Here is a 72089-nt window from a genome sequence, read left to right on the forward strand (position 1 = left end):
TATTTATATGAAATCAATCAAAACGCATAAAAAGGAAAATAAATTATCATTGGAATAAAAAATGATAAATCAAATCGCTTTTTTAATGAAGCCTTATGTTTAATTTGTCATATTTTTTGTCACGATGATGAAATTTATTTTTCCATTTTAAATGTTGATGCTTGTTTTTATTTGGCATCAAAATTTGGGGCATGCATATATGAAATCAATCATATGAATTGAAACACTAAAAAGATGAAAGCTTTCTCATTGAAATTTTTTTTTCAATTTTTCAAAAAGGAGATTACTGAATCTATTTATGTTATGAATTTTGTGAACCATGAAATTAATTTTGATGATTTGAATTTAATGGGTTTTATCGAAATCATGATCTTGATTTCTCGAGATTTATAACTTGAAATTGTCTATGAATCAAGATCTCTTATTATGTGTTCTTGTATCTTCTTATTGAGATTTATCCAAATGAATCATGGTTTTTCTCTTGATTTCTCAGAATTAATAACATAAGATTACCTTTGACGATCATTGACTATTTAATCTCCTAAGATGTATTTTTTCTATTTACTAAAAAGGAGATTGATCAAGATAAATCATTTACGAATTGACCTTTCTTAATCTTTCATCTTTCATGTCATAATTTTTATATGATTACATTTGTATTTATGTAATGCTTAGAGCATTGATAGAAGAAAGAAATAAATTGCACCATTAAAAATTCTTCTTGAATGTTTACAATAAAAAGGGGGAGAAAGAAAATCGCTAGCATCTTAAGAGATTGATAAATCAACTTATGTCATTTTAAATCTCTTGAAAATGTTTTTGTTGGCTTAATGATTTGAATTTGAATGAGTTTTATTCAAATTATGATATTGATTTCTTTGAATTACTTGAGATTTCTTTAATCGAGATCTCTTCTTTGTACTCCTATGATTTTTTATTGGTATTTTATTTAAAGGGGAGATTTGTTAAGATAAATCATGTTATTTAGTATTCATGACTTAATCCTTCATAATCTTTGATATTTTATCTTTCATGATATAATTTTTATGTACAATTCCATGTATTCATGAAATATATCTTGTCACCAAAATTTTCTTGAAATCTTCCATGTGATGACTTGAATATTTACACCTTTGTGCTATTCCCCTCACTTTTCATTCTCGAATGATTTCTTGTATGAATGAGAATATTTTTCCAAATGAATCATAATGTATCCTTGATCATTTTATTTCACAACTTGAGATGATGTGCTTTGATGTTTGGAACACTGAATACATAAATTGATTTTTCTTTCATGTTTCGATATTCCCTTGTCTTCATGAAGTATAACTTATCACTAAACTAATTTTCTTGTTATTATTTATGTGATGATTTGAAAATTGATGAAAATGAAAATGAATTGCACCATTATATTTTTATTCCCCTCTTTTTGCCTATGACAAAGGGGGAGAAAATTAATAATGAATGTTTGATATCATGAATGCTTTAGTATCATGTATGATATGCCCATAGAGTTGATTTATTTTTGGTATCATGTATAAAGTAAAGATGATATGTAAGGTTTTGAAATTATGCATATTTTAATTTGAAACTATAATAATGTACAAACATATTATAATTAAGAATGATACTTTATCTTTGCCATGATTTAGAAATTGATGTAAAGGGAAAAGAATTACAAAATTATATTCTTCCCTTATGATTTAGAAATTACACATCATAAAGAGAAGCAAAAGTTGCTTTCTTAAACATCTTAAATATTGTTAGCTTACATGATGTAAAAAAAAAAACTTGCTAACTTGCATGATGAAAAACTTGCTAGAATTGCTAGCTTGGACTTTGTAAATGAAGCAAAAATTGCTAGCTTGCACTTCTCAAAAGACAAGAAAGAACTCAGTAGCTTGCATGTTCCAAAGTGATGAAAATTTTACTAAATCGCTAAGCTTGTATATCTCTAAATCTTAAAAGTTGCACTTCTCCTTTTTGTTGATGACAAACGGGGAGAAGATATGATGACAATCGAATTATGTAATTGAATGATTTGATTATGCATGGTTTTATGATGATGTGCTGCAAATATTCTTGATTAAATTTGCTTTGACTTGAATTCAACTTGAATTCAAGGTTCTATCAATATGTCATATTGATAGGGGGAGTTAAGGTTAACTCCGTCATCAATTGGTTGTCATCATCAAAAAGAGAGAGATTGTTGAATCTTGAATTTTGATGATGAAACTAATTTATAGTGTTTATGATTTAATCTTTGTTTTGAGTGATGTAGGATGCTTTGATCAGGGAGAGACAATTAAAGCAGGAAGAATCATGTTGGGTCGGAGAAAAACATGTCAGAAGATTGGACGTCAAGCCGAAGGATCAATCGACGTATCGACAGAAGGCTTCAGGCCAGGGGCTTACGATAGCAAGGCATAAAGCAAAATGAAGTCCTAGAGTCAAGAACACGATTTCGTTGGGAGTTCGAGAGTTCGTCGGAAGTTTTATCGAAATTGACCGAGAAGTCCAGGAGCTTACCAAAGAAGCTCATCGGAACTCACCAAGAAGATCATTGTGAAGTCCAGGGGCTTGCTGGGAGTCCACTGGAACATTGTCGAGAGATCGTTGGAAGTTCGCTGGAAGATCATCAGAAGCTCGTTGGAAGCAACCTAGACTAACCGGATTAGATTAGCTTATTGTATGCCTTAAATATCATAGTTGGCACATAATTAGGAAGGAATTGGGCCAACCTAATTAAGGGTTAGTTGGGCCTAAGTTTGGGCTATGTTGGGCCAAGTGAAAAGGCTCAAACAGTGACCCAACAGGTGGAACCAACGTGGCACAGTCTCCGAGATTGTCTTAAGCGGTAGTACCACCAGTCTAGGTGGTGGTACCGCCCAGACTCAGTCTCCAAGACTATCAGGCAATGGCACCATCAGTCTGGGCAGTGGTACTACCTAGTGTCAGGCTGTAGGTGGTGGTACTGCCCAATGCAGGCAGTGGTACCTCTCGTACCCTGATATTTTGGGGATTTAAATTTTAGCTCCATTTTTAAAGTCATTTGGGGTATATAAATATCCTAGTTATTCTTGCATGGAGAAGCAAGAAAAGTGAACAAAAACTCTGTGTTTCTAGAGTTGAAAACCCATGTAAAGTATAGAGTCCTTCATCCTAAAGTTTAGAGACCATTATAAGAGAGAGTGTGAGGTAAGCTTTGTAAAAAGGGGGTGTAAAGGTTTCTCCTGAGCTTGCAAAAGGAGAATAGAGTTGTAAGAAGGAGTTTAATCTTCACATATTAAAGGAAGATCGTTAGTGGATGCTGGTGGCCTCGACGCTGTTGAATCTCATATTTTGATGATGAAACCACTTGATATATGTTTATGATTTAATTTACGTTTTGAGTGACGCAAGATGCTTCAATTAGGATGAGATAATTAAAGCAGGAAAATCATGTTGTGCCGGAGGAACATGTCAGAAGATTGGACATCGGGCCGGTGGATCGGTCGACGTATCGACAGAAGGCTTCGGGCCATGTATTCGGGTATCGGGCCAAGAAGAGCGGGTATTGTGCCAAGGATATCGAAGTTGTAGAGTTAACTGGCCGATTAGGCAATAGGCCGCAAGAGAGGATGATGCGCCAAAGAATCGAACGAAGCATCGAGGGACCAATGACATGCCGGACAACTTGATTAATTGCTTAAGAGTAATTGTCTAGATCGGACTTTTGTTTTACATGTGCAGGATTAACTATGATAGCTTGAAGACATAAAGCAAGTCTACCGGAGTCAAGTTCGATGGGTGTTCGAGAGTCCGAAGATTCATCGGAGATGTTGCCGGAATCAACCGAGAAGAAATCGAGGACTTGTCGGAGTTTTCGGAAGTCCACCGAAGAGATCGTTGGAGGTTCGCGGAGATCACCGAGAAGGCTTGGCTACTCGCTGAGCTCACCACAAGATCGGAGCCTATTGGGAGTCTATTGAAAGAAATCTTAGGGTGTATCGGAAGTCCGCCGGAAGATCGCCGGAAAGCTCACTAGAAGGAGACTCGACGTTTGCCGGTTGAAAACTTGCTTAGGGCTATGTTTTCAGTTGCATAGTTTGTATGTAATTAGGGTTAGGATTAAGGGATAATCCTATATCCTGGTTAGGGGCCAACTAGGCTCGATATTACATAGTTTGGGCCAGATTTGAAGCCTATCTAGTGACCCGTAGGACCGGGCGGTAGAACCGCCAGACTGGGCGGTGGCACCACCCAAAACCTGAGGATCGGGTGGTGGTACCACTGGACTGGGCGGTGGCACCGCCCAGCACCTGAGAGTTCGGGCAGTGGCACCACCCAAAACTCGAGAGTTCCGACGGTGGCACCGCTAGAACTCTATCAATGTTGAAATTGACAGGCGGTAGCATCGCCACCAATAGGTAGTGGCACCACCAGTCACCGATCGATATGACATTGACAAGCGGTGGCACCGCCACCGACAGGCGGTGGCACCGCCAACCTCGGAAACCCAAGAGAATTCAAAATTTGGAGCCCAAATTTGAATCCTCTTGGGGCCTATAAATACACCTCAATTCTCAGCAGAGAATATAACTTTTTGAGAAGCATTAGATTAAGATAAAGGCCTTTGTAAACTTTTTTGGCAAGCCTTGTTTTCAATTGCTTGAGTGTTCACCTCCTTCTTTCTCATTGAAAATTTGTAAGAGTGTGAACCACTTGTAAAAGGTTATAAAAGGGGTATTTGTCCTTCCCCTTCAAAGTGATTTGCTAATGGAAGTTGGGAGCCTCATCGAAGAAGGCTTCGCAAGTGGATGTAGGTCATTTTGACCGAACTACTTTAAATTGGTGTGTTCCTTGAATGTGTGAGTGTTTACCTTTCTTAAACTGTTATTTACATAGCAGCAAGCTTTCGGGTTTTATTTTCTCACTTTACTTGAGCTACTTTCACCAAGTCATTAATTGTCGAATCGAAATCTCTACGCATTTACGAAATCGTTTTCAAACTTATGAGTTTTAATCTACTGCACTAATTCACCCCCCCTCCCCCTCTTAGTGCCGCTCCGATCCTAATAATTAGTATCAGAGCCTCGTTATTTCTCACTTGGATTAACACTCAAGAGAAATGGCTCTTTTCGGCAACCAATAGGGTCACTCTCTCATTCGTCCTCCCTTCTTCAATGGGACGGACTATACTTATTGAAAAACTCGAGAGTTTTCTTGCTTTCATTGAATCTTGATTGATGGCATATAGTCGAAAACGGATTTGAAATGTCTTTTCTTCCAATGAACCATTGGAATGATTTGGAGAAGAAGTTGTTTTCTCTAAATATAAAGGCTATGAATGCCTTGTTTTGTACCTTAGATAAAAATGAATTCAATCGGGTTTCTTTGTGCGAAACGACTTTCAACATATGGCACACTCTTGAAATCACGCACGAAGGCACTTCTAGAGTTAAAGATTCGAAAATCAACTTTTTAATGCATGATTTCAAGCTTTTTCGAATGAAGCCGAGCGAAACCATTATAGACATGTACACCCGTTTTACGGATGTCGTTAATGGTTTAAAAGCTCTGGGCAAATGTTTCTCGAATTTTGAACTTGTTAGTAAAGTTTTACGATCACTTTCTAAAGCTTGGGAATCAAAAGTAACGGCAATACAAGAAACAAAAGATTTAAATATTTTTTCACTTGAAGAACTTATCGGTTTATTGATGACATATGAAATGGTGCGCAATGCACATGATGAACATGATGAACAAAACCACCTTCCAAAGAACAGGAAGGATTTGGGACATAGAACATTTAAAGACCACTCAAGCATAAGCTCAAGTGATGGTGAACAAGAACTACTCACTATGAAATTTTAAAAATTAAAGAAACAAAAATTTAAGAACAAAATGAACGAAACTACTTGCTTTGAACACAAGAAGAAGAATACAAAGTGGGATGAATTGAGCTCCTCCGAAGACGAGAAGAAAATCAAGAAAGGTGAGGTGGCAAACTACGCCTTAACGACATTCAACGATGAGGTAATCAAAACCCCCTTAATTTATTTCAAAATTACATGATGCTTTCCATAATGCATTTTCTTTTTTAGTATAGAATTAATTTTCTTAAAAATTACATGTTTAGATAATATAATGAAAATGCTAATGAATTAGGATTATGCTTATCATGCTTACCTTTCCAATGATTTTAAAAATAATCATGAAAAATGCATATCTTATGATAAACAAATAAAATGATTTTTGATTGAAAATATGAAATCATGCTTGATGATTCAATAATGCATAATGATGTTTTAATACCATGATTGATGATTTTATTTTATGCATGAGATTTTAAAGTTATACATGATGATTTTTGTGGTTTATTGATCTTGATGGTTTTATGACGAAATTCATTTTTTGATCCTAAACGTTGATGCATGTTTGAAAAGCATATTAACATGAAATCAATCACTTAAAATGAAACACTTAAAAATAAAAGGAAAAATTCTATTATCAATGTAATCATGAATCTACTTATGTTATGAATTTTATGAACCATAAAAATGATTTTGATAATTTAAATTTAAATGAATTTTATCAAAATCATGATCTTGATTTTTTGGAATAATATGAGATTTCCTTTAATGATCATTTTGATTATTTAAAAGAAGATTTGTCAAAATTATTCATGGAATTTTGAATTCATGACTTAATCCTTCATTTATTTATGTGATGGTTGAAATCTTTGTACTTTTGAATTCTTCCCTTCTCCTTTCGATTTTTGAATTCATGCATGTTATATGTTGAAGATTTGAAACCATGTTTTGATATCATGCATACCCAAGAAATGTTGATTTGATAAATTGAATGATTTGAAAATGAATGATGATTTTTCTCTTGAATGTAAATTATGATATTCTTTATGAATCATCATCTTGATTTCTCGATATTCGATACATGAAATTTTATTATGAATCAAGATCTTGTTCTTTGAACTCCCATGTTTCTTCTTATTGTTTCCTAAAGAAGAAAATTTCCGAAATGAATCATGAATTTTTAGAATTAATAATTTTTATAATTCATAAAGAATTGAGAGATTAAAAAAATCTATCTATGTTTTTCTTTTTATGAATCTCTTGAAAATGATTTTGATTTGACGATTTGAATTTGAATAAGACTTATCTTGATTTCAAAATTTATAACTTAAGACTTCTTATATGCAAGAATCAAGGTACTATAACATTTGATCTCCTACATTTCTTTTTGACATTTATAAAAATAAAGGAGATCTGTTGAAATAAATCATGTCTTTTGGTATTCAAATGGTCTTATCTTTGATGATATGATTTCTTTGTATCTATGATACAAATGCCTTGATATGATTGAATCACTGTTATAAAAGAAAAAGAAAATTGTTAGCTTGCTAATTGCAAAAATATACGCTAGCTTGAATGATAAAACATGAGATTGTCTATAGTGTAAATTTACTGTTATCATGATGTGTAGATTGAAATAATGATTAGAATATTGATGTAATTATAAATGATGATTTGGTATTATGCATAAAATATACTTGATATTATTTTGATGCATACAAATGAAAAGTTATGAACATGCATGGTAGAATATAATTTGACAAAATTGATACCATCATGATATGAAACATTTATGATTTGCAATGATGCATGCAATACTTGTGCTTTTTAATTATGATGTGATGCATTAAATATGATGTGAATCATGATTTAAAATTATTAGGATCGGAGCGGCACTAAGAGGGGGGGGGGGTGAATTAGTGCAGCGGTAAAGTATGATAAACTTTTGACGATTTAAACACTTTCGGAAACTTCGTACGATAAAAGCAACGTTTCGTTTGAAATCATTTCGATTACGTTTTAACTTGAAGGGATATGTAAGAAGGAGACAAAGAAGTAGAGCTTCAAAGTGAAGATGGTTTGCAGTAATGTAAATGACAATAAGATAAACACAAACTGATTTATAGTGGTTCGGTTATGCGACCTACATCCACTTACGAAGCCTTCTTCGATGAGGCTCCCAACTTCCACTAGCAAATCACTTTGAAGGGGAAGGACAAATACCCCTCTTATAACCTTTTACAAGTGGTTCACTCTCTTACAAATTTTCAAAGAGAAAGAAGGAGGTGAACACTCAACAATTGAAAACAAAAACTTGCTAAAGACTTTGCTAAGACTTTTATCTCAATCTCTTGCTTCTCAAAGGTTATTTTCTCTGTTGAGAATTGAGGGATATTTATAGGCCCCGAGAGGATTCAAATTTGGGCTCCAAATTTTGAATTCTCTTGGGTTCCCGAGGCTGGCGGTGCCATCGCCCGACCTCTCGGGTTCTGGGCGGTGCCACCGCTCAGTCCAGCGGTGCCATCGCTTGGTTCTCGGGTTCTAGGCGGTGCCACTACCTAATCTGGCGGTGCCACCGCCTACACTATTTCAGCTCACTGGTTGGGCTCCAAACTTGGCCCAAACCAATCCGAACTCGGGCCCAATTGGCCCCTACTTGGGTTATAGGATTAACACCTAATCCTAACCCTAATTAACGTGCTAAATATGAATTTAAAGACATTTCCTAAGCTATTACAAAGTCCACAAGTCAAGACTTCTTCCGGCGAGCTTCCGGCGAACTTCCGGCGTCTTCCGATAAACTCTCGGAAACCATTCTACGGACTCCCGGCAAGCTCCTAGACTTCACGATTTGATCTTGGCGAGTTCCAACGAGCTTCTTCGGCAAGCTCCGATCTTTCTCGGTGAGCTCCGTGAACTTCCAACGAACCTTCCGGCGAGCTTCCGAAAAACCCTTCAACAAGCTCCCTACTTATTCTCGGCTAGTTCCGGCAGCATTCCCGATGAACCTTCGGACTTCCGTCGAACTCTCGAACTCGCAACAAATCCTTCGCGCTTGACTCCGACACTTTGTTTCGCTTTATGTCTTCATTGTTATCGTAGTTAATCCTGCACACACAAGCCAAAACTCTACTCCGATCTAGATAATTATTACAACACAAATTGACATTATGTTGCCCGACACGTCATTGGTTGGCGCTTCGTCCGATTCTTCAGCGCATCGTCCTCTCTTGCGACTTGTTGCCCAATCGGCGGTTGACCTTCGCAACCCCGATATCCTTGGTGCAATCCCGCTCTCCTTGGCCCGATGCCCGACGTCCAAAGCCTTCTGCCGTCCAATATCCTGACGTGATCTCCTCCGGCGCAACGTCAATTCCTCCTGCGTTAACTGTCTAATCCTGATCGAGTTAAACATCTAAATACAATCAATTAGTTTCATCATCAAAATCCGAGATTCAACAATCTCCCCCTTTTTTATAATGACAACTAATTGATGACTAGCGGAGTTAACCTTAACTCCCCGGAGTTTAACCAAACTCCCCCTATCAATATGCCATTGATAGAACACTTGGATTATCCCAAATCCAAGTAACATTTATCACATGTTATGAAAAATATTTAAACCATCATGTAAATATATATAAAATATTCAATTCAATGCATGAAGTCATCAATATACTTCTCCCCCTATTTCATCAACAAAAAGGAGAAGTAACTCTAGCTATTTTAAAATATTCAAGTTTTTATAACATGAAGCTAGATTTTCATCACAACATATAAGCATAAAAGCATACCAAGATTCTTAAGTTCAATCATGGCAATTCAACACTTGAATTTTTGTGCAAGATTGCACTTTGCTTTTCTTTGCAAGTAACAATATTTATGATGTTTGATATAGCAAATTTCTTCATTACAATTATCGAGCTAGCAAATTCTTCATTCAAGTGTGTAAGCTAGCAATAACTTTCTCCCCCTTTGTCAATGTCAAAAAGAAGGAGAGGAACCAATGATTTAGACTTTTACATCAACTTTGCATCAATCAATATTTCAATCATCACATGATGTATACAAGACAATAATGCAAAGAAATCATTTCATGAAGGATATCAATATGAAAATTCACCAAGGATCACATGATACAATCGCAAATCATGATATCATTATGCGATACATCATGAGATTGATAATTTATCATATCAATGAAAGATATCAATTGTTAAACATGATATGATAATAGTCTCAAAAATTTTAATTTGCGATACATGTGATACATTGCGATACACTAAAAAATTTAATGTGATGCTTTTAAGGATATCAACCTATTTTTGATACAAAGCATGGCAAGAGCAATTTTGTTGCAAGTTTTCGAAGTTTTGCACTTTTTGCTTCTTTCGATAGGCAAGATCTTTTTCTCTTTTTGAGAAGTGCAAGCTTGTAAGTTTTACTTCCTTAGCATGCTAGGAAGTTTACTTTCATTTTCAATGCACAAGCTAGCAAAACCTTCTCCCCCTTTATCAAAGTCAAAAAGAAAGGGAGGACTCAATGGCTAAAAATTTCAACCATTCAACAAGCTAAATATGCAAAGAATTCATGAAATATATCAATAAGGATCAATTCATGAATACAAAAGATATGATTCATGGTTCATTAAAATTCTTCTTAACAAGTTCACGATCAAGATTCATTTGAAAAGATATAGCACAAAGAGCAACTTGAAACATTATTATCAAGATCACATTTTAAAATATTCTAAGTATTAAGAGGAATTAATTGGGTGATGAGATAAATATTTCACGAATACATGGAATTGTATAAAAAATCATATCATAAGTGTTTCATACATTCATATCATCACATGAAGGAATATAAACAAAAATTAGTGATGAGATATTACTTCATGAATATAATAAAATTCATATAGCATATCATGGTTTATTAGAATTAGTCTTCCTTATGGTGAATAGCAAAAAGAATAGTAGGAGAGCAAGATCTCAATTCATGCACATCAAATATTCAATCATCAAAATCATGATTCATCTAGAAAATTCTCCTCTTTAAATATTCAAAGAGAGAATCATGATGAACATTCTTGGTTTACATAAAGTTTCAAAACATAATTATCAAGATCATGAATACTAAAAGACTATGAAACATTTCGATAAATCTCCTTTTAAATAGAAAACAATCTTGATTCATAAAGGATTTCATGTTATAAATTTCAAGAGATCAAGATCGTGATTTCGATAAAAATTTATTCAAATTTAAATCATCAAAATCATTATCAAAATCCAAGAGATTCACAAAGATGAGACAAATGGATTCATCAAAATCAATAAGATCAAGCAAAATAATTTTCAAGAATGTTTCCCTCTTTTCGATTGTTTCAAAACATATGATTTTGTTTCATTTATGTCAAATAAAAACATGTATCATGTTTAAAACCGAAAGAGTAAGATTTATTATAACAAAGATCAATAAGGTACTTTCATTATGGTAAAAATCAATAATCCATAAATCGTAAGATTCATCATGCATAATTTCGAGATTCATTAAGCATGATCAACATGCATGACACTAAAACATGGTTTCAAAATGTTTAATATTTTTATTACATAATTTCATCATTATGCATCATTATATATAACTTTACAATGTCATGCATAAAATCATCAAATCATAGTATTAAAATATTAATATTTTTATTACAACTTTATGCATCATTAAGTATACAATTGTCAAGCATGACACTTCACTATTTCATATAAGCATGCCTATTTCATTTATGTCAAATCAAAATATACATCATTTTTTAAAGTCACTTTTATGTCAAATAAAAAAATGCATCATTAAGCATGATCATTATGCATTACTTCAAATCAAACACGATTTCATTTATTTTCAAAATATTTATCATGATAGAGCATATAAGCCAAAGAAACTATTAAACATAAAGCATATTCATCAATGATGGTTTCATTGAGTATAAAGTATTTTCAACCAAAATCATTTGTTATTTGTTATAGTCGTACATTTTTCTTTTTAGGTGAATCTATCTTTTCATGCTTAGTTTGCATACAAAAGCCGTGCATCATTTTCGAAAGCAACTTTCATCATGGTATAAATCGATAATCCATAAATCGTAAAAGATGATTATGGAAATCATCAATAAACTATAAATTACCCAAAACTCATCATCATCATGCATAGCTTCCAAAAAAAATAAATTTATTAGGCATGATATCATATTTCATAAGGCATTTTTAATCAAAATCATTTTTTTTATCATAAACATATAATTTTCATGATTATTTTCAAAATTACTAGAATGATAAGCATGATTTCTAATTTTTTATTTTCATGTAATTTTTAAGAAAATTAATCTTAAACGAAATTAAAAATAACTCATGAAAAGTATTATGTAATTTCAAAATAATTCAAAAGAGTTGAGTTACTTACCTTGTAGTCGGGGCTCGTCAAAGCCCAATTCGCCGTTTCACCTTTGGAAGTTTTTGATTCATCCTTGGTTGCCTTCCTCTTCTTTGGCCTCTTTCTCCGTTCAAGTTCATTGTTTATTTTAGATTTTTGTTTAATAAACTTATTAAGATTTAGTGTTCGAAGTTCAAGTTCATCATTGTCCTCATCACTTGAGTCATTGCTCAAGTGGTATTCATTTGTCCGGAGTTCCAAATTCTTCTTGTTCTTTGGAAGGTGATTTTGTTCATCATGTTCATCATGTGCATTGTGCACCATTTCATATGTCATCAACGAACCAATTAGTTCTTCAAGTGGAAAAATATTTAATTCTTTTGTTTCTTGTATTGCGGTTATTTTAGGATCCCACCTTTTTGAAAGGGATCTTAAGATCTTGCTTATGAGATCAAAATTTGAAAAAGATTTACCAAGTACTCTTAGATCATTGACGACATCCGTGAAACGGGTGTACATGTCGCCTATAGTCTCGCTTGGTTGCATTCGAAAAAGCTCAAAATCATGCAATAAAATGTTAACTTTCGAGTCTTTAACTCTATTAGTTCCCTCGTGCGTGATTTCAAGTGTTCGCTAAATATCAAAAGTCGTTTCGCACGTAGAAATCCGATTGAACTCATTTTTGTCCAAAGCGCAAAATAAGGCATTTATAGCCTTTGTGTTTAAAGAAAAATACTTCTCCAAATCCGACCATTCGTTCAAAGGTTTAGAGGGAAGTTGAAAACCGTTTTCAACGATATTCTATAAATCCAAATTCATAGAAATCAAGAAAACTCTCATTCGAGTTTTCCAATAAGTGTAGTTCAATCCGTTAAACAACGGTGGACGAAAAACCGATAAGCCCTCTTGAAAGCAATGAAGAGCCATTTCTCTTGGGTGTAAATCCGAAATGAGAAATACTGGGCTCTGATACCAATTGTTAAGATTGGAGCGGCACTAAGAGGGGGGGGGGTGAATTAGTGCAGCGGTAAAGTACAATAAACTTTTGATGATTTAAACTCTTTCGGAAACTTCGTACGATAAAAGCAATGTTTCGTTTGAAATCGTTTCGATTGCGTTTTAACTTGAAGGGATATGTAAGAAGGAGACAAAGAAGTAGAGCATCAAAGTGAAGATGGTTTGCAGTAATATAAATGACAATAAGATAAACACAAACCGATTTATAGTGGTTCGGTCATGCGACCTACATCCACTTACGAAGCCTTCTTCGATGAGGCTCCCAACTTCCACTAGCAAATCACTTTGAAGGGGAAGGACAAATACCCCTCTTACAACCTTTTACAAGTGGTTCACTCTCTTACAAATTTTCAAAGAAAAGGAAGGAGGTGAACACTCAACAATTGAAAATAAAAACTTGCTAAAGACTTTGCTAAGACTTTTATCTCAATCTCTTGCTTCTCAAAGGTTATTTTCTCTGCTGAGAATTGAGGGGTATTTATAGGCCCCAAGAGGATTCAAATTTGGGCTCTAAATTTTGAATTCTCTTGGGTTCCTAAGGCTGGCGGTGCCACCGCTCAGTCCAGCGGTGCCACCGCTTGGTTCTCGGGTTCGAGGCGGTGCCACCGCCTAATCTGGCGGTGCCACCGCCTACACTATTTCAGTTCATTGGTTGGGCTCCAAACTTGGCCCAAACCAATCCGAACTCGGGCCCAATTGGCCCCTACTTGGGTTATAGGATTAACACATAATCCTAACCCTAATTAATATGCTAAATACGAATTTAAAGACATTTCCTAACCTATTACAAAGTCCATAAGTCAAGACTTCTTCCGGCGAGCTTCCGGCGAACTTCCGGCGGTCTTCCGATAAACTCTCGGAAACCATTCTACGGACTCCCGGCAAGCTCCTAGACTTCACGATTTGATCTTGGCGAGTTCCAACGAGCTTCTTCGGCAAGCTCCGATCTTTCTCGGTGAGCTCCGCGAACTTCCAACGAACCTTCCGGCGAGCTTCCGAAAAACCCTTTGGCAAGCTCCCTACTCATTCTCGGCTAGTTCCGGCAGCATTCCCGATGAACCTTTGGACTTCCGTCGAACTCTCAAACTCGCAACAAATCCTTCGTGCTTGACTCCGACACTTTGTTTTACTTTATGTCTTCATCGTTATCGTAGTTAATCCTGTACACACAAGCCAAAACTCTACTCCGATCTAGACAATTATTACAACACGAATTGACATTATGTTGCCCAGCACGTCATTGGTTGGCGCTTCGTCCGATTCTTCAGCGAATCGTCCTCTCTTGCGGCTTGTTGCCCAATCGGCGGTTGACCTCCGCAACCCCGATATCCTTGGTGCAATCCCGCTCTCCTTGGCCCGATGCCCGACGTCCAAAGCCTTCTGTCGTCCAATATCCTGACGTGATCTCCTCCGACGCAACGTCAATTCCTCCTGCGTTAGCTGTCTAATCCTAATCGAATAGACCTGCATCACTCAAAATGCAATTAAACATCTAAACACAATCAATTAGTTTCATCATCAAAATCTGAGATTCAACAAAAATGCTATGAGTTGTTGCTAAAATGATGTATTATAAATGTTGATTTAATGTTTTATATCATGAATGCTCTAAATGATGAATGTTTGGTATCATGATCAAAATGTTGATAAATAGTTAAAAATTTTACTATCATGTATGACATGCTCATAATGTTGATTGATTTATTCAATAATAAAATATAAGGTTTTTGAAAAGGAGCATGTTTTAATTTGAAAATATAATGATGCACGAATCAGATTGATACTTACCTTTGTCTAAATTGATGTAAAGGGTATTTCCTTCTTTTTGACAATGACAAAGGGGGAGATAGCTAGCTTGCACAAGACAAGGAAGCAAAAAATTGCAAACGTACACATCGCAAAAAGGGGCAAAACTTATTAGCTTGCTCATCTCAAAAGTAAGAAATGCTATCTTGCAATCTCAAGCAAATGTGCTATCTTACCTATCTCAAAAGCAAAACTTGCAACTTGCACATTGCAATAGGAAGCAAGAATCATGAGCTTACACAAGAAAGCTATCTTGCATTTCCTTTCGAAATTTTTGCTAGCTTGTATGTAGTAAAACTTGCATATCGTAAAAATTGCTAGCTTGTAGTCTAAAGAGAAGCAAACAGTTGCTATCTCAAGATGCTAAACTTATACTTTGCAATGGAAGCAAAATTACAAGCTCAAACATTGCAAATGGAGCAAAATTTGATAGCTTGTAACTTGTATATTTCAAGAAGCAAGAGTTGCTTTTTGAACATCTTAAAACAAGCTTGCATGTTCTAAAATGTTGTAAAATGTTGTAAAGTAGGACATGCTATTTTACTATCTTGTATATCTAAAACTTGATAGCTTGCATATTCTAATGTGATATAGCACTTGCTAAATTTTTGCTAGCCTGCATGATGTAGCATTTGCTAAATTTTCAAGCTTACAAATTGCATGATGATAAACCTTGATATTATGTTTTTCATTCAATAAGTTGAATCCATCTCTCAAACACATAGAAAGTGACACTTCTCCTTTTTATTGATGACAAAGGGGGAGAAGTATGATCATGTTATGTATGATGACGTATTGCAAATATTCATGATGAATATTTGCAATGACTTGAATTTGGCTTGAATTCAAGATTCTATCAACATATCATATTGATAGGGGGAGTTTATTTAAACTTCAGGAGTTAAGGTTAACTCTGTCATAAAGTGGTTGTCATCATCAAAAAGGGGGAGATTGTTGAATCACGTATTTTGATAATGAAACCACTTGATATGTGTTTATGATTTAATCTACGTTTTGAGTGATGTAGGATGCTTCGATCAGGATGAGACAATTAAAGTAGGAAAATCATGCTGTGCCGGAGGAACATGTCAGAAGATTGGACGTCGGGCTAGTGGATCGGTCGACGTATCAACAGAAGGCTTCAGGCCATGGATTCGGGCATCGGACCAAGAAAAGCGGGTATTGCGCTAAGGATATCGGAGTTATGGAGTCAACTGGCTGATTGGGCAATAGGCCGCAAGAGAGGACGATGCGTCGAAGAATCGGACGAAGCGTCGAGGGACCAATGACATGTCGAACAACTTGATTAATTGCTTAGGAGTAATTGTCTAGATCGAACTTTTGTTTTACATGTGCAGGATTAACTATGATAGCTTGAAGACATAAAGCAAGTCTACCGGAGTCAAGTTCGATGGGTGTTTGAGAGTCCGAAGATTCGTCGGAGATGCTGCCGGAACTAACCGAGAAGAAATCGGGGACTTGTCGGAGTTTTCGGAAGTCCACCGAAGAGATCGTTGGAGGTTCGCGGAGATCACCGAGAAGGCTCGGCTACTCGCTGAGCTCACCACAAGATCGGGAGCCTATTGGGAGTCTGCCGAAAGAAATCTGAGGGTGTATCGGAAGTCCGCCGGAAGATCGCCGGAAAGCTCGCTGGAAGGAGACTCGACGTTTGCCGGTTGAAAACTTGCTTAGGGCTATGTTTTCAGTTACGTAGTTTGCATGTAATTAGGGTTAGGATTAAGGGATAATCCTATATCCTGGTTAGGGGCCAACTGGGCCCAATATTACCTAGTTTGGGCCAGATTTGAAGCCCATCTAGTGACCCGTAGGACCGAGTGGTGGAACCGTCGGACTAGGCAGTGGCACTGCCCAAAACCCGAGGATCAGGCGGTGGTACCATCGGACTGGGCGGTGGCACCACCCAGCACCCAAGAGTTCGAGCGGTGGCACCGCCTAGAACCCGAGAGTTCCGGCGGTGGCACCGCCAGAACTCTGTCAATGTTGAAATTGACAAGCGGTAGCACCACCACCGACAGGCGGTGGCACCGCCAGCCTCGAAAACCCAAGAGAATTTAAAATTTGAAGCCCAAATTTCCTCTTGGGGTCTATAAATACCCCTCAATTCTCAACAGAGAATACAACTTTTTGAGAAGCATTAGATTGAGACAAAAGCCTTTGTAAAGTTTTTGGCAAGCCTTATTTTCAATTGCTTGAGTGTTCACCTTCTTCTTTCTCAGAGTGTGAACCACTTGTAAAAGGTTGTAAGAGGAGAATTTGTCCTTCCCCTTCAAAGTGATTTGCAAGTGGAAGTTGGGAGCCTCGTCGATGAAGTCTTCGCAAGTGGATGTAAGTCATTTTGACCAAACCACTTTAAATTGGTGTGTTCCTTGAATGTGTGAGTGTTTACCTTTTTTAAATCATTATTTACATAGCAGCAAGCTTTCAGGTTTTATCTTCTCACTTTATTCGAGCTACTTTCACCAAGTCATTCATTGTCGAATCGAAATCCCTACGCATTTACGAAATCATTTTCAAACTTACGAGTTTTAATCTGCTACACTAATTCAACCCCCCCCCCCTCTTAGTGCCGCTCCGATCCTAACTGACGGAAGAGGAATCGGTGGAGTGGATGTAGGTCACGACTACCGAACCACTATAACTCGGTTTGCATTTACTTCTTGCAATTTACATTTACTATAAACTGCCCTTCTTTAGTTGCTTTACATCCACTACACTCTTTCATATGCTTTTAAGTTAACATCTTTCGAAACGGGTTTAATGGCAACGAGATTCAAACCGACGTAATTTTTACCGTTGCACTAATTCACACCCCCCCCCTCTTAGTGCCGACTCGTTCCTAACACAACCTTCCTCTTAAAGAACTTATAGGATTTTTATTGATATATGAAATAACATGTAAAACATATGATGAAGAAGAGGAAACCTTCCAAAGAAAAAAAAAGATATTACCCTCAAATCGAAAGAAGATTATTCGAGCAAAAGCTAAGTGATGACGAAAAAGACATGAAATTTACTATAAAAAGTTCATTAGAAAAAAGATAAGTTTAGCAAAAAGAGAAGATAAGAATAAAAGTAAGTCCAAGAAAAATATAGTCATATGCTATGAGTGTAGAAAGTTGGGATTATTCAAAAATGAGTATTCATATTTGAAAAATAAGACCCCAACCCAAAAGAAGAAAAAAACACTCAAAAAAATATGGGATGAATCAAATGAGTTTGAAGTGGAAGAATAAATGAATGAAAGAAAAGTAATAAATTATGCCTAAATAGCTTTTGACAATGAGATAATATTTTTTTTCAAATCTTCCTTATCGTATAAAGAATTACTTGAAGCATTTCATGATTTATATGATGAACTCAAAAAGATTGATAAAAAATATAATTCACTAAAAAGGGATCATGCATTACTCACTAATAAATTTGATATACTAAAATATATTTATGCATGATAAATATACATTAGCATCTTGTACTCTTTACTCTAAATGTGAAGATTTAAAATCATCTAATCTTGAACTTAAAAAGAGTCATTTCAAAAATCACATACTTTGAAAAATATGAAAAAATATCTAATTACCATGAATGAGAAACTAGAATATTGCTTAGAAGAATCAATTGATAGTAATAATATAATAGAATATCTTAAAAAGGAAAATATATTCCTATGACAAACATTAGAAAATTTTAAAATTAGAAATAAGTCACTTAATATAATTTTGCTAAACAAGATTATGTATTTAGAAAAGAATGTATTAGTTTCATAAGGAGTAGCATACATCAAAAGACAACTAAATTTATAAAAGGACCCACATTACATATTCCTTCTAAAATTAAATGTAACTTTTATAAGTTTGATCACTATGCTTACACAGCAAACTTCCTAAGAAATAAGTCATTCTAAATTAGTTTGGGTTCCTAAAAGAATCATAATTGATTTGAAATTAAAAGATAAGAAATATATATCTGACTTAAAACAAATCTCTCTTTCTTATAAGTATATCTTGAAACAAGAGCTAGAGTAAAAGATGACATTTTGATAATAGATGCTTAAGGCACATGATTGTAGATTCTACAAACTTCTCAAAGCTCACTAGCCGAGATGGATGATATATTACATTCAGATATAATAATAAAAGAAAAATCATTTGTATTAAAAATATTAGTAACAAATCAAATATTTTAATTAAAGATATACTTTTAGTAGGCAACAAATCTCTCTTTCTTATAGATATATCTTCAAACAAAAACTAAGAGTAAAATATAATATCTTGATAGTGGATACTTAAGGCATATGATCGTAGATTTTATAAACTTCTCAAAGCTTATTGGGCAAGATGGATGATATGTTACTTTTAGAGACAACAATAAAGGAAAAAATCATTGGCATTAGAAATATTGGTAATAAATTGAATCTTTTAATTAAATATATACTTTTAGTAGATAGTTTAAAGCATAACTTAATAAGCATTAACCAACTTTATGATAAGGGATATAATATGAAATTTGAATCTCAGTATCATAGAAATACCAAATAAGAATAAATCTATGATATCTTTAAGAAGTGGTAATATTTATACTATTGAGATCTTAATGATTTTCATGATGTAACTTATTTTTTGGTTTTAAATGATGATGCATGGCTGTGGCATAGGAGATTAGAACATGCTAGTATGAAATTAATTTTACAAATTGGAACTAAAGAACTTGTAAGAGAAATGCCTAAATTTAAATTTGTTAAAGATAAAATTTGTGATGCATGCCAACTAATTCACATAGATTTATTTGGACATATTAATAACATAAGTTTAGAAAGTAGCAAATATATTTTTATGATTATTTATTATTATATTAGATATACTTTTTGGTACAGAAAAATAATTATTTCAAATATTTTATTAAATTTTGTAAATAAGTTCAAAATGAAAAATATTTTATGATTTCTTTTATTTGTAATGATCATAGTGGTGAATTTAAAATTTATAATTTTCAAAAATTTTATGATTTGAATAGGTATGACTATAATTTCTTCACTCCAAGAAATCTGCAACAAAATAGAGTTATTGAAAAAAAAATAGAAGTTTACAAGAGATGACAATAAGCATGCTTATTGAACATAGCCTACCTAAATACTTTTGGGCCAAAGCCGTTAACACGACATGCTATGTCATGAATATGGTTCTTATAAGACCTCATCTATTTAAAACTTTTTATGAATTATGTAACAATAAAAGACCCAACATCTTATGTTTCAAAGTTTTTTGTTATAAATATTTTATTTTAAATGATAAAGATGTCTTAAGAAAATTTAATGCAAAATCTGACGAAGACATTTTTTTTGAATATTTCTCTATCTCCAAATCTTATCGAGTTTTCAATAAGAGATCTATAGTCATCAAAGAATATATACATGTTTTTAATGAATCTCTCACAACTAAGAAAAATAATTTTGATGATAATTTTAAATTTGATAAATTGAATTTGAATGAGGATTTTTATCCGTAAAGCAACTTAGATACATCTACTTCTGAAGAAACTTTACCTAAGAAATAGAAGTATATAGATGCACATTGTAAGGAACTAATTATTGATGATATATTAAATAGTGTTCAAACTCATTCTTTATTAAAAAATATTTATGCAAATGCTACTTTTTATCTCAAATTGAACCTAAATGCATTGATGATATTCTTAAAGGTGACTCATGGGTCTCAACAATGCATGAAGAACTAAATCAATTCGAAAAAAATGAAATTTGGATACTTATTCTTGGACCCAGTGATTATCTTATAATTAGCACTAAATGGGTCTTTAGGAATGAGAAAGATGAACCAAGTGTCATGATTTGAAACAAAACTAGACTAGTAGTCAAAGGTTTCAACCAAGAAGAATGTATAGACTATGAAAAAACTTTCGCTCTTATGGCTAGACTTAAAGCCATAAAGATACTTCTTGCTTATGCATATTTTAAAATTTTTAAATTATTTCAAATGGATGTCAAAAGTACTTTTCTTAATAGTTTTATTTTTGAATAAGTTTATGTTGAGCAACCACCTATATTTTAAAATGATCTTTTTTCAAACCATGTTTATAAATTATCTAAAGCTCTTTATGGGTTGAAGTAAGCTCCTAAAGTTTAGTATGAGATGCTTAGCTTCTTTCTTATTTAAAATAATTTTTCAAAAGAAAAAGTCGATACTATATTATTTATTAAATATTTTAATAATATTTTTTTATTATTTAAATTTATAATTATGATATTATTTTTTATTCTACTAATAAATATTTATGTAATCATTCATGAGTCATTTGCTAAAAGTATGAGCCAAGAATTTAAAATAAGTTTAATAGTGAATTGATATTTTTTTCTAAGATTTCAAATTAAGTTACTAAATGATAAGATTTTTATTAATCAAATTAAATATATTTTTAATCTATTATAATAATTTTATATTGATAATGCTAAGAATATCACACAATAATGAACATTTCTACTAAATTAAATATGAATAATGAAGGAGAATGCTTTCATAAAAAAAAAGTATAGAGGCATGATAGGCAATTTACTATATCTCATTATAATTAAACTTGATATAATGTTTCATATTGGGCTTTGTATAAGATTTCAGTTTAATTCCAAATAATCTCACTTTAAAGTGGTAAAAAAAAAATTTAGGCACCTAAAAGAAATATTATCTCTAGGATTATGGTATCCGAAATCTAATAATATTGATTTGATTGCTTATATTGATGCTGACTTTGTAGAGTATAGAATGAATAAAAAAAGTACCTCTAGAACTTGTTAATTCCCAGTGTTGAATCTCGAATTTTGATGATAAAACTAATTGATAATGTTATGATCTAATCTGCGTTTTGAGTGACGCTAGACTAGCTTCGATCAGGAGAGGCAAATTGATTAAAGTAAGAAGAATAAAAAGTTGGGATGGAATTAAACATGTCAGAAGATTGGATGTTAGACCGGAAGACTGGTCAATGTGTCGACAGAAGGCTTCGTGCCATGAATTCAGGCATCAGGCCAAGAAGATCGGACATTGCGCCAAAGAAATCGGATGTTGTGAGAAGAAAACATGCCAACTGGGTAACACGCCGAAAGAGAGAATGATGTGCTGAAGGGTCGGATGAAGCATCGGATGATCTAATACATGCTGGACAACTTAGTATTCCTACTTGTAATAATTTATCTAGATCGAAGTAGTTTTAGTTGTAATTTGGTTGATTTAGAATATAATTAGGCCAACTCAATTAGGGACCAACTAGGCTGAATTAGATCTATTTTGGGCCAAAAGAAAGGCTCATTCAATGACCCAAAAGTTGGGTTAGGTGGTGGCACCGCCAAAGGCTTAGTCTCTAAGACACGATCTCTGAGGCTATGTCAAGCGATGGTACCACCCAGACATAGTCTCCTAGATTGTGTCAAGAGGTGGTATCACCAGACTAGGCGATGGTACTACCCAAATTGAGTAGTGGTACCGCCAGGACCTAGGAAACTCAAGATCAAACCTTTTTTTGCTCTAATTTTAAAGCCATTTGGGGTCTATAAATACCCCAACTATTCCTGCATTAAGATGCAAGAATTAAGCACGAAAATAGAGTTGAAAGGGGGGAAAGAATACTTAAGAAAAATTATGTAATCTCTCTTAGGATTCTAGAGTCCCTTCTTCCTAGTATTTAGAAAGTTCTTCTAAAGGGAGATGTAAGGTCTAAGAAAGAGATATTGTAAAGGTTCTCTCCTAAGCCTATTAGAAGGAGAAAAAGTATAAAAGGATAGTTAATCTTCGCCCATTGAAGAAAGATCAGTAGTGGAAGTCGATGGCCTCGAGTGAAGAGGAATCGGGAGTGGATATAGGTCACAATGATCGAACCACTATGAAAATCTAGTCTGCATTTAATTTAAACTTTTCATTTTAATTGCAAATTGATTTTTTACTTTCACTATGCTTATACATGTGTTTCAAGTTAACATATTTTCGATATCGATTTTTATCGAATGTACAAAGTTTCAAAACCGACATTTTTATCGTAAGCACTAATTCACCCACCCCACCCCCCCCCCCCCCCTCTTAGTGCTGACTTGATCCTAATAGTTGGTATCAGAGCCATGTTTTTTTCTCGTTTGGTTTAACACCCAAGAAAAATGACTCTTTTTGGGTTTCAAGAGGGTCACTCTATTATTCGTCCTCCTATATTCAATGGAATAGACTACACTTATTGAAAAACTCATATGAGAGTTTTCTTGCTTTCATTGAACCTCGATTTATGGAATATCATTGAAAACATATTTCAAAAGTCTTCTCTTCCAATGAACGATTGGAATGATTTTGAGAATGAAGACTTTCTCTTTGAATGTCAAAGCTTTGAATGCTTTATTTTGTGCTTTAGATAAAAACTAATTTAATCGGGTTTCTATTTACAAAATTGCATATGATATTTGGCACACTCTTGAAATCACACACGAATGCACTAGTAGAGTTAAAGATTCAAAAATTAATCTTTTGATGCATGATTTTAAATTATTTTGAATGAAGCAAAGCGAAACTATTATTGACATATACACCCATTTTACGGATGTCGTCAATAGTTTAAAAATATTTGGTAAAAGTTTTTCTAACATTAAACTTGTGAACAAAATTTTACGATCTCTTCCTAAAAATTGGGATCCTAAAGTAACGGCTATTCAAGAATCAACGAACTTGAACCTTTTTCCAATTGAAGAACTTATTAGGTCTTTGATGACCTATAAAATGACGTGTAAGGCACATAATGAACTTGATGAACATAAGAATAACCTTCCAAATAATAGAAAGGATTTGACACTTAGAATTCAAGAAGACCACTCAAGCAAAAGCTCAAGTGACGATGACTTTGAACTCTTAATAATAAAGCTTAAAAATTTTATGAAGCAAGAATCCAAGAATAAAAATAAACTTAAAAAGAATACAACTACTTGCTATGAATATAAGAAGCCGGGGCACTCCAACGATGAGTATATGAAACTAAAGGAGTTGCCAAAGAAGAATGAAGCACTCAAGGACGAATCAAGCGCATCCGAATTTAAGAAAAATGAGTTTGATGATGATATTAATTTTGATGTTTTGAATTTAAATAAACCTTCTCCTCTAACTAGCAACTTTGATACATCTTCTTCTGAAACATCCTTACTCCAGGAATGAAAATATGTAGATGCTCATCCTAAGGAGCTAATCATAGGAGACACATCAAAGGGGGTTCAAACTCATTATTCTCTTAAAAATTTTTGTGTCAATGCTGCTTTTGTTTCTCAAATTGAACCAAAATGCATTAACAAAGCATTGAAAGATAATTTATGGGTCATCACAATGCAAGAAGAGTTGAACCAATTTGAGAGAAACGAGGTGTGGAAGCTTGTTCCGAGGCTAAATGACCATTTAGTTATTGGTACTAAATGGGTCTTTAGAAACGAGCAAGATAAATTTAGTATCATGGTCAGAAACAAGGTTAGATCAGTGGCCAAGAGTTTCAACCAAGAAAAATGTATCGATTATGAAGAAACCTTCGCTCGTGTGGTAAGATTAGAAGCCAAAAGGACGCTCCTTGCCTATGCTAGTAGTAATAATTTGAAGTTATTTCAAATGGATGTTAAAAGTGCTTTCTTAATTGGTTTTATTTTCGAAGGAAGTGTATGTTAAACAACCACCTAGATTTGAGAACTCTCTTTTTCCTAATCATGCGTTTAAGTTAACTAAAGCTCTATATGGATTAAAACAAGCCCCAAGGGCTTGGTATGAGAAACTTAGCTCCTTTCTTATCCAAAATACTTTTTTTAAGCCAAACTATATTATTTATTGAAAATTCTGAAAATGACTTTCTTGTTGTTCAAATTTATATTGATGATATTATTTTTTGTTCTACAAATGAATCCCTATGCGATCATTTTCTAAGAGTATGTGCCAAGAGTTTAAAATAAGCTTAATGGGTGAACTAACTTTCTTTTTAGGCTTACAAATCAAACAACTTAGTAATGGTATTTTTTTTAGTCAAACCAAATATGCATTAGAATTACTAAAACGGTTTAATATAGTTGGTTCAAAAGCTATCAATACTCCTATGAGTACCTCCACTAAGTTAGACATGGACGAAAGTGGAGAAATCTTTGATCAAAAAACTTATAGGGGTATAATAGGTAGTTTACTATATCTCACCGCAACTAAATTAAACATTATGTTTAGCATAGGACTTTGTGCTAGATTTCAATATAATCCTAAGCAATATAATCTTAAAGTAGTTAAAAGAATTCTTAGATACCTTAAAGGAACCCCTAATCTAGGATTATAGTATCCAAAATTTAAAAATTTTGAATTAATTGCTTATGCTGATGCAGATTTTGCTGGATATAAAGAAGATAGAAAAAATACATCCGGAATATGTCAATTATTAGGTCATGTATTTGTTTCTTGGTCTTATAAGAAACAAAACTCGATTGCATTATCCATAACCAAAGCTAAGTATATAGCAGTTGGTGCATGTTGTGCACAAATTATATGGATAAAAAATACATTAGAAAATTATAGAATTCACCTTAAGAATATTTTCATAAAATGTAATAACATAAGTGCAATATGTTTAACAAAAAATCCTATTCAACCTTCTAAAACTAAACATATTGACATTAGGCATCATTTTATTAGATATCATGTTAATAATCATGACATATCTTTAGAATTTATTAATACGAAACATCAATTAGCCGATATCTTTACAAAACCACTAAATGAAGAATAATTTGATTTTATTAGAAGAGAGTTAGGGATGTTAAATTGTCCGAATGCATAAGTTTGTTGAATATCTTTTCCAGACTTTCTTGATATTTTTTTTTTAAAAGGCCTTCATGAAATCTGAAATTTCAATTTACTTGGTATCAAATTGATTTCATACTCTTTCACTTAATGATTTTTAATACACTTAGTCCCTTCATTAATGGAATTAATTGATAAATACATCTCTCATGGTTTTCACTCTTGTGAATTTTTAATGAGAAATGAATTTGATTTATGAAGTTTTACTCATGGATTATTTTCCCATGAATTCTTCCTTACTCTTCTCATGAAAGAAGAATTTTTATGGACTTTTAGTATATGATGATCACTTGCAAGAATAAGGATTTAATTTTGTATAGACATCTTGATCCTTTTAATGAATCCTTTCTCTTTATTAAAATAAAAGCTTGATTTGATGATACTCATTTATTGCTTTGGATTTGACTTGGTTCAAATCCTTTCATGAATTTGGTTCTTAATGAATTCTTCCCTTACTCTTCTTCCTCTTCTTCTTATTTTTATGACAAAGGAAGAAAAAAACTTACATATCTCAAGAAGAACTAAAAAGCTTTAGCTCATCTAAAGTAAAAATGTTAGCTTATCCAAAAGTAGTTATCATGCAAAGTTTTTACTTAACTTCTCATTTTTTCTAACTTAGATAAATTGGTGTTGAACTTACTTGAATAGTTTTTTTTTTAACACTTCCCTTGTTAAATGATTTCCTTTTTGTTGATGACAAAGGGGGAGAAATGTAGCAAATTGATGATAATGTGAAAAGAATCATAACATAAATGCTTGAATAAATTACGAATGCTTGAAATATGACTAGTTTCATCAAATACATCGTAAATACTTAAAAAATATCAAAATGTATGATTGATTTCTATCGTAATGTGGCATGGATACTTGAAATTGTTTATTCTTAAAATTATGCTTGATTTCCTATCAAAATGATACATGTCTATCATTATGATGAGGTATCGAATTTATCATACTTAGTATCATATCTCGGATCGATGAATTGTCATCTTTTATCGTAAATTGAATCTTGCTAAATTTCATATTTGAAATTTATATCATATATGCAAATGATGATTGTCTATCATCATTATATATTGGACTTAAAAATGGATGTCATCCCTTGACATTATTTGTATTGTGATAAATACATGGTATCGTATTTTGAGATGGTAAATCATGATTGGTATCATGATATGCATATCGATAAGTTTAAATGCATATAACTTATCGCTTTGATGCTTGAATTCAAAGACATTGAATCAAAGAGTGTCTCTTCTCAAATATGTCATATAGATAGGGGGAGTTAAGGTTAACTCCATCATCAATTGATTGTCGTTATCAAAAAGGGGGAGATTGTTGAATCTCATATTTTGATGATGAAATCAATTAGTAAATTATTTGATCAAATCTATATGTTGAGAAAAGTGTGCATGATTAATTATGATAGCGATCAAGGCATAAAATAAAATGAAGTACCAGAGTCAAGATCAAGACTTCATTGGAGTTCGAGAGTTCGTCAAAAGTCTGGAGGTTCATCGAAAATGCTGCCAGAATTGACTGAGAAGAAGCTCATCGGAACTCGCTAAGAAGATCGTCATGAAGTCTAGGAGCTTACTGAAAGTTCATTGGAAGATTGCCGAGAGATCGTTGGAAGTCTACCGGAAGATCGCCAAAAGCTCACTGGAAGAAACCTAGACTTACCAGGCTTATTTTGTTTGGTGAATGCCTTAAAAATTATAATTAGCATATAATTAGGGTTATGTTTGAGAGGTAATCTCATTAACCCTATTAAGGGCCAACTGAGCCCATAATTGGATTGGTTTGGGCTGAATTCAAGGCCCAACCAGGTTGCTGGACCTTGTCTGGCGGTGGCACTACCAGATTAGGGTAGTGGAATCGCCCAGGGAACAATCTCCTAAGTAGTTTGGGCATTAGTACCACCGGCAATTAATACCTGCCAAGTGGTGGTACCGTTAGAGCTCAATATCCGAGACTCCGTCAAGCAGTGGTACCGCTCAGTACTAGCGATGGTATTGCCCCACGTACTAGGCAGTACCATCGCTAGTACCCCGAAAATCTAGGATGATACACTTTTTGGCTCCAATTTTGAAGTCATTGGGGCCTATAAATACCGCACCCTTGTCTGCATGAAAGGGCAACAAAGTGCAATCAAAGTGTAAAAAAAACTCTAAGTGTTGGGGTGTTAAAAATGTTATAAAAGTGAGAAGAGTCCTCCTTCTACCTCTTTTTAGCTTTATAATCATCCAAAAAGATGTGTGAGGCTTATAAGGGTTATCTCCTAAACCCATGAAAAGGAGAAAGTGTTATAAAAAGGTGTTGGTCTTTGCCTATTGAAAGAGGACCATTAGTGGATGCCGGTGACCTCAACGGAGGATCGAAAGTGGATGTAGGTCACAACGACTGAACCACTATAAATTCTAGGGCGTTCATTCCTTACTACTTAATTTCTTTACTGTATTCAACTTTACTTTATTATAAACTGTCCAATCCCCTCTTCTCTCCTCATTCAAGAAAAACGAAACGGTTTTTGTCAAAATTGGATTTTATCGTACGAAGATTTTCTAACTGACGAAATTTTTTTGTTGCACTAATTCACCCAACACACCCACACACACCCCAACCCCCGCCCGGCCCCCCCCCCCCCCCCCCCCCCCACCCCGGCCCCCCGCTGCCCCCTCTTAGTGCCACTTTTGATCCTAAAACTTCCCTCCTCGATCTGATCGAAGTGTCTTGATACTCTTTCCAGTCTTGTTCTCTACTTCATTCTTATACTCTCTGAATTTTTCAAAAGCTTACACTTCATCAAGTATACATATACATACCTTAAAAAATTATTAGTAAAAGTAATAAAGTAGGAGTAATTACCTATGACATAAATTGATATGGGTCTACATACATCAATATATATGAGTTCCAACAACTCAGTGGCTCTCTCTCTCTCTCTAGTTTCACTAAATGGAGAGTTGATCAGTTTTCCACGAAGGCAAGGCTCGTATGTTGCATATGACTCATAGTCGAATAGATCTAGATATTCTTTAGCAACTTTTGAATCCTTCCCTCATAGATGTGACCTAGCTTACTATGCCACAAGTATGCATTGTTTATCTCATCTCATTTCCTCTTAGACACACTTACATTTATGAAATGTGGAGCAATGTCTAGCATAAATAAACCACTAATTTCTCAAAACTAATTTATATCCACTAATTATCAAATATGAAATAAAAATAATATTTTTGATAATAGAAGGAATAAAATAGCATGCCTCTAATACAATAATAGCTCCACCAGGCATATATATGGTGACCTCGCTAACAGCTACTACAACAACTTTTGCTTCATTGCACATCTTGATGTTCATCTCACCTCTTGCCAATCTCCTAGGTCTTGCCAAAACCTACAACGAATTACAAATATGATAAGCACTACCAGTATCCAATACCTATGTATTATCATAAGAGTCTGACAAATAGAGACTAGTCATGAATGTACCTGAAGTTTCTCTAAGCTTCTGTTTCGCTCTCTCTACAAGGTACTATTTATAGTTCCTCTTTCAGTGCTCATCTTGGACGCAATGAAAGCATTGGCCTTTGTCCTTTGTCGGGTCTTTCTTAGCAACCTTTGCTTTACCCGATTTGCCTTTGCCCTTGCCCTTCTTAAGGGACTTTTCTATCTTTCTTTCCTTTTTGGTCTCACTAGTATAGAGAACTAGCTTCTCTTTCTTGATAGTGCTCTCTGCCTCCCTTGACATACTAAAGAGCTTAGGGAGAGTCATATCAAGCTTGTTCATATTAAAATTTATTATAAACTATGAAAAAAAATCTGGTGGGGACTAAAGCACAAGATCTACACATAGGTTATCCTCTAGGACTATTCCTAGACCTGTGAGTTTCTCTATCCACTCAATCATCATTAGGATATGGTTCTAAACCGGTGTCCCCTTAGTTATCCTAGCATAGAAGAGGCTCTTGGATATCTCTTATCATTGAGTCATTTCCTATTCCTCAAACAGTTTGTGGACATGTAAAAGAATGGATCTGGCATTCATCTTTTCATGCTATCTCTATAACTCAAGAGTCATGGAGCCCAATATGTAACACTAAGCAAGGGTAGAGTCATCTATGTACTTCACATAGTGAGTGATCTCATCCTCACTTGTCCCTTCCTTAAGCGTAGGCATCATTATATTAAGGACATATGTGATTTTCTCTATTGTGAGAACAATTCTCAAGTTGTGGTACCAATCTATATAATTCAGATCAGTGAGATGATTGACATCAAGTATGCCATGTAAGGGATTTGAAAACGATATTTTCCGAAAAAAAAATACAGTGGAAACAAATAACATATAGATTTTATAAAAAGTAAACAACTAAGATATGGTATTCTATCTTAATCTGCTCCCACTATTTTTCTAGCGAGTCACACGACACCTTCAGCACATGAAACGAAAGTCTCCGGCAGACTTCTAGTGGGGATCAAGATTCAATCAACATCTTAGTGTAACCTTGAGGGACTCGACCAATCACACCAAGCCTAAAAGGTAGGCAACTCTTACCGATCATAACTCCTTGTGATTCCCTTGTTATTCAACCTTCGAACCACCATGGTCTTGAGGGACTTAACCAACTATGATGTTTGGTTAAGTAAATACCATCGTTACAAGATGAGCTTGGTTTGATGATATACCCTCGAGGGATTCGACCAAGCATACCATGTCCTCAAGTCACCAGTGACATCTCTATATCGTAGGCAAGAGAACGAATCGTGATATAGGTGAGCTTCAAGGGACTCGACTAACTCAACCTACATCGGGAATCAGTTCCTACTTAGAACGATGAAAGGCCACGTGGGTCAATCTAATTACCTTATATTTATTGACTTAATATTATCAAGAGATGGAATTTTGATTTGCTCTCCTAATATGATATGTCATACATATATATATTTAATATATATCTGCATCGCATGCAAATATATATACATATATAGTATGTGTACAAGCAATCACACATCACATGAGCAATCACACCAGATGACCATGGACCACAGCCTGATGTGATCAAACCCAAGCCATCGAGCCTAATCACTCACATCAAGATCTATGTGTGCAGCAGTATGTCTCCATGTCTTGTGATCATCCATCTCATCCTCGTCGATTCCGTTAGCATCTCGACACATCTCCATGCGTCGCGATCGTCGGTCTCGATCTCGTGGGTCTCACTATCGCTTCCACACTCTTGTTGCACCTCCTCGTGTGATTACAACTTAATCATAGGCACGCAGGCCCAACAACAAATGAGAAAAAAATTGGAATCTCACAGGCCCCAATAGTAATAATCACATCACATGTACACACATTACACAATCCATGATTATCCGTCTACATCATACATTACATGTACACATCATCATCATATAAGACTACTAGATAATAATAATAATAATAAATTAATTTTTTTAATTAACTGATATTTTCTAAAATTAGGGACATGTAGTAAATTTTTTGAATTACGAAGGGCATTTTGATAATCTGGACAAAATGGACAGAACTCAAATTTTTTAAAATTTTGAGGTGGCAAAACTATCTTTTGCCTAGAAAAACCCTAATCCCTTCTCCTTCTCCCTTGTTGTGTTGCGACCGCTACCACCCTGCCGGCGACGGCTACTACACTAACGGTAGGTGCTGCCTCTACCCATGGGTGGCTCGCCCGTGGGCGATATGCCTATGGGAGGCTCGCTTGTGGGTGGGCACCCCCTTTGCCTGCTAGCGAGCGTCGTCCCTTCGGTAGTAGTGCCTGAAGCGGTGCTCGCAACGAGCTAGCGCCGCCCCAATGGGAGGACACCCCACCAGATTTCTTTCACGTGAACAACCTGGCTCTAATACCACTTTAGGGAAATTTAGGGGAAACATTACATGTGTAGCAGAAGAACAGAAAATAAGAATCCCAAATTTCCCAAAAAGGTATTCGTCATCATGTGAAGATTAGTGCATAAAAAATCTATGAAACTTAAATCCATGTTTGAAATAGTTGTATTTTTTTACCTAGGGAGATTGTATATCCATGAATCTCTACAAATTTGTATGAGAGAATAAAGGAGGTCAAGCGCTCTCCTCTCTAGCAATGATCCACATAGCAAGGTTGTGACAACGCTCCTCAAATCGCTACCCAAATCTCCATACCTACTATCTAAGGATGAGAATGAGATAGGAGAATAGAAGGTGGCAACTAAGAAGCATCTAGCTTATGGGCCTTTAGTTCTCTCATATTTATAGATATCAACTTAACCCTAACGGATCGTGCCCTATTAGGTATTGGATTTTTATTTAACTACCCAAGTCTCTTAGATTAGTGGATCTCAATCCAATAATCTCTCATTGGTTCTTATTGGACTCATCTATAGGATCCAATAATTTATGGGCTTATTGGATATCCAATAAGATAGAAGCTTTGGCGGATATCTCATATTCAAACCTCTACTCATCACGATGCATACTATATGTGTGTGATCCTCTAGGCTCAATATCGAGCTGGCCATGAGTCATATCTGTCAAAACTCCTTGCTCAGTCAATTATTATTTTTATCATAATTCACTCGACCCATCGACTTTGGATGTACTAGGCCACTACGTCGTAGTCCTCAAATGATACAAGGGAATCTAATCCTTTGGATCTATCTATACTTAGTTATCGTGTACATATATTCTCTCATCCATCTAATATCCTAGAGATCGTATATCAGACATAGTGCTATTAGGCCCATATGGTTTCTCTTCGAGTCTTGTTCTAATCGAATTCTCTCGGAGAACTCTTTCTTTCTTAATCTTAATGACCTTGACCAAGGATTTATCTAAGCAAGAACACACAGGATATTCCTCTTATGATGTCGAGAGTGGATGATCCTCTATCGACACTCAATAGCCTTCGTAAGATTGGCTACCACTCCCAATGATTGGCTGTACTAGATTTGAAACTTCTAAACCTATAAGTCAAGTATCAAAGAGTGGAGTACTCATATAGGACATCCTTAGTGTCTAAAGTCTAAGAACTATGTATACTATTGGGATAATGGAATCGTTGTCTGACAATGAGGTATCATCAACCATCCAGCATTCTGTAAGCAGATCAATTAGTGAACTCATCTCCAATGAGCACTTACACTGTATCCCTAGTGTCCCCATATGAGCAGCTATGAGACTAGTCATCTTCATTATATGGACGGGTATATAGTACACCAGATTGTCCGGTTATCTCGATGTCCCTCTCGAGCAACCAATGACCAGGATTATTTAGGATCTGTGTTTAAAGGTGAATCGGTCTCATTATCGTGATCTTCTCGGTTGGTTCCGGCAGCACTTCCGATAAATCTTCGGACTCTCAGCGGACTCTCGAACACCCATTGAACTTGACTCTGGTAGACTTGTTTTATGTCTTCAAGCTATCGTAGTTAATCCTGCACATGTAAAACACACTTCGATCTAGATAATTAAACCTAAGCATCTAATCAAGTTGTCCGACATGTCATTGGTCCCCCAATGCTTCGTCCAATTCTTCGGCGCATCATCCTCTCTTGCGGCCTATTGCCCAATCGGCCAGTTGACTCTGCAACTCCAATATCCTTGGCACAATCTCCACTCTTCTTGGCCTAATGCCCGAATCCACGGCGTGAAGTCTTCTATCGATACGTCGATCGATCCACCGACTCGACGTCCAATCTTCTAACATGTTCCTCCGGCCCAACATGATTTTCCTATTTTAATTGTCTCATCCTGATCGAAGCATCCTGCATCACTCAAAACGCAGATTAAATCATAAACACATATCAAGTGGTTTCATAATCAAAATATAAGATTCAACATTATGGAGATAATAATTCACTAAGCCAGAAAGAGTTCTAACAAGTATGATTCACAACTAGCTCGATATTGGTTCTAGAGTGTCACACATATATGGTAAGTGTTGTGATGAGTAGAAGTTTGGATATGAGATATCCGTTGGAGTCCCTATCTTATTGGATATCCAATAAGCCTGTGAATTTTTGGATCTTGTGGATGATATCCATATGAGCAAGTGAGAGATTATTGGGTAGAGATACACTAATCTAAGAGGCTTGGGTAGTTGGTTGGAGATCTAGTATCCAATAGGGCATGATCAATTAGGGTTAAGTTGATAGAGACATTTATAAATAGGAAAGAACTAAAGGGGCATAAGCTAGACCCTTTTTGGTTGCCACCTCCTATACTCCTCACTCCTTCTCCCCCTCAGCTAACAAACCCAGTTTGAGGTATATTGTCATGGACAAAGTTCTAAATAGGATGTTTAATGTAATACATATGTATGTTTGTATCTTTCTGTTTATTCATGCTTTGCATAGCATGTAGAAGAATGGTCGATGGCTTAACAGCCCCATTTTAGTTGGGTTTGGTGGCCTTCTTAGGCTTATAAATAAAGGTTGTGTCATATGGACACTTGTGAGATATACTCGGTCTGTAGTGGACCATTTTGACCCTCTGTTGTGTAATCATTCAGAGCTTGTAAAGTCTGTTTGTAATTTGCATTGTCTATGAAGTGTTTTCAGAAATGTTTGCTTATGGATCCCGAGTGAGACGCTTTCTCTAACCTGTTTTCTCTTTTGTAAGTCCTAAGGGACTATGGGAGGTTTCGGGTATGCTGACCTTTGCGGACGGACACACAAGGGTGCCGCACGACTTAGGCAAAACCAGCTAAGTCCATGATATATGGTATCAAAGCGGGACAAGCACTCATAGAAACACTTGGCATGCAAATGTTGGGGACCTAGTGGGGTTGTGTTGACGGCAGTTAGCACTGCTAGTCATAAGTGCCCAGCAAGCCAATCACGTGAGTGATGGCACGTGTGACTTGATACAGAATCTTTTTGCTTATTATATTTTGGCGTATATCACTTCATAACTATTGCATAAATGCATATATATTGTGATGTCCTTGGATTTGTGCAATGGGAATCGGATCGTGATGAGATCACGATAATGAGATCGATTCACCTTTAAACACATATCCTAAATAATCCCGGTCATAGGTTACTCGAGAGGGACATCGTGATAACCGGATAGACTGGTGTGTTGTATACCCGTCCATATGATGGATGCAGCTGGTCTCATAGCTGCTCGTGTAGGGACACTAGGGATACAGTACAGGTGCTCATTGGAGAATGAGTTCACTAATTGATCCGCTTACGGAATGCTGGATGGTTGATGATGCCTTATTGTCAGACAACAATTCCGTAGTCCTAGTGGTGTATCTGGTTCTTAGACTTGAGACACCAAGGATGTCCTGTATGAGTGCTCCACTCTTTGATACCAGACTTATAGGTTTGGCTGTTCCCAGATCTAGTACAGCTGGTCATTGGGAGTGGTAGTCGACCTTACGAGGGCTATTGAGTGTCGATAGAGGATCATCCACTCTCGGTATCATGAGAGGAATATCCCATGTGTTCTTGCTCAGACAAATCCCTGGCCAGGGTCATTCGGGTTGAGAGAGAAAGAGTTCTCCGGGAGAATCCGATTAGAGCGAGACTCGAGTAGAAACCGTATGGGTCTGACAGCACCATGCTCGATATACGGTCTCTGGGATATTAGATGGATGAGGGACTATAGGTACATGGTAACTAAGGACAGACAGGTCCAATGGATTGGATTCCCCTGTATCGTCTGGGGACTACGGCGTAGTGGCCTAGTACTTCCGTAGTCGATGAGTCGAGTGAATTATTACAGAGATAATAATTCACTTAGTTAGAAGGAGTTCTGACAGGTATGACTCACGGCCAGCTCGATATTGGGCCTAGAGGGTCACACACATATGGTAGGCATTGCGATGAGTAGAGGTTCGAATATGAGATATCCGACGGAGCCCTTGTCTTATTGGATGCAGATCCAATACCCACTAGGGAAAGGACCCATTAGGGTTTTGACACGGGATCTCTATAAATAGGAGGGATTCACAGCCTCATAGGCTAGAGGCTTTGCTTGCCCTTCCTATTCTCCTCTCCCTCTCCACCTCAGAGTAGGCCTGGAGTTTTGAGGAGCGTCGTCGCAACCCTGCTGTGTGGATCACCGCAAGAGAGGAGGACGCTTGACCTCCTTCACCCTCTCCTAAGGATCTGCAAGGAAACAGGGATATACGATCTCCCTAGGTAACACAATCTCTATACGCAGTTTTGTGTTTTGCAGATTTTTGCGCACCAATCTTCGCACGACGACGAACATCTTTTTGGGAATCGGGGATTTTGTTTTCTTGTTCTTCCGCTGCGCATGTGATGTCGCCCCCTATGATTTCCCAACAAGCACGCACGACCGTTTGGGGGAAAAATGGACATGGAGATGTTGGGAAAAGGAGTCGCTCGGAGGAGCGGGCATTTGAGATTGACATTCAGAGGAATGGTCAACCCTTCGCGCAAGAGGCACCAAGAGAACAAGCAATCTTGGAAGAATGCGTAGTGTACAAAGATTGGGATGGCTGAGTTCAAGCTATGGCTCAACGTTGACAACCATACTTCATGGTGCTCAAGGCAAGCAAGGCGCTTGGTAAAGGATGAGACCATGTAAGGTGGAATGAGTTGCTCAGTGACCGAAAAAGTTATGCAAAGCTCACAGAGGTGAGGGGAATTGCTAACTCGAAGAATTCGGTACTCATGCAAAGGCTTATATGCGGACGATGGAACGTTCGCGGCCATCCCAAGGCGACCGAAACTCGGTGCCATGGAGCATTAAAACTTTCTCTTCAGCATGAGAAGGATACGTCCGTAGGAGGCTAAAGTGTGCAGTGAGTTCAGCATGTTGCTAGGCCTTGAGGGGTGCAACGGGGGCTGTATTGACGTGGAGTCATAATCTAGCAAGTGCGTTTGCAGGAGGCAGAACAAATCACAGTCGTAAGGCGGAGTAGCCCAAGTGGATGGTGGTCTTCGAAACTTTTAGAGAGAAGGAAACGAAGATAGATATTGCTCCAACGAGATAGATATCTAGGAAGGATAAGTCACGACTCTCTAGAGGGAGAATCATGTATAACAGACTACACATGTTGAGGAGTAGTACCTCAAAAAAAATAACTCCATGAAGCTCAATGGACCGAGTGAGCAGCGAGGAGTCGTCACATGATCTCGCTTAAGAGAATACATTGGTGGATGCATTGCAAGATCAAGTGGGGGAGCGAGCCAAAGCAACACAAATAAAGGCACACTTGGAGTCGATATGAAGATCAAAGACTCAAGGGAGGGCTGACCTATAGAATGGTGGGCGCAAGGGCCACCATCAACTCAATACAAAACGAGGAGCAGAGCAACTTGGATGTAACTTGGTGAAGTACCCAAACCGCATGAAGTGAGCCGGCATAGAAGATGGAACATGGAGCGGAGGCACAGATCTTTCCTTGGACAGAGGTCAAGGACATGAACTCTTGTAGAGGCAAGAGCAGGATCATGTTATTTCATGGGTCCTTCATTTTGATGGAGCGGACTCATCTTGTATGGTGCCAAAGATGAAGGGAGTTTCTAGGCACATGCACTTTATCTCGGAGAAGTATTTGATGGAGGAACTAAGGCGACTCAACTTGCGGAGGTGAAGTTGGGTTCAGAAGGCCTTAGCACGGGGCAAGAGAACGCAGAGGCGGGTACTCGTGAAGAATATGCCACAGTGTTGTCATTCAAGTTACCATGAAGGAAGCAGTTTGCAGCGGAGATTGTGTTGGTAGGGGCATAGGCCCAGGATCCAGACAATAGTGTACTAATTGCAGCGAAATCGGTGGACTTCAGGAGCTACTAGGCGACAGACTGTCCTAGAGCGGTGCTTCATCTAGGTATGACCCAAGAGTGGGTGGATGAAGGTCGATTGCCAAAGGAGCGAACAAAATCAAAGGTGGAAGAGACCTTGCGATGTATTGGTAGAGGCCACGTATGGAGGGATCACAATTCGAGTTCATCCCACAAGGATCAGAATACAATAGAGATGTCACCAGGAGGCGACATGGTGTAGCGGATCGTGGTGGAATAGTTTGTGGCAATATGATACACACAACATAGTCCCGTGAGGGACTATATCATACGGAGGTATGATTAGGAGCTATTGAAAGCTCCACTTCAGTGAACAACACGACGGCAAGAAGGGCTATGGATTCAAGGAGTGAAGGCCATGGTACCGTAGAGGCGGGTCTTCTATGCGTGCATTGAGTTTTGCATCGGATGAAAGCCTTGGTTATCAGCATATATGGGTTGTGTTCCACCAAGGGAAAAGTTTGAATACAAGTACCAACGAGTCCCATGGGAGAGACTTGATTATACAGAGGTATGACCGAAGCAGTTGGAGAATTGGATTGCTCCAGAGCCCATATTAGCTTAAGGGAGCCCAGCAAGTCAAAGGACAAGGTCGAATAAGCGAACATTGCTATTAAGGAAGCTAAGGAGAATAGAATCGGTACAAACCCTATAACATGATGGCAGAGGCCATGCATGGGAGTTACAATCGGTCTTTCCATCAACCAAGGCGAACTGCTTGGAGAACATAAAGGTGTTAAAGTAGGGGATAGAAAGAGGCGAGGAAGTGACGATGAGTCCAGAGGGACTTAGCTATCCAAAATCAAGCATCAGTTAGAATGGAGGTGGACTCGGAGAAGTGCCACAGATACATATCTACTGATCATGAAGAAAAGAGATATAGATGCGAGGCGACGGATAGTAGGGCCATGGGCATAGCAGCGCCATGGTACCGTAGAGGCGGGACTTCCGTGAAAGTCATTGATCCCTTGCTCTCATGGAGGGAGAGCGTTTGGTCGTGAAAGGGGCTGAGGAGGTGGAGTATGTAGAGGCAAACTCCAAGTATTGAGACAAGGCTGAAGGGTAGAGGCCAAGGAACTTTGTAAGACCGGTGTCAACGAGCTTCTCATCAAGATAGCCGAAAGTGAAGGACTTCGGGTCATGCAAGAGTGCATGACCAAGGAACGAAGCAGGCAGTATGCGGTGCTATATCTTTGCTACTCAGTGGAGTAGGCGACCGGGTTGATAGAGAAGACGGTAAAATCCCAAAGGCAACTAAAACTATTAGAGACTTACTCTAAGTTGGAGTGAAAACTTCTTGCATTCCAGAAGTTTGATGGCATTGAGAAGGTGAATCGCAGTAGCTAACTCAATGCAAGGAGTGCAAACACTTTGAGTACTTCAGAAGTGTGAACAAAGAGCAGGCAAAGGTTAGTAACCAGCTCGTTGCATGGAGTATAACCCTTGAGGAGGCGGGCAAAGTTAAGAAACCATTACCTTCTCAACTCTTAAGAGAATGGGCGAAACCGAGTACCATAATTCTCTTATCTATCCAACAGAGGAGCTCTGCACAGGTTCAAAGACCCTTCGAAGATATTAGAAGATAATAGTTGTCAAATCCTCACCAATGGTGATCAGTGCTACTGAGAGTAGATTATCCGCTTTATTTCCCAACAGAATGCTAATTGAAAGCGGAAGTGATGTAAATCTACTTGGAAGTGACAACTAAGTGAAAGAAGAGTCAATAGACAAATTTTATAGAGGAAGGACCTAAAACTTCAGAAGTTTATGAGGCGATGCTTGTTAAAGCTCCAACAAGCATCCACCCAATTCAAGCAGCATGAGGCATTTGAGAGACTGATGCATAGTAAGGATGGTCTTTTCTTTTATTTGAAGGATCCGCAGGAACCAACAGGGATCAACACAACTCAGACAACCCCACACTAGAGTCAAAGTCATTGGCGAGTTGAAGCATCATGGCGGATCAAAGGTTCAACTACTCAAAAACAACAGCGGAGAACAGTTGGGAGCCAAGAGGCACATTACAGCTGGAGTAGAAGATTGAAGACTCAACAAAGGCGAAGAGTTGCAGTGTCGACAAAGGCTTCGATGAGGACGTTGAAGGAATAAGTAGAAGAGAATGTCATGGATAAAGTTTTAAACATGATGTTTAATGTAATACTTATGTATATCCGTGTCTTTCTGTTTGTTCATGCTTTGCACAGCACATAGAGGAATGGTCGAAGGCTTAACAATCTCATTTTAGTTAGGTTTGGTGGCCTTCTTAGGCTTGTAAATAAAGGTTGTGTCATGTGGACACTTGTGAGAGATACTCGGTCTGTAGTTAACCATTTTGACCTTTTGTTGTGCAACCGTTCAGAGCTTGTAAAGTCTGTTTATAATTTACATTATCTATGAAGTGTTTTAAGAAATGTTTGCTTATGGATCCTGAGTGAGGCACTTTCTCTAACCCGTTTTTCCTTTTGTAGGTCCTAAGGAACCATGGGAGGTTTCGGGGAGGCTGACCTTTGCAGATGGACACACAAGGGTGTTGCACGACTTAGGCAAAACCAGCTAAGTCCGTGACAGTATGGATAGCAAGAAGGGTCGGCCCCTTCTTGATCACATAGTGTGTGTGGAAAGGAGGATTATGCAGCGATTTGAGGAGCGTCTTTATTGCATATACTATATGGATCACCGTTAGAAAGAAGGACAATTAGCTTCCTTTATCCTCTTTCATAGATTTGTAGGATTTCAAGGATATATAATCTCCTTAGGTTGTTAGGATCAAAATCGACGCTAAGAGGGGGGTGAATTGGTGCTTTCGTAAAAACGTCAGTTTGAAAAACCTTTATTTGATAAGGCACATATCAGAAAGATGTTTAAACATAGAGTGCAAGTAAAAGTAGTAGATAGTTAAATCAATTAGCAACAAAAATAAAGAGTAAAGAAAAGACCACACCAAATTTATAGTGGTTCAGTCGTCGTGACCTACGTCCACTTCCGATTCCTCTTCCGTCAGGCCACCAACTTCCACTAACAATCATCTTTCAATGGGTGAAGATCAATTACTCTTTTAAAACTCTTTTCTCCTTTTGATAGGCTCATGAGAGAACATTTACACCCCCTTTTTACAACGTAACCCTCACACACCTCCCTTAGATCAACTTCTATTCTCAAAGTGGAGGGAACTCAACTTTTTGGCAGAGTTTTCTTATTTTTTTTCTTAATAATTCTTACTTCTTTTTTGCTACCCAAGTGGGGTCTTCCAGGTACGGGCAGTGCCACCGTCTATTAATCTGACATTAGGTGGTACCACCACCTAGTTTGACTCATTAACACTAAGAGGTACCATCGCTCGGTCTGGTGATACCATCGCACGGTTTGACGATACCACCGCCTGACAGCCTCAAAGACTAGGCTTTTGACTTTTTCAGCTTATAGGCAATTTCATCGTTAGTTTGGTAGTGTCATCGCTTATCCCAACTTTTGGGTCACTAAATGGTCCTTCCAATGAACCCAAATCAGTCTCAATTTAGGCCCAATTGGTCCTAATTGAGTTAGTATGATTACACCAAAAGCTAACTCAATTTGCCCCCTATACTACTTTGATCTAGACAAATGATTACAAAGCGAGAATACTATATTATCCAGCATGTCATTGGTTCAACTGGCACTTTATCCGATCCTTCAGCGTATCGTCCTCTCCTTCGACGTATTACCCAATCGGTATATTAACCTCCCGCAACTTCTGATTTCCTTATCATAATGCCCGATCTTTCGGTCCGATACTCGAACTCATGGCATAAAGTCCTTCTGGCATATCTATCAGTCCTTCGGCTTGACGTCCAATCTTCTGACATGATTCATTCTAGCCCAACGTCTGATTCTTTCTGCTTTAATCAATTTATCTTTCCATAATCGAAGTTAATCCTGTGTCACTCAAACACATATTAGATCATAATTATATCAATTAATTTCATCATCAAAATCCAAGATTCAACATAAAATATATCAATTACATACGCACAATTTTCGTTTTTACGAGTTTTTGTACACCAATCTTCACATGACGATGAGAAACTATTTTTTATTGGAAATCTAGGAGTTTTATTTTTTATTCTTCCGCTGCATATGTGCTGCTGCCCAAGGTTTCCCAACATATAGGCTAGTCCCTTTTTGGCTACCACCTCCTATACTCCTCCCTCCCTCTCCTACTCAGCCGACAACCCCAGTTAGGGGCATGTGGATAGCAAGAAGGGTCAGCCCCTTCTTGATCATGTGGTGTGCCTTGGAGAGGAGGATCGTGCATCGATTTGAAGAGCGTCTTCGCCATATCTACCGTGTGGATCACCACTAGAGAGGAGGATATCTGACCTCCTTCATCGTCTCCTTTAGATCTGAAAATTTTTAAGGATATATGATCTCCTTAGGTAACACATTTTTCACATATGTGTAGTTTTTAGTTTTATGGGTTTTTACGCACTAATCTTCGTAGGATGACAAGAAACTTTTTCTGTGAGAAATTTAGGATTTTGTTTTCTATTCTTCTACTGCACATGTGATGCTACCCTAGGTTTCCCAACACAGTGCAAGTGCTTATTGGAGAATGAGTTCACTGATTGATCTGCTAATGAAATACTAGATAGTTAATGATACCTCATTGTTAGATAGCAATTCTGTGGTCTCAATTGTGTGTCTAGTCTTTAGACTTGAGACACCAAGGATACCATGTATAAATACTTCACTCTTTGATATCGGACTTATAGGTCTATAAGTTTTAGATATAGTATAATCAGTCATTGAGATTGATAGCCAACCTTACGAGAGTGATTAAGTGTCGATAGATGATCATCTGCTCTCGACGTCATGAGAGAAATATCTCATGTATTCTTGCTTAGGCAAATCTCAAGCTAGGGTCATTCATATTGAGAGAAATGAGTTCTCAGGGAGAATCTGATTATAGTGAGACTCGAGTAGATTCTGTATAGTTCTGAAAGTACCATGCCTGATATGCAGTCTTTGGGATATTAGATGGATGAAGGACTATAGATACATGATAATTGATGACAGATAGGTCCAATAGATTGGATCCTCCTATACCATTTAGGGATTATGACATAGTGGCCTAGTATATCCATAGTCGATAAGTTGAGTGAATTATTATGAAAATAATAATTCACTAAGTTAGAAGAAATTTTGATTAGTGGTAGATGTTGCAACGTGTAGAGAGTCACACATATATGATAGGTATTGTGATGAGTAAAGAGTCACACACATGTGGTAGATGTTGCAACGAGTAGAGGTTTGGATATGAGACATCCATCGAGTCCCTATTTTATTGGATGTCCAATAAGCCTCTATATTTCTGGATCTTTTGGATAAGATACAATAAGAGTAAATAGTAATTATTGGATAAAAATTCATTAATCTAAAATGCTATAGTAGTTAAATAAAGATCTAATACTCAATATGTTAGGATCTATTAGGGTTGAGTTGATAGGGACCTCTATAAATAGGAGGGGACGAAAGAGGTCATATGTCAAACCTAATTGGCTGTCACCTCCTATTCTCCTCCCTCCCTCTCCTCCTCAGCTGATAGCCCTCTTGGTAGTGTAAGAGGACAGTAAGAAGGGGTCGATCTTTTTTATCACTACTGCGAGGTGGTGCATGAAGACTATGAGGATTCACACTGCAAAAGGAGGAGTGTTGCCGCTTCATTTGCCGTGTGGATCATCGCTGTAAGTAAGGATATCTGACCTTCTTCATCCATGCATTTGGATCTATGTTTTCGGGGATATACGATCTCCTATAGGTAAAAACTTCTCACATGCATTACGTAATTTTTTCGATTTTATGATTTTTCGCACACCAACCATCATACGACAATCATATATTGTTCTTTGGGAAATCAGTTTTGTTTTTCACTCTACACATGTGATGCTCTATTAAAGTTTCCCAATAGCTATTAAGGTTTTCCAACAAGCTACCATGGTTTTAGAAGCAAGAGAGGTAGAGGCCTCATGATGCCCAATATATGGCTTATTAAAGACTTTGGGATAGATTATTAGCATCGTCGTATGCACACCTAGGGATTTAGGACCAAGGGGCCTCTCTTAAATACAAATATGACGACTCGATAGGGTTTAGAGCTAGTTCAGTCACACCTGAACTAATCCAAGACTTATGGTCTCCAAAGAGGGGCGATTTTCTCTTAAAAAATAAAAAAAAATCCTACAAGGCCCCAAACTCAAAGGTTTCCACTGCTCTCTGAGGTGGTCTCTTAAATCTCGACGAAATTATTGGAAGACTTACGAATTTTATCAAATATGGAGGAGTTTATGATCAAACCTAAGGAGATCATGTGGATAAGGATTAGACCCAAGACATAGCTGCTGGACCAGGAGAGGGTGGATTCCTCCTCAACCGAGCAAAAAGACAAAGAAAGTAGGATCATAAATATTTTAGCTAAAGGGGGCAAAATCGATGAAGCAACCAGAATAGAACCCTAGGATCGTTTATAGAGATAATATTATATGATAAATAAAAGGTGTCACACAGGAAGAATCGCCTCCTTTCACTATCGTTGAAGCTTCCCGCACTACCCCATCTTTTGATAATTGATTATTCATCTTAAATGAGTTTTTTTTAGTTGCATCTCTTTTTCGTATACTACCAAATTGCATGCCTCGGAAGAATGCACATAATTAATAATGAGGTTGTCAGTCTGCCAAGTGCATGACCATAGAGAATCTGATTCCAATTTTTCTTTTCTTGTTATTGTATGAAATGCATCGCAAAACCTAAGGATTTTAAGAGCATATGATCACAGTGGATGCTGAAATAGTAATCTGCAAAAAATATAGTAGGAAATATGCCCCAAGAGTTCCTTCTCTGACGCTGTATCCTAAGTGAAAAATACCATACATAACATTCAGTGAGATCCTGTTTATATAGGCTTGAGACCGGTCGATTGTTGCAAAAGGATTTTAGAATCCCTACAATCTTAGAATAATATTTGTTGATCTGATGGTAACATGATAAATGAGCTGGTCGAATTGTGATAATCCTAACTAAGTGATCATCTTTCATACGTCGACTTATGAGAAGAAACCCTACGTCAATTCATTCGTACGTGAATGAATCATCTCCTACGACGAAGCTGATGCAATGCCAAGTCACCCATGATATCATCAAAAGAACATAATTATGGTACATTTATTTAGCTTGCGTTCTCGAAAGCAGCTGCATACACCCAATGTAATGAATATTATTTAGCTGGTTGGTCGCTACGAGTAAGTAGAACATGCGATCGATATAAAATTTAATTTACCTTTCCTTCTTACTAATTTATCATTGCTCCAAAATTACTTTTGAGATAAAAGAATATTTTCTATTACCACATCATATCCTACAAATAGCTAGCTATAAACCCAATCAATGGTTTCCGTTTCGATTGGAATCAAATCGGAGACGAATCGATCAAACATGAAATCAGGACCAATCAATGGTTTCACGATCCCAAATCGAATCGGATAGCAATTATATTTCGGAATCACCCTCCAGTTTCTTTTCGATTTCGAGCTGACTGCAAACAAATTAAAAATAGACATTAAGAGAAAAATTAAAAGAAAATGATGATTTCAGAATCAAAATCGGTCGTTCTAGAATTTGAATCAGAATCATCTGGTTCCAATTTTTCAAGCAATATGAAATCACTGGATTTTGGCAATAGTTGGGTCTTCGGGCCAGCCCATTTAACATCATAATAACTTATTATCCGAGTATAATCCATTCTGTCAACAAACTGATTTAATTACATAGATGGCATGACTCGCCCAAACACAAAGTCGTTGTAGTATAGTGGTGAGTATTCCCGCCTGTCACGCGGGTGACCCGGGTTCGATCCCCGGCAACGGCGGTACTTTTTTTGGTTTAACCTGCTGTATAATCTATTCTGCTCACTTACACAGCGTTGAATTTTTTGGGTATAATCTGCTAAATTTAACCCATTCAATTGGAATCTGAGTATAATTCATTCTATCAATGAATTAATTGAATTATATATATGACATGACTAACCTAAACGCAAGGTCGTTGTAGTATAGTGGTGAGTATTCCCGCCTGTCACGCGGGTGACCCGGGTTCGATCCCCGGCAACGGCGTTAATTTTTTTGTTTTAACCGTTCAATTGTTGTTTTAATTTGTCCAATTTAAAATTCTGCTCGCTCAATTTTAAATTCAGCATCAATTCTAACTAAAATATAAATCCCTCTTACATCGTTTTCTTAGAAAAAAAATAATATCGATGTTTAATTTAAATAATTTTCATTTAAACTATCAATACCTTATATGATCAGCTCATTGTTAATTATCCTATTTGGACCGTACGATTAAAACACGGGTTGGTGATCTCGCCATAATCACCATGGAAGCTGTGTTCTACTCATCACCATCAAACGTTGTTATATGCTACACTTGCATGAACCAATCTACCGGTCATTAATCATATTAATTTATTTTTAAACTAATATTTAAGTATATTATTATTATTTTTTATCATATTGATATTTTCAACACATGTGAGTCACACGATCATTATTTATCATTAAAAATGGATCTAAAAATATTTTAAAATAAAGTTCTATGTTTCAATCCCATCTTCATCATTTATTTTTATTTTTTAATAATAATAATAATAATAATAATAAAGAAGAAGAAAAAAAAAAGTTGGTTCGTTGCATCCAATAAATAGGAGACGTATTTGTTGAGTCCACCGTATCTACTCATTAATTATTTGCCGGAAAAGCCCATCGGTCGTTGCATGCGCCTTGATCCATCGTGATCGTCCATGAGAGAATCGTACGGCACAGATCCTTTTACTACTGTGCTCATCACACACCCCGCACGCCGTTCGCTCACACCTTCGCAGCTTCACTTCGCTGCTACTGGCCGGAGGAGGGTCGAGGTGTTTCCCTGTTTCTTGATGGGAAGTGGCGAAATCGGTCGCCGATTAGTGATCGTCCTGAGCTGGGAGGTGTAGAGATCGTAGCTTTCCTTGTTCCGATGCCCCGGGTTCTTGGATTCTTCTTGGGAGTTGGCGCCACCGGACGCGTCCGGAAATTGCCATGCTTTTGGTTTTCGGTCTCCGGGGTTGGGATTTGGGGTTCCAATCCGGGAATGGAGCGAACACTTGTTTAAATGGTGAAAGATCAATTTTTTTGGTGAAGCCCTAGTGGGTGTTGGGGTTCCGAGGATCGGATCTGGTAAAGTTGCCAACTTTTGCCGCCCTTTTGGTTCTTTGATATCTGTTTGATTAGGTTTTGGGTTTGTTTCTGACTTCTTCTTATGTTGTCGTAATGGTCAGCGAGAGACCAGTGACGATGTCGCCGGAGATGGGCGTTCGTTTATAATCGGAAGCATGGGGGACGAGTTAGGCAGCGGGTATTCGGAGGAGGAGCTGGGGATGCTGCTTCGAGAGCAGAGGAGGCAAGAGGCGAGCGATCGAGAGAGGGAACTGAATTTTTATCGGAGCGGCTCGGCGCCGCCCACCGTCGAGGGGTCCCTCGCTGCCGTTGGACGACTCTTTGGCCGGGTGGCTGGCGGTGGCGTCTCGGATTTACTGGATTCGGAGAATGGGGGTGGCATCTTTTCGGAGAAGGAGCTCCGGTCCACTCAGGCTTATCTCAATTACTACTACTCCCATGTAAATCTGAATCCCCGGCTCCCACCTCCGGTGCTCTCCAAAGAGGACTGGAGATCAACTCAGAGGCTTCAGGTGGGAAGAACGGTCCTCCAGGGGATCGGGGATACAAGAAAAGTGAACCATTGGGAGGAAGGGGGCGGTATATCAATTTTTTCAAAGCAGCCATTGTTTCGCTCGCAGGAGCATGTGGTGGAGCCGAGGGAGGCCGCCCTTTCAGGGAAGAGGCTGGACAAAGGTGGAGAAGGGTTGATTGGGCTTTCACTCAGCAGGCAGATGAGCTTTGCCAACGTCCTTCAGGTGATGTCCACCATCACAAATTTTATCCTTTTTTTAATTGTTATTACTAGTATAAGAATACCTACGTAAAAGTTTGATCTTTCACTCATAGCTGTTTCAAATTTCAATCTAGTTGTTCTTGCATTTTGGAACTTGCAGTTTGATATATTGTCTATAACAAGGCATGTAAAAGATAATAAGGCATGTTTCTTCACATGAAGTGTTCTTCCATATCTGTGTTGGCAACAATTGATTTTTCAGTGAAGCATCTCAAAATGGTAGCTGATACCTTTATGCTTAGTTTGGGCATATAACCAACATTTTTTCTTTTGCCTTCCTATATGGCTAAGTACGGCCAGTAGGTATGGAAATTGCAAATACAGTTTGCTAAAATTGTCATTTAGTTAAACAGATTGGCAGTGGCAAATGGCATGGTTGTTGTAATTGTGATCAGTATGAGAATATTATGTCTACGAATAATTCTTGGAACAGATTGAATTTTATTTTTTGACCCTTGAACTAAATAGTACAACTTGTGAATTAATGATTGAAGTGGCATAACATAGCTAAATTACTGAAAGTTTGCAATCAGGAACTGTAGTAAACATAAGCTTTTAGTGTAACTGTTCTTAATTTTTTGACTTTTTGTCAATGTAATGAGTCATGATTCATAAGTGTACTTTTCTCCTTGAAAACAAAGTTTAACGGTTGGAAGATTAGGCACTTGGCGTGATATTTGGCAATCACTTATTATGCAATAATGATTCTTTCTGTGCATTTAATTTGGAAGGTTCTAGATCAATACTATTCACCAATTTTGACATATGCTGTCAGTGCACAATTTATTTAAGGTTTATCATTTGGAATTCTATACGTAAGATTTTAACATGGATGATTTCTAAGTTGAACTATTTGTTATCCATGTAATTTTTTACTGTGCTGCCTATAAAATCTTGCAATTTTGAACACAAAGTTGCTAATAATTCATTTCTCTCTTCCTAGGATATGCAATTCTTCAACTGTTTTTTATTTCTTCTTTTTTATTTCTTCTTTTGTTTTTCTGGATAGCATGCCATGTTGTGCAATCTAAGATCTGACAATAATATTATTTTTGTTTCCCAGGATGACGTTGACCACAAAACTCCCATCTCAAACCTTCTACCACGCCCACAAAGTTGTAATGCGTACGTAAATGACCTTGAAGCATTGGGTTCTGCTGATTCCCAGCTTTGTTTAAACAAAAAAATTGCAGCTTTTGGTGCGCAACAACCTGGTGATTATGTCCAAAGTGGCAATGGTCTTCAAAATGCTAGTATATCATTTCCATATAATCTTGCATCTGCTGGAGGTTTGTTCCTTGGGAAAGGTACCACTCCTGACCCTCAGTCAATTGCAAGGGCCTCTAGTCCTTGCTTTGCACCTTTTGGTCCAAAGGTTTGTTCAAATGTCCAGGATGAAGTTGAATCTGATGACTATATAGCTGCATTATCAGGTTTTTGTTTGTCAAATGATGGTGCTGCATCTGTAGAAAATATATCTCAATCAAGGCTTCGAAAGGAGTTGGATGATCACCAGAAGTTTCTTTTTGATTCTCTATCCAACCAAGGAAATTTTAATGCATGTCCTATCATGGAAAATTCTGATGCACATTCCTTAAAAACGTGCTCTCTTCCTCATTCATTGAAGTCTTCATATACTGATTCTGCTTCTGCAGGTCAGGTGGATGTAAGAAATTTGAGCTCGAGATTAAGTGATCCAATTGAACCTCATAGATCCACTATCTCATCTGCCAATTCATATGTGAAGTCATATTCACCTCCAGATTCTGGTCCTGGTGGTTCACCTGGCCATTTTCAGAACATCAAAAGTGTAGATGCATGTTCTGGGGGTATCAGGCCAGGTGATTATTCTGTTAATCCTGTGTTTCCTCCTTCTATGCTCCAGAATCATGTCACGGCAGAAACAATGCCTACTTTATTTGAAAGTGCTGCTGCTGCATCAGCAATTGGATCTCTTACTATTGACTGTGGCACTTCTGATGGTGGTATTTTTGCACCACCAAATTTAGCTGGACTTACAGACCTGCAAAATCTAAGTCAAATCTGTAATCAGTCAGCAGTAGCAGCACTCCAAACTCCCATTAATGACCCTCTTTATGTTCAATACTTGAAGGCTGCTGAATATACAACTCAAATTGCTGCTAGCTGTAGTGAACCATCTGTGGAGATGGGTTACATGGGCAACTCTTATGCATATATACGTGGGATCCAGAAAGCTCACTTTGGGTTGTTGCTTCAACAACAGAAACAATATGGTAACCCACATCTTGGCAAATCAGGCTCTCTGAGTCATAGCTATTATGGTAACAGTACTCTGGGCCTGGGTTCATCATATCCAGGAAGCCCTTTAACAGGACAAATTGCTTCTCCAGTTGGACCTGGTAGCCCTCTTAGGCTTGGCGAGCTCCCCATGCAATTTCCTTGTGGCTTGAGACACCTAAGTGGAGGTATCATGGGATCATGGCATTCTGATCGAACTCATAAAATTGATCAACATTATTCATCCTCGCTTAGGGAGGAGTTCAAGAACAATAAAAACAGATGCTTCGAACTTGCTGACATTGCTGGTCATGTGGTTGAGTTTAGGTACACATCACTTTCATGCTTGTCTTGACTTCATATGCTTGTCCTGGTTCTTTATATTTTATCGACAAAGCAACTGGTTTTGTTGACAATACAGAGGTATAGCCACTAGTATCCTTAAATTAATACCAAAATAAAGGTGAGATCACAAGTCATAGAATAGATGCTTTAAGAATAATTATATCTGATTCTAGATTTATATACTGTAGACTAACAACTACTCATCTTTATTAAAGTTTTCATGAGTTAAATATTCATAAGGAAATACTCGTATTCATCTATTATGTTCTGTTTGACTGCATAAGGTATTGATGCAGCGACCACTAGATATTTATATCATATCGCCTTTTGGATCTAGTCATGACTGGCAAAATAATTTTACTGTTGTATTCTGTAGCCTGAAGCATTATTATCTTAATATGATAAATGTTTGTATGGTGCCATGATGAATATTTAAACTGTTGATACTCATCTGTTTGTCCAGTGCTGACCAGTATGGAAGCCGTTTTATACAACAGAAACTTGAAACAGCCACAAGTGAAGAAAGGAACATGGTTTTTAAAGAAATTATGCCTCATTCACTGTCTTTGACGACTGATGTTTTTGGCAATTATGTGGTACGAAAGGTATGGCGATCAGATTTTTTAGCTGCCAAGTTTAAATTAATTATCAAGCATATATGCACCTGAATAACAGGCCTTTCTTACTTTGTTTTAGCTTTTTGAGTATGGATCAATGGCTCAGCGAAGGGAATTGGCTAGCCAACTTAATGGACATGTTTTGGCTCTCAGCCTTCAAATGTATGGTTGTCGGGTAATTCAGAAGGTATTTTACTTCAAAATATTTCATAAGTGTCTTTAGATACACCTGATTATTATGAATATCTTTGTTTCAAGATTTGGTGTATGTCTGGTTTTTGTTGGGTGTGCCTTGATTCTGTTATTCTATATAATTAAAGTTGGATGGTCAAGCTTTGTTCATGATGAGGAACTCTTTTAGTCACCTTTCCTCTGCTATAAATCTTAAACTTCAGAAATCCTACCATTTTGACCATCCATAAGTTGATACAATTGTTTTTTTATGCTATTGGCCATCCATCCATAAGTCCATAAATCTTAAAACAAATTGTATTGCAAGAAGACTGTTAAGAAAAGTTCACCTGTTTGATGCTATCGGGTTCTTTTTAACCTGTGAGATGCCACCCCTCTGTTTATCTAATGGTTTTTGCATCACAGGATAACAAATTTTTAAAAATAAAGGATCTAAGAATTGAAAAAAAACACACAAGCTGCCACTAAAACCTGATTTCATTAATCTGTATCATATTCAAGTATAATATATAGTGTATTAATGCTATACATTTGTGTCAATCTATCGAGGCATTCATTCTTTTGTAAACAAAGCTTTCCACTTATTTTTGTATCAAAACTATCATGTTTGTGATTTTTCTTTGTATATTGTGCATTCGTAGTAATAAGCTGCTGTATCAGGGTTTTCATAACACTTCTTTATACTTTTCCAACTTTAAAAAAACTATTATGTTAGTTGGCCTTTAGCCCTTCTATATGCACTGTCTCTTACAATATATTTAATAAACAAGATTTCTGGACATTTGGTCCTTTCTTTCTGGTCAATGTTGCCTCAGCATGTATATATGTGCATCATCCCATGTGGATACCATATAGCAAAAGTTGATTATCGAATGAATTTGACATTTAACTGAAGAAAACAAGTCATTTTATTTGATGAACAGACATTGAATTTTGGCAATTTGTTTTTGTAGTAGTTAGTCCCTATGTATTGCATTCGGAAATCAGAAATCCTTCTGCCCCTGTTTGTCTTTTAAGCCATCTAATGTCATATTGATAGTTTATCGAAGTTATTGGAAAACAACTCTTGGACCTTTGCATCAGGCCATAGGAGGTGTTGACTTGGACCAGAAGAAAAAAATAGTTTTGGAGCTTGATGGACATATCTTGCGTTGTGTACGAGACCAGAATGGGAACCATGTTATTCAGAAATGTATCGAGTGTATTCCTCAGGATGAAATTCAGTTTGTCATATCAGCCTTCTATGATCAAGTTGTGACATTATCTACTCATCCATATGGATGTCGTGTCATACAGGTTGATAGTCCTGAGATATATTATTCTTGAAAATATAGATGCTATGTGCATTGTTGTATGTACTTCCTGCTCAATGTTTGTCTTTTGTTTCAGAGAGTATTAGAGTACTGTGATGACCCCCAGATCCAGCAGAGCATGATGGGAGAGATTTTGCAGTCTGTTTGCTTGTTGGCCCAAGACCAGTATGGAAACTATGTTGTCCAGGTTTGTTTTTATCTGGATCTTATCAGTTCATGTCATAAATGTCTCAGCTTCATTTTTGCTCCCAGTGTGTTGGTTCATAGAATATGGACTGTGGACCAGTAGCACTTCATAGCTTTTATTATTACAAACTAGGGTAACATGTTAATTTGTTAGTTTTTTGCACTGTCTATCTCAGTGATTGATTAGGATGAAAGATCATACCTTCTGATAATTATATGGAAATTACCCCACCCCAATATACGGTCAAGTTTCTTCCTTATAATGTAATATCCCCTAGCAAATCAAGTTGATAATTGTCCAGATCTATCATGATATACATGTTTATTCATTATCTGGCTTTAATGCACATATTTATGCTTTTGATTGTGCTGTTCATAATTTAAAAGGATAACTTTCATATGTAGTATAATTTAACCACTCCCTTCACTACCATGCTTAAGAATCCATATGGCATTAAATGGCAAGACTGGTATTGTTCTTCACAGAAAATCCTGAAACTTGTGCTGTGTCTAGAGTATCTAGTGTCATAACAAGATGTGTTTGATTTGCTCAGCTGTTTAGTGCTTCTGATGTGACATTTGCAATCTTTGTTCTGTGTGCTTGTATTTTTTCTTTGATTGAGATTAATTTTTTGACAGCATGTATTGGAGCATGGGAAACCTCATGAGCGGTCTGCAATTGTTAAAGAATTTTCTGGACAGATAGTTCAGATGAGTCTACAGAAGTTTGCTTCAAATGTTGTTGAAAAGTGTCTGACTTTTGGTAGTCCTGAGGAACGTCAGATTTTGGTGAATGAGATGCTAGGATCAACTGATAAGAATGAGCCTCTTCAGGTTTCTTTCATCATTCAAATTATTATCTGACTACAATATTATACAGTTTCTTGGATTATTAAGTTATTCCGCTATTCTGCACTGCATTTGAGCACATGTTTTATTTCCAAATGCTGGTGCAGTATGGATTTATATTTTCTTCTTTTAAAAAAAAGTGTCAGATGTTTCACATAATTTCCTTTCTTTTGCCAGGTCAATGTATAATTTGTTTAAAAAATCTTTGGTTGGCCTCCTTTAGTTATATCCTAACTTAAATTTTTATAAACAAAAAAATATGAACATATTGAAAAGAAAGAAAAATATTATCCAATTTGACCCAAAATTACACACGATTCAATCTAGACTTTAAATGATAGCTTCCCTTGTAACCATCAGGCGACAGGCATCAATGAGTTTCATTTTTTAAGCATCTGGAACTAAGACATCAGTGAGTTTCATTTCCTGAGCATCTGGAACACTAGTTTTTATTAAATGCAACTCTGAAAGGTTTTATGGAGTTGGAACGAATGTGTAGTCTGTGCAGAGAATTCATAATTTTCAAAAAAATTTCGATGATATAAATGTAAACTGTTCATTGATTATTGAGGTGGCTGCTTTAAGGAACCTAGTTTGGTGTATGTGTGTTGGGTGTGTTCCTGTTAAGCCTTAATGCTCTGTAGCAATTATATTGTATTTGCTAAAAACAAAAATTGTATTGTATTTGCTTAAGATACAATTATGAGCTTCTACTATGTCCTAGTTACAATTTCCTTACCAAAATATTCTTTTAAGCTTCTAGAATAGATGTGCACTGGATCAAGAAACTCGGTGTGAGGAAATGGAACCTGTGCACGAATTCATTGTCATGAAAATTGCAGTGACCACTAAGCTCATATTTCGACTCCACGACTATGAAATATCAAATTTGGTATTAGTTTACAAGAGAGAGTTTCTTCCTGTTAAATGAGTCAAGACTTTGTTGCTTTAATTATCTTGAGGTACTTATTTATCTTAAAATAATAGGCTCTTTGATCATTGTAATCTTTTGTGCTTATTCTTTGTTGCTTCAATTATTTTGAGGAACTTAATTAACATTTGTCTGAAAACAGACATTCACAGGAAAATATAGCCCTTTGACCATTGTGATCTTTTGTGCTTATTCATTCCTCTCTTTGGGTGTCAGGTCATGATGAAAGATCAGTTTGCTAACTACGTTGTACAGAAAGCACTCGAGACTTGTGATGACGAGCAACGTGAGCTGATCCTCTCACGAATAAAAGTCCACTTGAATGCTTTGAAGAAATATACTTACGGAAAGCATATAGTTGCCCGTATAGAAAAACTTGTTGCAGCTGGGGGTAAGACATACTAGTCTCTTGGATTTCCTTAACTTGGTTTTGTTTACATTTACCATACTGCTAGAACAAAGACCAAAATGAAACTCATTAAGGCATTGGAAGTTCATTTCTAGATCATTGTTCTTGAACCCTGTGCTGATTATTCTCCCTCGCTACATGGGTAACAGCACTAGTTGGTGCTTTTACAAGTTCACTACTGCATTCATGTTGCTAAAGGCTCTTCTTAGTTACGTAGTTATCTTCTTTATGTTTTGCAGAAAGGAGAATTGGACTTCAGACCCAGCATGCATCAAATGGCAGAAGAATGAGATTGTACAGCTAACGGAGTCTCTCGTGAGCTCACTTCTTTCTGTTTACGTGGGCTCGTACAAGCTGGTTAAAAATGTTGCTTGTACTGAGAGTTGTACATTTCTGTAGGTGAACTATACATGATCATACTAAGGCTATGGCTCAGATTGTTAGCATATCTGATGCCCCACATAGGAATGGTTGGTTGCCTGTAAAAGGTTTTTATGGGTGTAAAGAAAGAAGTCTTAACATGACTGTACAAATATCAGATGTGGAGAGCGGTCCAATGTTCAGGGAAGGTTGTTTCAATTTTCTTTTCTATTGGATCATCAAAATTCCTGATATACAATTTTAAATTGTATTTAAACTCTATATATCATTTATGCCAATGTCTTGGACATATCATTGTGTGATTCGTGTACAGTGCTGCAAGAATTGTCTAGATCTAGAGAATCTCTGGAAGATGATTTGTGTTTCTATCTACTAAGCTTTGGTTGTATGCTTATATTTTGCTGCTGTGTTTCTTCATCTGACAGTTTTTGTAGTTTTAAGGTCATGTAATCTTCAAAGTTGTTATGCACTTGTTTCCTATGTGCATGTACAATAATTGTGGTATTTCCTTTTGAAACCAGAACTTTCAGTTTGTGTTTCTACATCTACCAAATTCTATTTGCTAGGGCAGTTTTTTATTGTCTGAATAGGGAATTGATTTAGATCTCAAGGTGAACTCTTTCAACAAGTCATTTGAATCTTGTAAAATTGTGTTGTGACACTTTTGACAATGCCCCTCCTCTTATGCCACTAGGTCAGTCAGTTGATGAGTCGGATTTTATTTGTCTCGAGTTGTACTTGTAAGTCTTTTTTTTTTTTTTTTTTTATAGTGGACGCTTGGAAATGATATGTTCGAATATTACCTCTCTTATGCTCATGTGATAACGAAGGTGTGGGATTTGCCTGTAGGTGTTATCATCTCACGTTGAACTCCTCGGGATTGTGTGACTTCCTCCACATGGCAGCCATTAGGGGAAGCCAATTTGGCTTCACTTTGTAGGAAGTCTGTGTGATATTAAGGTGGTGATGAACAATCGGCCAAGTTATGTGGAGCTGAAGTCTCCTCCATGTGAGATCAATATATCGATCAAATGGAGTTGGCTCGTTGGCTATGTGGGGCTGATGCGTCCACGTGGCTATATGAGGCTGATGTGTCCTTCACATGGGACCAACGTATTGGTCGTGTGGAGTCGAGTCGTCGCTATACGAGGCTGATGTGTCCTTCACATGGGACCAACGTATTGGTCGTGTGGAGTTGACTCGTCGCATGACTCGCTATGTCAACCACACGGAGCAAAGGCGCCGAGATGGAGTCTTCAACCATGTGGGGGTCGAAACACTTAATGGGCTGAAGAGCATGGGTTGTCGAGGTTGGTACTGAGGTGCACGGTGGGGTTTATAAGCTAGTGGGGTCTCTGCGATTGGTGGGAATTGAATTGTCTAGGACGACGTTCGACAATTGATGGAGTCTTTCGACCATGCCGAGGGTCGAAACACTTAATGGGCTGAAGAGCATGAGGTGTTGAGGTTGGTACCGAGGCGCACGGTGGGCCAACGAGGTCCAATGTAGTGGTGAGCAATGCGCTAACATGGCCGGGTGTAAGAGTGCGTGGTGGGCCGACATGGCCGGGCATAGTGGCACATAGTGGGTCGACACGATCAAGCATAATAATGTGTAGTGGGTCGATTGTTGAATCTCGAATTTTGATGATGAAATCAATTGATAAAGTTAACGATCTATTCTACATTTTGAGTGACGTAGGACTAGCTTCAATCAGAAAAAGATAAATCGATTAAAGCAATGAAATCAAATGTTGGGCCGGAACATGTCAGGAGATTGGATGTCGAGCTGAAGGATCTGTTAACGTGTCGATAGAAGACTTCGTGTCATGAGTTTGGGCATCGGACCAAAAGGATCAGACATTGCGCTAAGGAGATCAGATGTTGTAGAGGTCAACATGTTGATTGGGCAATACGTCGCAAGAGAAAACGATGCGACGAAAATATTGAACGAACCGTCGGATGAACCAATGATATGTCAGATAACATAGTAGTCTATTTGTAATCGATTGCGTCTAGATTGAAGTAGTCATGATTGTAATTGAGTTGGTTTTGGAAGGAACCCTACTAACTCAATTAGGGGCCCATTAGGCTTGAGTTGGAACTATTTTAGGCCAAGTGGAAGACCCATTCAATGACCCAAGGATAGGTAAAACTGCCCATGACTTGGAAAAGTCAAGAGCACACTTATCCAAACTATCAAGCGGTGGTATGACCCAAACATAAGTCTCCTAGACTGTGTCAAGCGATGGTACCGTCAGACTGGGTGGTGGTACCACCTAGTGTTAATGTTGCAGGTGATGGTACTACCTAGCACACACGGTGGTATTACCCAACATAGGAGGTGGTACTGCCAAGACCCGGGAAACCCCAAATGAGACCTTTTTTAGCTCCATTTATGAAGCCATTTTGGGTATATAAATACCCCACCATTTCCTACTTAATAGAGTACGAAATTGAGTATAAAAAGGGAAAAATATACTTAAGAAAAAAAGTGTTGTAATCTCTCTAAAATTAGTGAGTCTCTTCCTCCTAAAGTTAGAATGTTTCTAAAGGAGTGAGGTCTAAAAGAGAGAGGTATTGTTGGGAAAAAACCTGTTAAAGCGGAATATTCTTTTCCCTCTTTGTGTATCAAAATGGGTTCCTCATCAAAATACCAACTTGATATCCAAATGAAAATATCAACCAGCACAACATAAACAATAGAGCAAAACTTCAGTCACATAGTGAGACCAAATCTTTTAACGTGGAAAACCCAATGTGGGAAAAACCACGGGACCGTAGTCCACCTCAAACTTCCACTATCAATTATAATGATAACAGGTTTATAGTAGGTCTTCTCTAGAATAACTAGGGGATCAGAATAATATCAAGAACATAGATCTTGGCTCTAGCATATCATCATATACGATGAATCTCCTCAAAAGAGAATTCTAGGTCTCACAGAGTATATATAGTAGGAAAGTACCTTAGAGAGGGTAAACTGCAGATCAACACAGTTAGAATTGTAGAGTTTGCTGCAAGGATTCTCCATATAAAATTTTGGCCGAAACTAACAACGTTTGGCCACCGATCGTCAAGCAGAAAACTCAGAAACCTAATCTTTCTCTCTCCTCTTTTCTCTACACATCGCCGCACGCTGCACCCCCTCCTGCACACATGCACACTGCACTCTATTTCCTATCTCTCTTTTGAATTTCTACATTCAATTAGTGATTTGGGCTCAATAGACCGAATTGTCCAAGCTCACATATGGGCTGAACCCAATAATTCTCCCCCTCCAACTTATATGGTGGGCTGTACCAAGCCCGCTTTTTGCCTACATGCTTCAAGCTTCTCCTTAGGTAAAGACTTTGTCAACATATATGATCCATTCTCATTAGTATGTACTTTTTCCAATTGTAATTCTTTCATCTCAAGCACATCACGAATCCAGTGATATCTCACATCAATATGCTTGGATCTAGAATGGTATGTTGAATTCTTGGAGAGGTGAATGACACTCTGACTATCACAGTAAATAGTATATCCTTCTTGTTTCAAGCCCAATTCCTGTAGAAACTTTTTCATTCATAAAGCTTCCTTGTAGGCTTTAATAATTGCTATGTATTCTGCTTCTGTGGTTGATAGAGCAACACACTTCTGTAACTTAGACTGCCAAGAGACTGCTCCTCCTGTAAATGTCATCAAGAATCCCGAAGTGGACTTCCTGGAATTAGTATCACCTGCCATGTCTGCATCTGTGTAACCTTCTAACACAGGTTCATCACTGCCAAAACATAAACATAACCTGGAAGTACCTCTTAGATATCTTAATATCTATTTCACTACTGCCCAATTTTCTTTTCCAGGATTAGAGAGAAATCGACTGACAACTCCAACTGCATGAGCTATATCTGGCCTAGTACAAACCATAGCATACATCAAACTACCTACTGCAGATGAGTAAGGCACTCTGGACATTTCTTCTTTTTCTTTCTTACTTGTAGGACATTGTTTCGAACTAAGCTTGAAATGACCTGCAAGTGGAGAACAAACTGCTTTGGCTTTACTCATGTTGAATCTTTCAAGAACCTTTTCAATGTAAGTCTTCTGAGATAGCCAAATCTTCCTTTTCTTCCTATCTTGAAGAATCTTCATGTCAAGTATTTGTTTCACCGATCCCAAGTCTTTTATGGAAAAAGACTTACTTAGCTCTCTTTTAAGCTTTCCAATTTTTCCAACATCATGGCCAACAATCAGCATATCATCAATATATAGCAGTAAAATAATAAAATAATCATCTGAAAATTTCTTCATAAACACACAATGATCAGATGTGGTTCTATCATACCCTTGGCTTATCATAAAGGAATCAAACTTCTTATACCATTGTCTAGGTGCCTATTTGAGTCCATATAAGCTTTTCCTAAGCTTACACAACATATTTTCTTTTCCCTTGACTTTGAAACCTTCTGGTTGCTCCATGTAAATTTCTTCTTCTAGGTCACTATGAAGAAATGTTGTTTTTATATCAAGTTGCTCAACTTCTAAATTCAAGCGGGTAGCCAAACCAAGAACAACTCGGACAGAAGACATTTTCACAACTAGAGAAAATATTTCTTCAAAGTCAATACCTTTCTTCTGACTGAATTCTTTCACAACTAGTCGTGCCTTGTATCTTTGTTGTGAGCTATTGTTTTCAGTCTTCAATTTGTAAACCCACTTATTCTTGAGAGCTTTCTTCTCTTTAGGCAATTTTACCAAGTCATAGGTGTGGTTCTCAAGCAAGGATCTCATCTCTTCTTGCATGGCTTTAACCCACTCATTCTTATTCTCATGTAGAATAGCTTCTTAGTCTGGCTCTCCCCCGTCAGTAAGTATAACATACTCATGTGGAGGATATCTGGTAGATGGTTGTCGCTCTCTAGTGGATCTTCTTAATGGAATCTCAACTGGTGGTGGAGGTGCCTGTTCAGTTGGTTCAACATCATCAACTATAGGTGTATCATCACTGGTATTCTCACCACAATCTTCTTGTTCATCTCCCCCATGATCATCATGAACTACAGGTGAAGGAACTGGACCCAGACTCCAAGGAATATAAACAGAGGTTTCTGGCTTCTCAATATTATCACCATCATCAAACAATTGGTCTTCAAGAAACACAACATCTCTACTTCTAATAATCTTCTTGTTCATTGGATCCCATAATCTGTACACAAACTCTTCATGACCATATCCCAAGAAGATACATGCTTTTGCTTTACTATCAAGCTTGGACCTCTCATCTTTGGGAATATGAACAAATGCTTTACACCCAAAGACTTTTAAGTGATTATAAGATATATCTTTTCCTCTCCATACTCTCTCTAAATCATCACCTTGTTGAATCTCAGATTTTGATGATGAAACTAATTGATTGTGTTTAGATGTTTAAAAGCATTTTGAGTGATGCAGGTCTACTCGATCAGGATTAGACAGTTGACGCAGGAAGAAGTGACATTGCGCCGGAGGAGATCACGTCAGGATATTGGACGGCAGAAGGCTTCGGACGTTGGGCATCGGGCCAAGGAGAGTGGAATTGCACCAAGGATATCGGGATTGCGGAGGTCAACTGCCGATTGGGCAACAAGCCGTAAGAGAGGACGATGCGCTGAAGAATCGGACGAAGCGCCAACCAATGACGTGCCGGGCAACAGAATGTCAATTCGCGTTGTAATAATTATCTAGATCGGAGTAGAGTTTTGGCTTATGTGTGTAGGATTAACTACGATAACAATGAAGACATAAAGCGAAACAAAGTGCCAGAGTCAAGCGTGAAGGATTCGTTGCGAGTTCGAGAGTTCGACGGAAGTCCGAAGGCTCATCGGGAATGCTGCCGGAACTAGCCGAGAATGAGTAGGGAGCTTACCGAAGGGTTTTTCGGAAGCTCGCTGGAAGGTTCGTTGGAAGTTCGCGGAGCTCGCCGAGAAAGATCAGAGCTTGCCGAAGAAGTTCATTAGAACTTGCCAAGATCAAATCGTGAAGTCTAGGAGCTTGCTGAGAGTCCGTAGAATAGTTTCCGAGAGTTCGTCGGAAGACCGTCAGAAGTTCGCCGGAAGCTCGCCGGAAAAAGTCTTGACTTGCGGACTTTGTAATAGCTTAGAAAATATCTTTAAATTCGTAGTTAGTATGTTAATTAGGGTTAAGATTAGGTGTTAATCCTATAACTCAAGTAGGGGCCAATTGGACCCGAGTTCGGACTGGTTTGGGCCAAGTTTGGAGCCCAACCAGTGAGCTGAAATAGTGTAGGCGGTGGCACCACCAGATTAGGCGGTGGCATCGCCTAGAACCCGAGAACCAAGTGGTGGCATTGCTGGACTGAGCGGTGGCACCGCTGGACTGAGCGGTGGCACCGCCTAGCACCCGAGAGGTCCGGCGGTGGCACCGCTAGTACACTGTCAGTGTCAGACACTGATAGACGGTGGCATCGCCACTGACAGGCGGTGGCACCGCCAACATCGGGAACCAAAGAGAATTCAAATTTTGGAGCCCAAATTTGAATCCTCTTGAGGTCTATAAATACCCCTCATTTCTCAGCAGAGAATACAACCTTTGAGAAGCATTAGATTGAGACAAAAGCCTTGTAAAGTTTTTGGCAAGCATTGTTTTCAATTGCTTGAGTGTTCACCTCCTTCCTTTTCTTTGAAAATTTGTAAGAGTGTGAACCACTTGTAAAAGGTTGTAAGAGGGGTATTTGTCCTTCCCCTTCAAAGTGATTTACTAGTGGAAGTTGGGAGCCTCTTCGAAGAAGGCTTCGCAAGTGGATGTAGGTCATTTTGACCGAACCACTTTAAATTGGTGCATTCCTTGAGTGTGTGAGTATTTACCTTCCTGAAATTATCATCTACACTATTGCTAGCTTTCGGATTTCATTTTCTCATTTTACTCAAGTTACTATCCAAACGAAATCTCCTCGTATTTATGAATTTGTTTCCAAAACCGAAGTTTTAATCCGCTGCACTAATTCACCCCCCCCCCCCCTCTTAGTGTCGTTCCGATCCTAATAATTGGTATCAGAGCCACGTTTTTCTACTTTGGTTTAACACCCAAATAGAAATGGTTCTTTACGACTTTCAAGAGGGTCACTCTCTCATTTGTTCTCCATTTTTCAATGAGACGAACTACACTTATTGGAAAACTCGAATGAGAGTTTTCTTACTTTCTTTGGATTTGAATTTATGGCACATAGTCGAAAATGGATTTGAAATGTCTTCTCTTCCAATGAACCATTGTAATTTGGAGAAAAAGATTTTTCTTTAAACGCAAAGGCTATGAATGCCTTATTTTGCGCTTTGGACAAAAATGAGTTCAATCGGGTTTCTTTGTGCGAAACAGCTTTCGACATATGACATACTTTTGAAATCACACACGAAGGCACTTCTAGAGTTAAAGATTTGAAAATCAACATTTTAATGCATGATTTCGAGCTTTTTCGAATGAAGCCGAGCAAAACCATTATTGACATGTACACCCATTTTACGGATGTCGTCAATGGTTTACAAGCTCTTGGCAAATGCTTCTCGAATTTTGAACTTGTTAGTAAAGTTTTACAATCACTTTCTAAAGCTTGGGAATCAAAAGTAAAGGCAATACAAGAAACAAAAGATTTAAATATTTTTCCACTTGAAGAACTTATCAGCTCATTGATGATATATGAAATGGTGCGCAATGCACATGATGAACACAATGAACACTTGAACCACCTTCTAAAGAATAGGAAGGATTTGGAACTCCAGACAAATGAATACCACTTGAGCGATGACTCAAGTGATGAGGACAATGATGAACTTGAACTTCGAATACTAACTCTTAATAAGTTCATTAAACAAAAATCTAAAATAAACAATGAATTTGAACGGAGGAAGAGGCCAAAGAAAAGGAAGGCACCTAAGGATGAATCAAGAACTTCCAAAGGTGAAACGACGAATTGGGCTTTGACGGGCTTCAACTACAAGGTAAGTAACTCAACTCTCTTGAATTATTTTGAAATTACTTGAAGTTTTTTATGAGTGCTTAATTTAGATATTAGGAATAGGAAATAAAAAATTATTTTTCGAAAATTATATCATGTTTTTCTTTTTAGCATCTTTGAAAAATTAAAAAATTTAAGCATGAAAAGATAGATTCACCTAAAAAGAAAAATGTATGACTACAACAAATAACAAAATGATTTTGTTTGAAAATGCCTTATGCCCAATAAAACCATCATTGATGAATATGCTTTATATTTAATAGTTTCTTTGGCTTATATTCCTTATCATGATAAATGTTTTGAAAAGTTTGTATCATACTTGATGATTGTTATACATGATGATTTATTGGTCTTGAAGTTATTCAATTTTGATTAAATGAAATCATGTTTGACTTGAAGTAATGAGTTGAAATAATTTTTTTTTGAATTATGTGTTGCACTTTTTTTTTTATGATTTTTTATCTTTCCGTTTTAAACAACGATGCATGGATTTTTTTTTTTTTTTAAAGGGACATGCATGTATGGAATCAATCAATAAGTTGAAATAAAAGAAGGAAAGAATTTTTTATTAAAAATATTTTTTTTCTCTATCTTATTGATTTCTACCTAAGAGACCAATAAAATTATTTATGTCATTTTGAATCTCTTGAAAGAAATGTTGAGATTTTGATGATTTGGACGATTTGAATTTGAATGAGCTTTATTCAAAATCATGATCTTGATTTCGTGATATTTACAAATTAAGATTTATTATGAATCAAGATTTTTTCATTAATCGATCTCCTAAGATTTTCTTTTGATTATTTATGAGTAGGTTTTTCAAAAAGAAATCATGCCTTGTGGTATTCATATGTTCTAATCTTTCATGATATGATTTTTATACAATTCCTTGTATTCATGAAATGTTTATCGCATCACCCAATTACTTTCTTCTTGATATTCCTTATGTGGTGATATAAAATTATGCATGCAATTGCTTTTTATTGTGATGATATATGCATATAAAGTGTATCATGAATACTTTATTATCATACATGAAAATAGTAATAAATATTTTGAAAATAAATGTTTGTATCATATTAGATGATTTTACATTTTGTGCATGATGAGTTATAGTGATGATTGAAACAATGATTGAAATGATATGAATGATTATTTGGAATCATGTATATAATGATGAGTTTATATGTTTTGAAAATATATATGATGATTTGGTATTATGCATGCAATAATGATGCACACAATGATAAAATATTCATGATAAAATTATTATTTTGATATTCATGACTTGAATCTTCCTTTCTTTTTGCCAATGACAAAGGGAGAGAAAGAGTTGCTAATGTGCTATCTTGAATTGATGTAAAGGGTAATCTCAAAGATAAATTAGCTACCTTATACAAGTCAAGAAAATACAAAAACTTGCTTACTTTCTTGCACATCTAAAGAAAAGATACAAATGTAACACTTGCCAAATTGTTTGCTTGCCTCATGTAAAACATGGTCCCTTGCTAGTTTGGCATTTTGCTAAGGAAGCAAAAATGACACTTCTCAAAAGAGAAGAAAGAGCTTGCTTTCTTGAACATCTTTAATTTGCTAGCTAGCATAATGTACAATTTTTTATCTTGAACATTACAAAGAAATGCTATCATGCACATTGCAAAGAAAAGCAAATATGCTAACGTGCAAATCTTTAAATTTGCTAGCTTGTATGTAGTAAAACTTGCATATCATAAAATTTGCTAGCTTATAGAGAAGCAAAGAATTACTATCTCGAAAGAAGCAAAAAATGCAAAACTTCAAAAACTTGCAATATAATTGCTCTTGCCATGCTTTGTATAAAAAATAGGTTGATATCCTTAAAAGCATCGCATTAAATTTGTTAGTATTGCAATGTATCACATGTATTGCAAATTGAAATTTTTGAGACTATTATCATATCATGTTTAACAATTGATGTCTTTCATGATATGATTTCTTTGCAATTTTTATCTTGTATGTATCATGTGATGATTGAAATATTGATTGATGCAAATTCATAATTTATGTAAAAGTCTAAATCATTGGTTCCTCTCCTTCTTTTCGGCAATGACATAGGGGGAGAAAGATTGCTAGCTCAAGGCAAATGTTGGCTAGCTTGTACTCTTCCCTTCTTTTCGACAAAAACAAAGGGGAGAAAGCTTTTGCTAGTGAGAACATGCAAAGAAAAGCAAAGTGCAATCTTGCACAAGAAGCAAGTGTTGAATTGCCATGATTGAACTTAAGAATCTTGCTATGCTTTTATGCTTATATGTTGTGATGAAAATCTAGCTTTATGTTGCAAAAACTTGCATATCTTTTAAAATAGCTAGAGCTACTTTTCCTTTTTGTTGATGACACAGGGGGAGAAGTATATTGATGACTTCTTGCATTGAATTGAATATTTTATATATATTTGCATGATGGTTTAAATGTTTTTCATAACATGTGATGAATGTTACTTGGATTTGGGATAATCCAAGTGTTCTATCAATGGCATATTGATAGGGGGAGTTTAGTTAAACTCCGGGGAGTTAAGGTTAACTCCGTTAGTCATCAATTAGTTGTCATCATAAAAAAGGGGGAGATTGTTGAATCTCGGATTTTGATGATTAAACTAATTGATTGTGTTTAGATGTTTAAAAGCATTTTGAGTGATGCAGGTCTACTCGATCAGGATTAGACAATTGACGCAGGAGGAATTGACATTGCATCGGAGGAGATCACGTCAAGATATTGGACGGCAAAAGGCTTCGGACGTCGGGCATTGGGCCAAGGAGAGTGGAATTGCGCCAAGGATATCGGGATTGCGGAGGTCAACCGCCGATTGGGCAACAAGCCGCAAGAGAGGACAATGCGCTGAAGAATCGGACGAAGCGCCAACCAATGACGTGCCGGGCAACAGAATGTCAATTCATGTTGTAATAATTGTCTAGATCGGAGTAGAGTTTTGGCTTGTGTGTGCAGGATTAACTACGATAACAATGAAGACATAAAGCGAAACAAAGTGCCAGAGTCAAGCGCGAAGGATTCGTTGCGAGTTCGAGAGTTCGACGGAAGTCCGAAGGTTCGTCGGGAATGCTGTCGGAACTAGTCGAGAATGAGTAGGGAACTTGCCGAAGGGTTTTTCGGAAGCTCGCTGGAAGGTTCGTTGGAAGTTCGCGGAGCTCGCCGAGAAAGATCGGAGCTTGCCGAAGAAGTTCATTGGAACTCGCCAAGATCAAATCGTGAAGTCTAGGAGCTTGCCGAGAGTCCGTAGAATGGTTTCCGAGAGTTCGTCGGAAGACCGTCGGAAGTTCGCCGGAAGCTCGCCGGAAAAAGTCTTGACTTGCGGACTTTGTAATAGCTTAGAAAATATCTTTAAATTCGTAGTTAGCACATTAATTAGGGTTACGATTAGGTGTTAATCCTATAACTCAAGTAGGGGCCAATTGGACCCGAGTTCGGACTAACTTGGGCCAAGTTTGGAGCCCAACTAGTGAGCTGAAATAATGTAGGCGGTGGCACCGCCTAGAACCCGAGAACCAAGCGGTGGCACCGTTAGACTGAGCGATGGCATCGCCCAGCACCCGAGAGGTCTGGCGGTGGCACCGCTAGTACACTATCAGTGTCAGACACTGACAGGCGGTGGCACCGCCACTGACTGCTAGTCATAGGTGCCCAGCAAGCCAATCACGTGAGTGATGGCATGTGTGACTTGATACAGAATATTTTTGCTTATTATATTTTGGCATATATCACTTTATAACTATTGCATAAATGCATATATATATATATATATATATATATATATATATATATATATATATATATATATATATATATATATATATATATATATAGTGATGTCCTTGGATTTGTGCAATGGGAATCGGATCGTGATGAGATCACGATAATGAGATCGATTCACCTTTAAACACATATCCTAAATAATCCCGGTCATAGGTTACTCGAGAGGGACATCGTGATAACCGGACATACTGGTGTGCTGTATACCCGTCCATATGATAGATGCAGTTGGTCTCATAGCTGCTCATGAAGGGACACTAGGGATACAGTACAGGTGCTCATTGGAGAATGAGTTCACTGATTGATCCGCTTACGGAATGCTGGATGGTTGATGATGTCTTATTGTCAGACAGCGATTCCGTAGTCCTAGTGGTGTATTTGGTCCTTAGATTTGAGACACCAAGGATGTCTTGTATGAGTGCTCCACTCTTTGATACCAGACTTATAAGTTTGGCTATCCCAGATCTAGTACAGTTGGTCATTGGGAGTGGTAGTCGACCTTACGAGGGCTATTGAGTGTCGATAGAGGATCATCCACTCTCGGCGTCATGAGAGGAATATCCCATGTGTTCTTACTCAGACAAATCCCTGGCCAGGGTCATTCGGGTTGAGAGAGAAAGAGTTCTCTGGGAGAATCCGATTAGAGCGAGCCTCGAGTAGAAACCCTATGGGTCTGACAATACCATGCTCGATATACGGTCTCTGGGATATTAGATGGATGAGGGACTATAGGTACACGGTAACTGAGGACAGACAGGTCCAATGGATTTGATTCCCCTGTATCGTTTGGGGACTACGGCGTAGTGGCCTAATACGTCCGTAGTCGATGAGTCGAGTGAATTATTACAGAGATAATAATTCACTGAGTTAGAAGGAGTTCTGACAGGTATGACTCACGGCCAGCTCGATATTGGGCCTAGAGGGTTACACACATATGGTAGGCATTGCGATGAGTAGAGGTTTGGATATGAGATATCCGACGGAGCCCTTGTCTTATTGGATGCAAATCCAATACCCACTAGGGGAGGACACATTAGGGTTTGATAGGGGACCTCTATAAATAGGAGGGATTCAGAGCCTCATAAGCTAGAGTCTTTGCGTGCCTTTCTCTCCTCTCCCTCTCCACCTCAGAGCAGGCCTGGAGTTTTGAGGACCGTCGTCGCAACCCTACTGTGTGGATCACCACTAGAGAGGAGGACGCTTGACCTCCTTCAAGGAAACTGGGATATACGATCTCCCTAGGTAACACAATCTACTCTATACGCAGTTTTAAGTTTCGTGGATTTTGCGCACCAATCTTCGCACGACGACGAACATCTTTTTGGGAATCGGGGATTTTGTTTTCTTGTTCTTCCGCTGCGCATGTGATGTCGCCCCCAAGATTTCCCAACAGTGGTATCAGAGCCAAGTTGTTCGTGCGAATGATTGGTTTTGAACTGCATGTGTTGTGTTTAGGAAGAACTTTTGACGTCAAAATCGTTGACGCAAAAACAAGGAAGGGCAGCAACAGTTGTTGCCCTCGATCTGCGTGCGTGCAGCGCAGCCGCAAGCGGGCAGCATAGGGGTTGCATCTGCAACAGCCGGTCGGCGGCCTGCTTGCAGCAGGCTTGCGTCCGGCGGGGCTGGCAGCCTGCGGGCAGAGGCGCCTGCAGCCGCTTCTCCCGCGGGCAAAACCCCCCCCCCACCCCCCCCCCCCCCCCCCCCCCCCCCCCCCCGCCAGGGGCGGACGCCCGGCGGGACAGCACCGCCTGCGGGCTTTGCCCCGCCGGCAAAATCGCCCGCGGAGGGGGCAGCGCCTGCGGGGGTGCCCACCTACAGCGGCAGCGCCGCCAACGGGCGTGCCGCCTACAGGCGAGGGCAGCGCCCTCGCCCCGCCCCACAGGCCGCCGCCAGTAGGGTGGCGGCGGCGGCAGCAGTAAGAGGGAATTAGGGTTTTGGGCAAAAAGATAGTTTTGCCCCTATGAATTTGAGAAATTTCAGTTTCTGTCTTTTATCCAAATTATGAAAATACCCTTATGAATTGAGAAATTCCCTACATGTCCCTGATTTCAGAAAATATTAATTAATTAAAAGGTTTAGTTGATTATTATTTTTATTATTATCTAGTAGTCCTACATGATGATGATTATTTATACATGTGATGTATGATGTGTGGACGGATGATCATGGACCGTGTGATGTGTGTACTTGTTATTATTATTATTGAGGTCTGCGAGCCTCCATTATATTTCTCGTTTATTGTCGGGCCTACGTGCCTATGATTAAGTTGTAATCATATGAGAAGACGCAGCGGGAGCGTGGATGCGATAGCAGGACCCACGAGACGGACGATCGTGATGCATCAAGATGCATCAAAATGTCGACGGAATTGACGAGGACGAGATGGACGATCACAGGGCATGGAGATGCACCGTTGCACACATAGATCTTGATGTGAGTAATTAGGCCTACTGGCTCGGGCCTAATCATATTAGGTTGTGGTCCATGATCATATGGTGTGATTGCTTATACACATACTAGATATGTATATATATTTGCATGTGATGTAGATATATATTAAATATGTATATGTGTGGCATGTCATATTAGGATACCAAATCATAGAAACATCTCTCGATAATATTAAGTCGGTAAACGTGAGGCAATTAGATTGACCCATGTGGCCTTCCATCGTTATGAGTAGGAACTGATTCCCGGTGTAGGTTGAGTTTGTCGAGTCCCTCGAGACTCACCTATATCGCGATTCGCTATCTTGCTTACGACATAGAGATGTCATCGGTGACCTGAGGGCATGGTATGCTTGGTCGAGTCCCTCGAGGGTATATCATCAAATCAGACTCATCTTGTAACGAAGGTGTTGACTTAACCGAGCATCATGGTTGGTCGAGTCCCTTGAGGCCATGGTGATTCGGAGGCCGAACAGGACGGGAATCACAAGGAGTTGTGATCGGTAAGAGTTGCCTACCTTTTAGGCTTAGTGTGATTGGTCGAGTCCCTCGAGGTTACACTAAGACGCTGATTGGATCCTGATCCCCACTAGAAGTCTGCTGGAGACTTCCGTTTCACGTGCTGAGGGTGTCGCGTGACTCGTTAGTAAAATAGTGGGAGCATATTATGATAGAAGTCCATATCTTGATAGTTTATTTCTTGTAAAATCTGCATGTTATTCATTTCTGTTGCATCTTTATTTTCAGAAAATATTATTTTCAAATCCCTTACGTGGCTGGTCTAAATTATACGGATTGGCTCCATAACTTGAGAATTGTTCTCACATCGGAGAAAATCGTGTACGTCCTTGATACAGTGATGTCTACGCCCAAAGAAGGGGCAAACGAGGATGAGATCGCTCGCTACGTGAAGTACATTGATGACTACACTCTTGCTCAGTGCTATATGTTGGGCTCTATGACTCCTGAGTTACAGAGACAACATGAAAAGATGGATGCCAGATCTATTCTCCTACATGTCCGCAAATTGTTTGAGGAACAGGGAAGGACTCAGCGATATGAGATATCCAAGAGCCTCTTCTGCGCTAGGATGATTGAGGGGACACCGGTTCAGAACCATGTCCTAAAGATGATTAAGTGGATAAAGAAACTCACAGGTCTAGGAATGGTCCTAGAGGATAACTTGTGTGTGGACATTGTACTTTAGTCCCTACCATATTCCTTTTCACAGTTCATAATGAATTATAATATGAACAAGCTTGAGGTGACTCTCCCAGAGCTCCTCAATATGTTGAGGGAGGCAGAGAGTACTATTAAGAAAGAGAAGCCAGTTCTCTACACTGGTGAGACTAGAAAGAAAAGGAAAGTAGAAAGGTCCCTTAAGAAGGGAAAGGGCAAGGGCAAACCAGGTAAAGCAAAGGTTGCTAAGAAAGACCCAGCAAAGGACAAAGGCCAGTGCTTCCACTGTGGTAAAGATGGGCACTGGAAGAGAAACTGTAAAGAGTACCTTGCAGAAAGGGCGAAACAAAAGCTTGATGAAGCTTCAGGTACATTCATGATCAATCTCCAATTGTCAGATTTTTGTGATAGTGCATTGGTATTGGATACCAGTATTGCTTATCACATCTACAATTTATTGTAAATCTAGCAAAGCCGAGGGGAGATTGACGAGAGGAATATTGCATAAAGGTTTGTTTATGCAAGACACTACTCCACATATCATGAATGTAAGTGTTTAAGAGGAAACAAGATGTGATAAACAGTGCATACCTGTGGCATTGTAGGCTAGGTCACATCCATGAGGGAATGATTCAAAAGTTGCTAAATGATGGATATCTAGATCCATTTGACTATGTGTCATATGCAACTTGTGAGCCTTGCCTTCGTGAAAAACTAACCAACTCTCCATTTAGTGGAATTGGAGAGAGAGCCACTAAGCTGTTGGAACTCATACATAGTGATGTATGTGGACCCATGTTAACTCATGCCATTGGTGGTTACTCCTACTTCATTACATTTACTGATGATTTTTCAAAGTATGGAAATGTGTACTTAATGAAGTATAAGTCCGAGACCTTTGAGAAATTCAGAGAGTATAAGAATGAGGTGGAGAACCAGACTAGAAAGAGTATCAAAACTCTTCGATCAGATCGAGGAGATGAGTACTTAAGTACAGAGTTTACTCAGTTCCTCAAGGACCATGGGATATTATTCCAATGGACACCTCCTTATACACCTCAGCTCAATGGTGTCTCTGAAAGGAGAAATCGTACGCTATTAGATATGGTACGGTCCATGATGAGTTTCGCTGACCTACCCATCTTATTCTAGGGATATGCCCTAGAGATCGCAGCTTACCTTCTGAACAGAGTTTCGACTAAGTCGGTAGTGTCTACACCGTATGAGATATGGAAAGGGAAGAAGCCTGATCTTAAGGTTGTTAAGATTTGGGGCTGCCCTACCCACGTTAAAAGACACAACCCCGATAAGTTAGAATCAAGGACAGAGCGATGCAAATTTGTGGGATACCCCAAGGAAACTTGTGGGTATTATTTTT

At 37.7% G+C, this 72089-nt stretch overlaps 2 non-coding genes and 1 pseudogene across 3 annotated transcripts; all 3 read left to right on the forward strand.

Moving 5' to 3' along the window:
* Window positions 1–45611: 45611 nt before the first annotated feature.
* On the forward strand, window positions 45612–45683 carry TRNAD-GUC (transfer RNA aspartic acid (anticodon GUC)). The gene has a single exon. It is a non-coding gene; the product is annotated as a tRNA-Asp (tRNA).
* A 172-nt stretch (window positions 45684–45855) lies between these two features.
* TRNAD-GUC (transfer RNA aspartic acid (anticodon GUC)) lies at window positions 45856–45927 on the forward strand. Its single transcript has one exon. It is a non-coding gene; the product is annotated as a tRNA-Asp (tRNA).
* A 1194-nt stretch (window positions 45928–47121) lies between these two features.
* On the forward strand, window positions 47122–55574 carry LOC135650512 (pumilio homolog 2-like; annotated as a pseudogene). Its single transcript, XR_010501558.1, has 10 exons — window positions 47122–47765; window positions 48867–49110; window positions 49237–50389; window positions 50871–51012; window positions 51104–51211; window positions 52300–52512; window positions 52606–52716; window positions 53355–53549; window positions 54712–54886; window positions 55144–55574. The product of XR_010501558.1 is annotated as a pumilio homolog 2-like (transcript).
* The last annotated feature ends 16515 nt before the right edge of the window (window positions 55575–72089 follow it).

This window comes from Musa acuminata, chromosome BXJ3-10 (genome assembly GCF_036884655.1).
Source record: "Musa acuminata AAA Group cultivar baxijiao chromosome BXJ3-10, Cavendish_Baxijiao_AAA, whole genome shotgun sequence".
Taxonomy (NCBI): Eukaryota; Viridiplantae; Streptophyta; class Magnoliopsida; order Zingiberales; family Musaceae; genus Musa; species Musa acuminata.